Source organism: Ranitomeya variabilis, chromosome 2 (assembly GCF_051348905.1).
Source record: "Ranitomeya variabilis isolate aRanVar5 chromosome 2, aRanVar5.hap1, whole genome shotgun sequence".
NCBI lineage: Eukaryota > Metazoa > Chordata > Amphibia > Anura > Dendrobatidae > Ranitomeya > Ranitomeya variabilis.
The window spans coordinates 590,333,126-590,405,214 of record NC_135233.1 but is presented as its reverse complement, the minus strand read 5'-3'; positions in this window follow the sequence as shown (position 1 = coordinate 590,405,214).

The following is a 72,089-nucleotide window of genomic DNA, read 5'->3' as shown; positions in this document are numbered from 1 at the left end:
GAGTCAAAAAAAATGAAACCACGTTCTTTCTGCAGCCAAAAGGATAAAGGCATGAAAACAATTAGGATCTTTTGTCAAATTAATTAAATTACCATGTGTAGCAATCTCAGTGGGTTTGGTCTAGCAGAGGCACCGCATTCTTTTCTGTGTAATCAGGAACCGTGAGTCTGGTAACGGATGAAGCCTCTGCATGCTGATGGCGAATCCACGCTCATTTATTGTCTGATGGAGACAATTCTTCAATCTCATTGAAAGTGATGAGAGTCAATAATAAAGTAAAGTGAACCCTCTGGAAATGAATTAGACAAAACCTAATGTAAGGTAATGTAATCGTATAAATTCGGCAATTTCAAAGCACGATAAATGATCTCATTAATCTAGGGTTTGTAAACTATTATAATAATCACTTACAGTTTACAGGCGCAATATACCATATACATAAAGATTATTAATTCCACATCAGTCAGAATTTCAATCTATGAACAAAACATAAAATTCAGGGTTTTGGGGGGGTTTTTTATATGCAAATTGCCTCTTTGAAGAGGAAGAGGTCTTGAACTCTATGGCGCCACCTGTTGGAAGCAGCAATGCTACAAATCATTATCGACCCTTTAACGAGTCTTGCAATATGACTTAAGATAAAAGCCAAATCAGAATCTGTATCGATTTATTGCCCCTCATCAGTGCAAAGTATGAGAACTGATTTGGCTAGGTGAGAGGCTCTGGACTGGGGTCTAAGGGATAAAGCTTCTACTTGTGGAGAGTGACATACCAGCTCTGGCATGCCAAGGTAAGGAGGCTTATTTGCCGTGCAATGCTCCTGTGGGAAATTTAATATGCAAATTGCCTCTTCAGAAAGGAAGCGGACTTAAACTCTATAGTGCAACCTGTGGGAAGCTGCAAACCTACAAGTCATTGTCGACCCTTTAACGAGTTGTGCAATATGACTAGCAAAATCAATTCTCATGCTTTGCACTGATGAGAGGAGAAATACCTCAAAACATCATGTCTGCAAATTGAGATTCTGACTTGGCTTTTATCCTAATTCATATTGCAATATTGCTTGTAGGTTTGCTGCTTCCAACAGGTGGCACTATAGAGTTCAAGTCCTTTTCCTCTCGGAAGAGGCAATTTGCCTATTAAATTTCTCAGAGAAGCATTGCACGGTGAATAAGCCACCTTACATTGGCATGCCAGAGCCGGTATGTTACGCTTCACAATTACATTAAATGTAATTTTTAGCATTTGCTCAAATACAATTATGAGGGTCATGATGAAGGGGTGGTGCAGTGGCTTCCTCTTTTGCTCGATCCAACGTTGGGGATGGAAAGATTCTGCTAATTTCAGGCATTCAGTACCTTGTAGGTATCAGCACGTGTTCTGTTCTAATGAATACATTATACCTCCCCTCGTTTCTCCTCTTCCCACAATCGCATACAAAATTTCTCTCGCGCATCAAACCTACTCTGGAACTCTCTATCACAACATATCAGACTCTCGCCTACCATCGAAACCTTTAAAAAGAACCTGGAGACCCACCTCTTCCGACAAGCCTACAACCTGCAGTAACCACCACTAGACCAAGACACTGCACGAAAAGCTATGCCCTCGCCTATTGTATCCTCACCCATCCCTTGTAGATTGTGAGCCCTCGCGGGCAGGGTCCCCTCTCCTCCTGTACCAGTCATGGATTGTTTAAGATTAATGTACTTGTTTTTCTTATGTATACCCTTTGTATGTAAAGCGCCATGGAATAAATGGTGCTATAATAAATAATAATAATAATAATAATAAAAGAACCAATGAGGTCCAATGTAAATCAAATCTAAAGCTAGCCATAGAAAGATATGTCTACTGAACATTCAGAGTTAAAATTTCATCTGCCCAGTCCTCTCCCCCCACACAATTTGAATTCCTCTTGGGGCTCATAATCTAAATTCCATAATCTAAATCAATATTGTCATTGGAATGGGGGAGGAAATCGGAGAATCTAGAGGAAATCCACATAAACAAAAGGAGAACATACAAACTCCTTGCAGATGTTGCCCTTGGTGGTATTTGTACCCAGGACCAAAGCTAACCATTGAGTCACCATGTAGTCCATGCCCTGGCTCTTGGGGTGTGTCAGTCATTGAAGCATAGGCCAATTTAATGGGTGGGATCGTAACAAACAGTGACATTCAGAACATCCCACTCCTGTGGGCAGTCAGGCATTTAACCAGCATACAATACTACATGGCAGCAACCGTGAGTATAACCAAAACAGAAAATAACTCCTTAAAATATAACAATTAATAATAGATGGTTAAAATACCCATACAGATATAACAACATGTAGGGTCAAAAACATGTCCCCAAAATTAAGAGTCTAAAGGCGTGAGGGAAGTGATTGACCCTCACTGTCCCTACCTTGCACCCTAAATTCGATATGGCACCCCTGCTCAACTCAGCCTATCCCTAAATGACCCTAAAAAGGACTCCCTACTCAAATGCCACAATCATGACCCAACAATAAAGTGCTGAAGTGTAAGTACTCTTCATTCATACAGAATTGAGGTTGTTTTGTTATGGCAGCCACTATACCAATAAATACCATAACGGCACAAGTATGCCGGAATTGGAACCACTCATATGCAATGTTCAGATGGTCATATTTCCACATCTGTATATAGAACACAGCGTGTAACTGACCGCAGGTTAGACTACATGTCTCCTTAACCAGAACTTTACAACCTCATATATTCCTATGAGGCTGTCATGACAGGAAACCTAGGGTCAGTCTGTGTATTCTGGTCCATGTACTGGGCATGAAATACAGCTGTCTGAACCTTGTAGAGCATCTCTTCTTTATGGTATATAGAAGGGATACTTCAGCAGAGGAAACTCTATAATGATGTCTAATAGTACATATGGACAGTGGTTATCTTCACGAGACAACCCTTTTTGCTTGGATGATGTAAGATGGGATATAAGAGTGCCATTATTTCTGGATGGAAGCAATCACATTTTACTAATCTTATGTTATGTGCTGTATATAACCATCACCAGAGCTAAACATGTTGGCTACAAAGAGTTCTTTAGATCACAGGATTTTAAGGCTGAAGCAGGAGTATTTTTCTCTGACTTCAGGAGGCTTAACATTTACCTAGTATTCACTATTAAGGACATGCAAACCCATTGGGAAATAATCAATGTTCTTATGGTCTTCCCTGCCGTATTTCCTGGCCTACAACTTCACTTCAGTCCCTTCACTGTGGATGGTGATAAGGAGGCCACTGTCGATATGGATTTGACACACAATGCTCCTGGTGCACACACGTCAAGGGTCATGCTTCGTTCTTGGTCTACAGCATAGAACTCATAATGATTATTGTCATCCAAGAGAGGTGACAGAATTCATGTGGGTGGTCAGCCTTTTCTAAACCTTAGTCATTAAGCTTTTATTGTGAGGTGGCCCTCCTTTTTGAAGCTCAAACAGTTTTACATTCCAGACCATTGAGAGCAGCTAGACCATTAATTTACCCCATTTTTGTTTTATTGGTCTCATTCTCAGGATAGTCTATTGTTTCTTTTTTATTATGGTGTTTAAATATTCCTGTTCAGATCTGGATTCACACACATCTGCCGGCAGTATGGGGAAACATGGAACAAATGTATCCTCCTTATGCTAAATACCATCTCAACACTTCTAGAGTAAATTCGTGCTCCACTTCTGAAACCATATGAGTGATGTTTGTGTTACTGAGACTAGATGAGTTCAACCACAGTTGCTTAAAAAAGATGTTAGAGGTGTATTCCCATCATGGATATGTCACGAATGTCCGATAGCTATCCATTTCTATTCCTGACCTGTCATTCATAGCTTTCTTCTTTCTATTGGAGCTTGAAAAATTGCCAAGATCTTTCTATTCTGTTACTGTCAGCGTACACTGTGGTAATCTTCTCAAGATAGACACTGGTCCCAGTGATGTTCCACAAAAGTCCCAGAAGAGATAGCGCTACAACTCTTAGACAAGTCAAATAAGCAAAAACATTTCAATTGACTTGTTGGCCAAATTGTAGGAGAGTTGAAGATGCACACACCATTCACCAATGTCAACAAAGTGAAATTCTCAGTCAACTTGTGACCAAAACATCCAGTAGGGTTATATGTCCAGTGATGATTGCACTGCATTGCAGTAGGATGTTGATGCAACCCCATTATCAATCATTAGATGCTATATGTCACCAAAATCTTCATGATAGGATGGCAATAAATCTATGCAATCACGCATCCATTTACAGATGAGAACGCAAGAGCAGGTTTTGTCCTTCCTTACTTTCTTCTTGCCTATACATAATCTGAGATGAGTGGGGGAAGATTGCCAATTTTGAAAAATAAAAAATTCCCAATACTCGGTCATTAATTGTTTCTAGCAAACAAGTCTATATGTGACGACTCCTTGGTTATGATATGTATTGTGGCCTTATGAGGGCTTTTAGCAAAGACACACACAGTTACTTACCAACTTTTCTATTGAGTGAGTAGGATCAATAATCCTAAGCAATTTCACTAGGGCTAATTTTTATGAGTGTTATTATTCTCCAATAATAGCTTCTTCTACTCTGTATGTTCATACTTTGTACCTCAGGAAGCATTGCCTGGCCTATAATTTGAATCCTGGAAAATGACATCTGAATCCTTGTAAATGGCTGCCTTTTTCATTGAGCTCTGTAATTTATTCAGTGCTCAATGGGTCTTTCGCCATGTATCATCATGACATCTTGTGAGGCTAGAGGCACCAAAGATGGAAGATTGGACTGGAAGAAACTAGATGTGCAGAGCGCAGAGGAATAAGTCAGGGTTGGGGTGAGTGTATGAATATACAGTGGGTACAGAAAGTATTCAGACCCAATGTTAAGTGTCGAGTTCCCACCGCTGCACAGGGAGAATCTCGAACCATGTCCGCTGTGGTCTCCCATTCTCCTTGAGCTGCAGTGGAGCCTGCTCAGCAGAGACGTCTGTCCCAGCTGCCATTCCAGACTCAGCCTTTGTAACCAGTATTGATCAGAGGCGAGCAGACGTTCCAGGGACTAAGTCCTGCTTTTCTTCTACTGAGCATACCCACGGCACGACCTCTCATTGGTGGTCAGGGGTCACATACTCAGGTCCTGTAGCAGCTCCGATTTGAGCACTAGGAAGGTCCTGGAAGGCTACAGCTATAAAAGGTTTGCCTGGCTGCTCAGCCATGCGCTAGGGTAAATCAGTTATTGTGCGTGCGTGCCTGTGTGCCTGTCCTGGTGAAAGATCCAAATCATTCCCATCCCTAGTGTTGATGAATGCTTGCGAATGTTGGAGCTGTCTAGCGCCAGTTAGTGCCATCCAGCACCAGGCACAATCTATAGCATCTAACAGCAGCGTTAGCCAGTGTGGCACCGTGCGCAGCCAGTGCACTTACCTGTCCCTAGTTAGGGCGGTTAGTGGTGTTCGCCAGTGCGGCGCTGCACGCACTCAGTGCGGTAAATCGTTATTTAGGTTTTTCCCTGGCACCGCAGTTGCGGTGCCGAGCGCTAGTGGATCTAGAGGGACTCTAACCCTGTGTCCTTGGGGCAGAGTCCTGTGACCCAATACTAGCGTTCACTCTGTGGTATTGCGGCCCTGTGACACAACAGGGTTCGCTTCCTTACATACCGGGTGAAGGTAACCCATGTGTGCTCACATTATACCGCCATATACTGTCCGCCATTACCGAGCAGCAGGTGTCATCTCTGCGCGGTGGACCCCGGGCTGCAAACACGCCTTATACTATCCTTGTAATTATTTGGTGAGTTCCGCCAGCCCTAACACCCCTTTACATTTTTCACTCTTTGTTTCATTGCATCCATTTGGTAAGTTCAAAAAAGTTCATTTTTTTTCTCGTTAATGTACACTCTGCACCCCATCTTGACTGAAAAAAACAGAAATGTGTACATTTTTGCAAATTTATTAAAAGAGAAAAACTGAAATATCACATGGTCATAAGTATTCAGACCCTTTGCTCAGTATTGATTAGAAGCAGCCTTTTGAGCTAGTACAGCCATGAGTCTTCTTTGGAATGATGTAGCAAGTTTTTCACACCTGGATTTGGGGATCCTCTGCCATTCTTCCTTTCAGGTCCTCTCCAGTTCTGTCAAGTTGGATGGTGAATGTTGGTGGACAGGAGTGATGAGCGAATATACTCGTTACTCGAGATTTCCCGAGCACGCTCGGGTGTCTTCCGAGTATTTGTAGTGCTCGGAGATATAGTTTTCTTCACTGCAGCTGGATGATTTACAGCTATTAGTCAGCTTGATTACATGTGGGGATTCCCTAGCAACCAGACAACCCCCACATGTACTTAGCCTGACTAACAGCTGTAAATCATTCAGCTGAGGTGATGAAAACTAAATCTCCAAGCACTAAAAAATACTCGGAGGATACCCGAGCGTGCTCGGGAAATCTCGAGTAATGAGTATATTCGCTCATCACTAGTGGACAGCCATTTTCAGGTCTATCCAGAGATGCTCAATTGGGTTTAGATCAGGGCTCTGGCTGGGCCAGTCAATAATGGTCACAGCGTTGTTCTGAATCCACTCCTTTGTTATTTTAGCTGTGTGCTTAGGGTCGTTGTCTTGTTTGAAAGTTAACCTTCGGCCAAGTCTGAGGTCCAGAGCACTCTGGAAGAGGTTTTCATCCAGGATTTGACCGCATTCATGTTTCCTTCAATGGCAACCAGTCGTCCTGTTCCTGCAGCTGAAAAACACCCCCATAATATGATGATGCCACCACCATGTTTCACTGTTGGGATTGTATTGGGCAGGTGATGAGCAGTGCCTGATTTTCTCCACACATGCCGCTTAGAATTATCACCAAAAAAGTCTATCTTCATCTCATCAGACCAGAGAATCTTATTTCTCATAGTCTGGGAGTCCTTAATGAGCTTTTTTAGCAAACGCTATGCGGGCTTTCATATGTCTTGCACCGAGGAGAGGCTTCCGTCGGGCCACTCTGCCATAAAGGCCCGACTGGTGGAGGGCTGCAGTGATAGTTGACTTTGTGGAACTTTCTCCCATCTCCCTACTCTATCTCTGGAGCTCAGCCTCAGTGATCTTGGGGTTCTTCTTTACCTCTCTCACCAAGGCTCTTCTCCCACGGTTGCTCAGTTTGGCTGGATCGCCAGGTCTAGGAAGACTTTTGGTGGTCCCAAAGTTCTTTCATTTAAGGATTATGGAGGTCACTATGCTCTTAGGAACATTGAGTACTGCAGAAATTCTGTTGTAACCTTGGCCAGATCTGTGCCTTGCCAGAATTCTGTCTCTGAGCTCCTTGGCCAGTTCCTTTGCCCTCATGATTCCCATTTGGTCTTATATGCACTGTGAACTGTGAGGTCTTATATAGACAGGTGTGTGACTTTCCAAATCAAGTCCTATCAGTTTAATTAAACACAGCTGGACTCCAATGAAGGAGTAGAACCATCTCAAGGAGGATCACAAGGAAATGGAGAGTGTGTGTCTTAAATATGAATGTCTGAGCTAAGGGTCTGAATACTTTTGACCATGTGATATTTCAGTTTTTCTTTTTTAGTAAATATGCAAAAACTTCTACATTTCTGTTTTTTTCAGTCAAGATCGGGTGCAGAGTGTACATTAATGAGAAAAAATGAACTTTTTTGAATTTACCAAATAGCAGCAATGAAATAAAGAGTGAAAAATTTAAAGGGGTCTGAATACTTTCCGTACCAACTGTAGTGACAGTTAGTTGTTAGTGGTTGTAACTATGTGGATACTTAAGCTACTACAATGCCCTTAACATGTGGTAAGTGACACAGTGAATGAGAAGATCTATAGTACATTTCTAATTGGAGGTATTTGCTTATATTATTATTACACCTTCTACATATTGGGATCGATTCTTGGAGATGAGAATACCACTTTAAGGTTTATTATTTTTTGGGATCTGGATAGACCTCAGAGCGTCATATAAAATCTATGAAAATCGAAGTTCACAATTGAATCAAGAAAATCTACGAATTTGGAAATTCTCTAGTCAAGACTATTGTCTATACACCCTGGATAAAGTCCTAGTGTTACAACATATCATAAACTTCAGCACCATCTACTCTTGCTGCCCATATGGTCCAGTTCCTAAAGATGCAGATGTGCCCAGTAAGATTACAGTCCATAGACCTCTAAACTGAGCCCCTTATTTTTCCGAATCCAGTTGTACCACATGGTGCTATGATTCACTCTGTGACTTAAAGCCATGCAGACTGCATAATATCTCGAGCTAGGTAGACATTCAACACACTATTTTTTGCATACAAATTTGATTTCTTCCCTTTCTATATAATGGTCTTTCATTAGAATGCAGCATTGAAAGTGCTGAAGATTTATGCCTATGTGTCGGCTGTGTAAATATCCTGACGAGCTGCCCAATGCATTCTGGGTAAAGTCATCCAATCTTCTGTATATTTTTACAAGCATATATTTCAATACTTGGCAGCCATTCAGTGGGAACATATGTTTTCTGCATTAAGCAATAGCCATAAAAGGAATGACGTGTCGAGATTTAGGGAAATCAGATGTTTTTCTTGGTTTCGCCTTGGCGGAGAAATGGATCTCCTTATTTTTACAGACGTCTGTTTAAGACTTCAAATGGCTGAGAAACCTGACCACAGGGTCATATCCACAGAAAACTAGGCTATGTAAGCATAGAAATATATGGATGCATATATATATATATATATATATATATATATAAAGATTTGTGCTGTTAACTAAAATGATATGCATAGTTTGAAAGTATGTGCGTATTGTCAAGATTGTCTAGAATGAGTAAAACATGGCTACTGATTTTTTTAAATATATTAAAGGACAGAGCTAAGCTGCGAGAGCGAACACATATTATACAAATCTGACCAAAAAAAACATAATAAATTCAAAATATAACAAGTATCAAAGAGTACCATGGCAATGAAGAATGCCTAAAAATTATTCTTTAACCAAAAATTGTGCAGGACAATAAAACTATGAAAATATATGAACATTTTTATTAATTACAGAAAACAATTATCCAGAATTACTAAAGAAAGAATACTAAAAACACCCCATAATTCCCCTCTCCAAAAGGCAGTATAACAATGGTCAAGCCCACACTGGCAAATTGTTAAAGTATTCATCAAACCAATAAAAAAGTGACAGTACAAAAGAGTAAATGCTGGGATTAATCATGATGAAAAAATTCAGAGCACCATGAGTGAGATACTTCAAAGCTTCCAACTAATATATTAATCCATAATTGTGATGTAAAAAGTGCTCAAACAGAAACAGTAATACCAATTATAACAATTACCCACACATTAAATGGAAATATCCAGAAGTGAGGGATGAAACAATCAATATGGAAACGCCTGTCAAAAAAATTTGCATTAAACAAAGAAAAAGTAGTTCCCGCTGCACGCCATAATTAGTGGACTTATGACTCACATTGCCCAGTACCTCGACGCCCGTTTTGCATGTAGCTTCATTGGGGGTACTGGCAATACCACACACAATATATGGACAGGTGTAGCATAATTTTTAGCAGAACGTTTTCACGCTTTTTTTCCTTAACCTGTACAGACCCTTTTGAGCTTGAGGAATAGTAAGCCGCTTTCCATCATTGTATGATTACTAGATTGTTTTAAGCTTGTTGAATAATTTACCCAATGAATGAGTGTTCTGTGCATTTATTGGGTGATCAGAGTCCATTTAAACAGCAAGTTAACAGAGAAATGAGCGTTTATAGCAAGAATCGTTCACAATTATTTTGCAACTTAAAGGGATTGTCTAGTCTAAATTAGTCTGCAGTCACTCTGTGTGAATGCAGTCCTATGAATCCCTCATGCATACGCATAGTGGGCTGTGAAGATTCATCAGTTTCTCAAACGGGAAACGGCGGTGACATATATGTTAACCATACACTTGGGCAGCACCCATCTAGTGAGCGTGGCCTCGCTCCATGCACTTGGACTACTTTGGACATCCATTACTACACCATGGCTTGATGCCAGTTGTTGAAAAATCACAGCTGACATCAACCCCAACTACTATTACTCCAAGTGCCAACTCACCAGGGCATATGGGAAGCGTAAAGGCAACGCAGAATTGTGTGGCGGTTGCGGGCTGGTATTTTTAGGCTGTCTGTTTTACCTTTCCTGGTTATCAAAAATGGGGGGACCTTACCTCATTTTTTTCATTTATTTATTTATAAATTATTTTAATACATATACAGTAAATTATCCACCCTAAACAGTAATTATATCTCACGGATAAATATCTATCTGTCTATCTATTGATCTTTTTATCTATATCTTTGCACATCTTAAACATCAAAACATCTCTAATTTTTAAACTGCATTCTTCTCCGGGACGAGTCACATGAATGGCACATGGATGCCGCATAAATACACACGGATGGCCGCACACATACCACAAGTATTTTACATGGACACACAACCTTGAAAACCCCAGTACTAGTTTTTCCGGTATCGGTGAAATCAAGACGTGTGAAGGGGGCCTTAAAATGCTCCATAATTTTTGAATTGGCTTTTGCTGGATGATAAATTTAGTGCACATTAAAATGTTTTAATCAACTCTACATCACCTTGATTGCATAACTTTTTGCATCTTAATTTTGGAACAGTTTGAGCAAAATACCAAACTTTAAGCCATGCCGTCTACGGAAGCCATATCTGTTTTTGAACAAACCACTAAGTGTCTTAGACACATAATAAATATGTCCAAAACTGTATTTGCACCAAAATGCAACAGAATTTGGCACATTTTCCACCATAGTTGACGAGCACTGAAAAAGTTATTATAAGGAAGCATGTTGGATATTTTGTGCATTTACAGTGAGTTCAGACATTGGATTCACGGGTATATACTGATAAACATTTTTAACAATGCAATGCCAAATTCTAATGCAGCAATTTAAATGCATGCTTGACGCGATCTACTATAATGGCGCAGTTTAGTTGTTGAACATTTGGGGCCTGTTGGTAACATTCTGATCACTTATCTCCATTTAATGCGATGCTGTTCACATTCCCATTCAGTGGCTGACAATTTCCTTTTCGGAATTGTTTTGTTGAATAGAAACCTTCTGAGGCAATTGCTTTTTTGTTTGGTCGGATCTTGAAATCTAAAATTCTCTTCATCTTGGTTGAGCTGTGAATGGTTTCCTGTGTCTCGGGAGCAGAGCCTGGTATGGATGATGTATTCAGGCTTATCTGAAGTCACACATCTAATAAACATGGAAGCAGATAGACAGATAAGATTGCCCCTTTTGTGCCGAGAAGTGAGCAGAAATAGGAATTCCGGAACCTTCATTTGTTTATTTTAGGAAAACTTTGCATTGCACTAATGTTAACACCATTTCTACATGTCCTCCCTGCATTTTAGTATTTTCCGCTTATAGAAGGAATTTTTCTAACTTTTCCATCTGTATCTTACTTTTTCAGATTATTATGTAAAAATCATCCAATGTGATTTTCAGGCTTTTTTTAAGATTCTATCACTCACAGGTGAAGTGTACCTGCAATAAAAATTACAGACCTCTCCATTCTTTGTAGGTGGGAAAACTTGCAATATCATCAGTGGGTCAAATACTTATTTTCTCCACTGTATATATGCCAATGAGGATGTTAAGTTTGGGGCAGTAGACCTGCAGCCAGTCTGTGCATCATGGTCCATGCATAAACCATGATAAATAGATGTCGGAATGAAGCATAGCTAAGGGATATGACAAATACCTGTGACTACATGACTTATTACCTAATATGAATGCCAAAGCAAGATGATATTACTGAGTAGTATGATCGATGGAGCATTCCTGTGTATGTTTGGGATAGTTCAACATTCAATGGAATGGCCAAAATGTAATTACGGAGGCTTCCAGAATTTTAACTTTGCCAGTCATCTTCTGAAATAGCTATAGAAGCTAAGGGATGACTTGGCTATCGAAATGAGCAGTCAACCAGCACCCTTTACAAACAGCTCTGGTCATGTGCCAAACCTCGTGGAGACCTACCGGGACCCAGAAGTGGAACTTGTTGCTAAAGGCTGTGAAATCTTAAGATATGAAGTTTATTGGCAAGTTACATAACTTACTATTTTATACATTGCCTCATTAGAAGTCTGCAGTTTCTAAATTTACCATTACTTATCCTGCACAGTAAACACAGTAAAATAAAAGTGAAGGCTTTTTGGGTCACCTCGACTCCCAAAAATGCAATCAAAAAGTCATACTTATCACTAAATAATGCCAATAAAACTACCGCTCTCCCGGCAAAAGAACGGGACTTCATAGAATGCCATTGACTCATCATCAGTATTTTTTAATAGCAGTAAAACTTAAAAGAAAAACTGTATAATTTTCTAAAATCATAATCGCACTGACCTGAAGAATCAAGTTACCAGGTCATTTTTACAGCAAAGTAAAAAAAGTCTTCACGATGAATTCTGGAAACAATAATGGAACTGAATTTTTTTACCATTTCAAACCGCAAACGGATTTTATTTCTCCAATTTTTCAGCACATTATGAGCTTACAAAGTGGTGTAATTCAAAAAGAACAAACCTGGCTCACATGGCTGTGCTGATGGAAAAAAAAATCTGGCTCTTGGAAGATGGGGAACAAATAAAAGAAACAAAAAAGAAAAAATAGCCACTACAGGAAGAGGCTAAATGTGCACAAAATTGCGGTAATTAAGATTTTGCAGGAAACAATTCTATTCCAATTGAATGAGGCCAGATAGATCCATCCATCAGACTTAAGGATCAGTGTATTCCGAGAAAATGACAAAGGACTATTCAATAACATGGAGAAAAAAATGTAATTCCGGGACCATAACCTTTAACTTAATCCCTTATATAGATATGAATTCCAAAACTCTTTAATGCTTCTTGGGTTTTTTCTTCCTTTTGCTTTATTTATATATATATATTTATTTTTTATAGAAAACTGATAAGCAGATGGAAAAAGTCTGTTTATAAGTTTAATAGGACCAGCATGGTAAAGGCATGAAAGATTTTCCTGCTAGCTGCTAACAAATCTAGAAAAGGCAGACAACACAATTCTATTAGCCTTGGGCAGAATTGAAGAGAGAAATGATTTTGATGTGGACATGAAAGCAATTTCCCATCATATCATATTAGCAATCTATTGTATTAGTTTTTATTTGCTCTGCTACAGAGATCCCTGCTTGGCCTATCCAGGAACAAAAAAAAAATAATGAAAATGGCTGAGGTTGCAGGATGAGCACTTTCCTCCAAATAAACTTTGCTGGCACGCTTTGAACAAAATGTTAACGTTTTGAAAAATTGAGAAAAATTCTAAAAAAATTGAATGTTTTTAGACAGTTTGCATTTTGTTGTAGACTTCTAAATTGCAATTATAATAACTTTTAATTATTGTAGAGTTTCTCAAAATGAGCTGTTGACAGACTTTGCACCAAATTTTAACATTTTGAGAAATTGAGAAAAATTCGAAAAAAATAGTTTTGCTAGACAGTCTTGAATTGGTTGTAGATTTGTAAATTGCAATTATGATAAATTTTATTCTATAATGATCATAAATATTGTAAAAATAAACTTTGCTGGCAGACTTTGGAAGAAATTGTATAGTTTGGAAAATTGATAAAAATTGATAACTTTGATAAATTTTCTGCTATAAGTATTGTAAATTTTCTCAAAATAAACTCTATTGACAAACTTTGCAGGAAATTTTTAAGATTTTAAAAAAGTTTGGCAAGTAAGTGTTTTTAGGCAGCCTGTAGTAATTGCTTGAAGATTTGTAAACCACAACTTGTTCATTAAATATCTTTAAGATGGTGTCCATTTTGAAAAAGTGACAACAGGAAGTATTTATGCTCATTTTTAATTAGCTTAGTAGAAACCAAAGACCCATTTAGACGAACCAATAAATTGGGAAATGAGCATGGAACTACACATTCCTCGTTATCGGCCTGTCTAAACATGACAGCTGTCGCCCAAAGAGTAAGGAAAATGCTCATTCATCGAATGCAATAGTTTCTAAAGGGAACCTGTCAGCAGGATTGTGCTGAGTAACCTACAGACACTGTCAGGTTGGCGCTGTTATACTGATTAAAATGATGTCTGGTTTGATGAAATCTGTCTTGTGGTTGTTTAATCTTTATTTGCAGTTTTCAGTTAGTGAGATTTTTGTTATTCGGGGTGGCCTGTGGGCGGAGCTATGGGCGGCCTTTGGGTGTGGCTGTGAGGGGGTCTTTATGTGGTGCTCTGCTTACATATTCATTTATATGGCTCAACACAGGTCACTTATCCCTTAGTGATCTGCCCCCTATTTTACATACTGAATATACAGTAATATGGGATGAAAAACAAAATTCACATTCAGAAGGCACACTACATCATGAGCTAAAAGGTACGCAACCAACATTGAGCACAGTATATTACAGTTTAATGAATGGATAGAACATATATTGCATGTCAATTGCAACACAACCAATAAACATTCCTTTAACTCATTAATGACACTTTGAGGTGGGCTCCGGCGGTGAGCTCTCCTCAAAGCCAGGACATGTCAGCTGTTTTGAACAGTTGACATGTGCCCGCAATAGCCGCGGGTGGAATTGCAATCAACTATTAACTAGTTAAATGCCGCTGTGAAACTCTGACAGTGGCATTTAAATCGCGATTCCAGCAATCGTGCCAGAAATCTGCCCACCAGTGACCCTCGTCACGTGATCACGGGTCACCGGTTCATTGGCATGACAACCTGAGGTCTCCTGGAGACCTCTGTGGTTGTCAGTGCCGGATTGCTGTGAGCGCCACCCACTGGTCAGTGCTCGTAGCAAGTCTGTAATTCATCTACACAGAAGTGATCTGGGCATCGCCTCTATGTACTAGAAAGGGAAAGAGAGAGCGCAATAGCACAGTTATCAAAGTAACAATTTATTGTAAGGTAAAATTCTCACCTTTACACATTGTGAGCATGCACAACACATATAAGTAAGTATGATAGGAGGGCTGCAGATGGCACTGGACCTGCGAATAATCTTCAAGAAATTCTGGATAGGATATTCAAGATGCCGACAATTCCGCGCTCCTCCAAAATCAGGCAAGGGGATCACAGAGTTCAGAAGAGTTGCATACTTTATTCAGGGCTATAAAACTACGCATTTCGTGGACGTCCTGTCCACTTTCTCAGGTACATAGCCAATCTACATTATGGGTGTCAGGTCCGAGCATTCCTACATGAACAGTTTCCTGGAAAGTGGATTGGTCATTGTGGGCCAGTTGAATGGCCGCCAAGGTCTCCCTATCTGACCCCCTGAGACTTTTATCTTTGGGGTCATCTGAAGACAATTGTCTATGCTGTGAAGATACAAGATGCACAGCATCTGAAGCAACGGATACTGGAAGCCTGTGCTAGCATTTCTTTTGCGATGTTGCTATCAGTGTGTCAAGAGTGGGAGAAGAGGGTTGCATTGACAATCCAACACAATGGGCAGCACTTTGAACACATTTTATAAGTGGTCATAACTTTGTAAATAACTCATGAAAGAATAAAGATACGGTAAAACCAAGCACACCATTGTTTTTCTTGTGAAATTCTCCATAAGCTTGACCCTCTTTCCATTGAAAAAAATAAAGTTGGATCCAAAATGGCTGACATCAAAATTTTCACCATGGTCACCACCCATCTTGAAAAGTTTCCCCCCACCCATATACTAATGTGCAACTAACAGAAAGTTGATAGCACCAACCATTCCCATTTTATTTAGGTGTATCCATATAAATGGCCCACCCTGTACAATGCTGTAGATAAGGCCTTGGTTTGACCTGCAAGTGAAGAAAAATAAGTTATATTATACTCACCCGGGGGAACGGTCCATTGTGGTCCGGTCCGATGGGTGTCGCAGGTCCGGGTCTTGCGCGCCTCCCATCTTCTTGCAACGCCGCCCTCCTCCTTCTTCATCGCTCCCCGGCATCGGCTCTCCTGCACAGGCGCACTTTAGCTAGCAGGTGCTGGGAAAGGTCAGAGAGGCCCATCGCCTGCGCACTGCAGTAGTTTACTCTGCCCTCATCATGGCAGAGAAGTACACCTGCACATGAGTGCTGATGCCGGGGAGCGATGAAGAAGCAGGAGGGCAGCGTCACAAGAAGATGGGAGGTGCTGGACCCAGACCGGACCACCCCTGGGTGAGTATAATAAAATGTATTTTTCATCTCTTACAGGTCAGATCGGGGGCTTATCTACAGCATTATAGAATGCTGTAGATAATGATAATGATGTAACCTGTGCAGGCACACAGAGGTCCTCTTCTGTGTTCGCCAGTGGGTTAATTCCGACCCTACCATGTTCTCTTAAGGTCATGTTATTTCTACAGTAATTCTTCAGAATAGTGTCTGGAATTCAAGGTTATTTGGAAAAATTACTTTAGGTGCTAACTGGTGAACATAAAAGTCATGAAATATCTACTTTATTACAGATTCTGAAGACCTCGGTTCATAGACATTATATCAGTGAAAATATGACTCACAATGCCATTCTACTGCTCTATTGCTGGTATAATGGCGGCATAATGCTTTCACATCTGTACAATGGTGCTTATAACTCCCAGTGCATTATGATATTCAAGGCCAGATTGGAAGCCAAGGTCTGAAGGCCACCGAGGGAAACTGTGCCGCATACATACAGAGATATTTGACTAATGCCTTTGTATTGTCTAAGGAACGAGAGTTTTACATATTATTATTCTAACATGATCCTTGTTAATAATAATAATGGGACCCATAAGTATTTCTACATGAATTTACATGATCTCTATAATTTATTCACAGGAGAATTGAGAACCTAATTTCAGCATATGCAGCAGTAATTTATTCTCATTGAGAACTTGTAGTATTTTTTCTTCTGAATGAAGCACGCAATCACAGTCAGATATACGGAATGAAATTAATATTCACAGTGTTACATGTACAGACGTGAACTACCAGGAAAGTATTTTTATTAGTGAAGATTATAGGATTTCAATGCATAGGAGATGTAAGACACCACAAAAATTATGGAGCACCAAACCCCAAATTACCATTGAGAGTTCCGTACTCCATGGCCATTTGAAAGTGATAGGCCCCAAAATGACCAAAGCACGCTCACCCATCACTAGTCTCATTGTATCTTTCACATGTTACTGTACATTTTGCAAACTAGGGGCTGAGGACTGGGACTTAGAGTTCTGGGAAAATTTTGGTGGTGGAACAATTACAGTCTCTTCTGTCCTGGGCATCAAAACTTGGCAACATAATGGGCGTCTGCTTTGACCCTTACCTTCTTTATGGTCCAGAATAGCAATGTAGAGTCAAAAAGTTGGGTTTCTCCACCTTTTCAAGTGAAAAGAATCAAAGGAAGATATATACATCATTCGATATCTGTCATTTTAAGCCATGTCATTAGTAAAACCGTTGCTATGGTAAGGGAGAAAAAAGATTATTACCCTCTGTTTCCCGTCTTTATTGTCAATTAAGTTTTACGGTATTATTCACAAAGAAATAATATCAGGAGCACACAGAGAAAATCTATACATTGTAATGAAATGTTGAATAGAATGTGGAGACCTGTGCATGAGCGGGGATAACATGAAATAAATTATTTATTTTACCAATTTATGACTATGGGATGAGACTTCACTAACTGTAGACATAGAAACATATTGTAAGTTGGTATTCGGATGTCTTTAAAGGAGTGCTCCAAGACTAGAAGGCTCATCACAATCTTTGGAAAAGGTATGAGTGTTTTTTTGGAGGGGGTCCAGGAGGTTGGACTTCCATCAATTGGACTTGATATAGAAAACTTTGATCATCTAATCGCTTGTGCTATGCTGCTATGTGTAGCTAAAATGATCATCTGCTATGAGCAACGGCCACAAAGCAGCGCTCGTAGCAGATCGGGAATGACAACTACAGGGTTCTCTGGCAGTCCCCAGGTTGTCATTTGAACCTAGCAGTGCCCTTCAGTCACGTGACACGTGAGCTGATGGGCAGGATTAGTGACGCGCTTCAGGCACAGCCATGTTAAGTGCCATAGTCGGATATTGACAGCAGCATTTAATATGTTAACAGCCGAGGCTGGATGCGATTTTACCCATGGCTGTTAGGGGCACATGTCAGCTCATGAAATCAGCTGACATCCCGGAAAACCTGCCGGCTCAGCATCCGAGCCCGCATGGAACGGAGGGCCACAACCTATGAAGTATTTATACATCATAGGTTGTGAAGGGATTAAATGTGTTTCTTATGTATAAAGTCGAATATTTATATTGCAAATAAAAATATTCACATCATGATAATCTTGCAGACTAAAATAGCTGATATTCACCCAATGAAATAGCAAAACGTTGATTCATTCATTGGGTGAAATGATCTTTTGCTTTGCACTAAAGATTATCACTAGTGATGAGCGAGTGTACTCGTTGCTCGGGTTTTCCTGAGCACGTTCGGGTGACCTCTGAGTTTTTATGACTGTCCGGAGATTTAGTTTTCATCGCAGAAGCTTAATGATTTACAGCTACTAGCCTGCTTGATTACATGTAGGGATTCCCTAGCAGCCAGGCAACCCCCGCATGTACTCAGGGTGGGTAGTAGCTGTAAATCATTCAGCTGCCAGGATGAAAAATAAATCTCCAGGCAGTCATAAATACTCGGAGGTCACGTGAGCGTGCTTGGGAAAACCCGAGCAACGAGTACACTTGCTCATCACTAATTATCACTCTCTGTAGTTATCATCATGTGTAAACATGACCTATGCTACTGAGAACAATGCTGCTTATTGATATGGCTTTTGAAAGTTAACATTTTGTAGTGTAATTCATTACCTTATTTTGCCTTCTCCTTTCTCAAACACCGAATTACAAGTGCTGTTTTCTCTGCCTACTTCAAGCTCATTAAGCATCTGCTTTCATCTGTTGCTTGGAAAAAAGACATACTCTGTTTGCAATCAAAGTAGTGCACTCTCCAAGTCTGAGTATGGGAGAGAAGGGGGGACCAAAAGGCTAAGACAGGGAACATCCTGTACTCTGTTTGTAAATGGAGTATGTGTTTGCACTCTGAGCTGCAGTTAAAAGCAGATACTTAAGGAGCTTGAAATAGGCAGTTAAAACAGCACTTGTAATATTTGGGAGAGAATGAGGCAAAATAAGTTAATGAAGTACAGCATTCTACAAAAATTCATAACTTTGCAAAGGCTGATGAATAATTTAATGAAAAAAGTGTAGTTACTCGCTAAGGATCTTGTTTTCAATTTGTTGGAAAGGTAGATGCTCTTAATAAATTTGCATCTATATCCTGTATTAAAATTCACAGATGAATAATGTATCTGTTTATTTATCTTTCTATCTTTTATTGTATTTTTTTCTATATGTATCATTAGATATATTTCTTTTTATTTCACTTATTTCACTTTTCGATTTTTGAACAGATTTTGGTATTTACTCTCTGCGGGATGTAACAAATTGAATAGAGGATCTCAGTCATAGCCGGCTTATCTCAGCTCAGTATCTCATAATATGCTTTCTCTTTTTTTTTTGTACTCCTCTAGAGAGAACTGGCTTAAGAAGTGATTCCACTGCATAGTGTTCTGATATTCATCAGCCAGTGCAGGCACTTTCAAAACGAAATCTTACTTCAAAAAGACAAAAGAGATTTCACCCAGCCATTATTAGCAACACACCATTTAGAGGTAACCAAAATGTTAGGTTCAGCGAGGGTGTACCTTAAGAAATTAAAAACTTATAAAAAAAATATAATAAAACATAAATATGATATGTCAGAACTTTTTATGTAGTGTCATATAAATCTAGATCTTAACCATAATGTAAAAAATTATAGACCTGTCTAAAAACTGGATGAGTAGTAAGCAAAGTAGGTGGTTTGCCCCACCCCTGAGGATATGCCCCACCCCTGAGGATATGCCCCACCCCTGCCTTATTATTCCAACACCAACGAGTGCAATTTGGATAGGACAAATGTATATATCACAATTTTTTATGGTATCCTGAAGTAGGGTTTGGTTTCTGAGAAAACGATATATCAATGTTTCTGGCAGGATCGGATTATAAGCTGATACATTTCTCCAATTGTTAAGTACAAAACTATTTTCTTATATGTTCTTATAAATCTGTCTGCCAGCAATTTCCGCAGCTTTTCACAACAGACTTCGATTCAGCCTGTTTTTTTTTATGAATACTTTTTTTTTATTGGCTGGATATAGCTAAAAACTGGATGAGTAATAAGCAAAGTAGGTGGTTTGCCCTGCCCCTGAGGATATGCCCCACCCCTGCCTTATTATTTCAACACCAACGAGTGCAATTTGGATATGACGAATGTATATATCACAATTTTTTATGATATCCTGAAGTAGAGTTTGGTTTCTGAGAAAGCGATATATCAATGTTTCTGGCAGGATTATAAGCTCATACATTTCTGTGTTACAAAACCTCAACACTTATTCTCCAATTGTTAAGTACATGACTATTTTCTTATATGTTCTTTTAAATCTGTCTGCCAGCAATTTCCACAGCTTTTCACAACAGACTTCGATTCAGCCTGTTTTTTTTTTCTGAATACTTTTTTTTTATTGGCTGGATATAGCTAAGATATAAAAACTCTTGATATACATAACATTCACATTGCGGAGACTTTATGACAATGGCCGTTACATAGTTTTGTCTCTAATGTCTTTCCAGTATGTTATCAATCCTTAACCGATTGACACAAAACTCCTGCACAAAAACCTTTAAGTACAATGGCGGTTTAGCATTCTGTGTTTAGAAACCAGAGATACCATTATCAATGAAGGAGACACCAAGTATTCCAAGCATCCCGTCTTGTTCTACACTCTGCGGAATGAATGGAGTACACCTTCAACATATTGATATTACAAAGCAAATAAGTAAATCACAATGGCTGTTTTTGTGTAGTAGCAGCTGTATGGTTATTCATTATTCTGTCTGGAACAGCTATAGAAGGATGCCCGTAACCTTGTTATTTCAGAAGCTTCTACAATCTATTTTAAACCTTACAGATTTAAAAATTACAGAGCAGATGTTCGGAACCTAAGAGATTTATTATAAAAGCTAAGGGGAAAAAAAAGCAGAGTCGGTAAAGAGTTGTTTATTGGAGATAACGCAACTAATTAAATTACTGTGAAAGTCTAAATCATTTATATAGGTATCTAAAATTGACTATTGGTAATTTGCTTTACTAAAAAATTATAACTTAACAATTGAATGACTAGAACATCTATTTTCAACATTTGGTATCATTTAAAGTGGCCCTATAAAAAGTCTCTCTTGTTCTGGAGGACCCAGCATGTCTATGAATCAATTGATTTCAATGTAATTCCCTTATTTTCCTAAAGATGGTGCTGTAAAGAAATTGAATAATTGCTGATAGATTTTCCAATGGACTACAGTTTATTGATGCCATCAATAGTGGATGGGAAGCCAGTAATTAATACTTTTTTCTTTTGTGGACCTATCAATTAAAAATAGATAGTTGAAGGGGATAGCTAGGACTTTAAAAAAATGTCCTTAGCACTAACAGGCATGTAGTTTCTGACAGTTGTACCTAGCATTGGTCATTGACTGCTCCTGACGGAGATGCAGCTGCTCCCTGTCAACAGAGAAGTTGTGTCTCTTCTTGTTGACAGGGCGGGAATACTGGCATCATGCTGATTGACAGTCGGTTTTGCCCAATTAGGCAGCAGTGTGCTGGCTATCAATCAGCATGACAACAGTAGGCCCGACCTGACAACAGGAAAATAAACTGCCTCTCTGTTGACGTGATGTCAGCGGAAGTCTGTGACTACTCTGTGCCGGCGGAAAACTTCACCGGCCACAACAGGGAGGTAGGTAGCAATTACCTGCGTATTAGTGCTTTTGCACATTTTTTTTTTAAGTCTCCAATATCCATTTTAAAGTTTACTAAAATATGGAATGAGTCAGCTAAGTTGCTGGTTCCAAAGGAATTCAGGTTGTCTCTGGTAATTGTTATGGAAAGAAATAGAGACAAGAAGTGCATATTCACCAGTCTTTTCACGCTTCGGTTTGTATTCCTTCCAGCAGTATTAAGCAACTTCTAATGGATTTATTGGTGCATGTACCAAGACCTGAGTGCATGATAAACTTGTAGAAAAGAACGAAATGCAGCAGTCACCAGATCCTTCAACTGAAAGGTCCTTGAATCCAAACATATTAGGACATTTTCAGAGGCGTGCAGGCACAGGTGCTTCTCACAAAATTAGAATATCATCAAAAAGTTCATTTATTTCAGTTCTTCAATACAAAAAGTGAATCTCATATATTATATATAGTCATTACAAACAGAGTGATCTATTTCAAGTGTTTATTTCTGTTAATGTTGATGATTATGGCTTACAGCCAATGGAAACCCAAAAGTCATGACTCATTATCTCAGTAAATTGGAATACTTTATAACAGCAGCTTGAAAAATGATTTTAAGATCTGAAATGTTGGCCTACTGAAATGTATGTTCAGTAAATGAAGTTGGAACACCCGCCAGGGCTGTGGGGTACTCAGTACTGGGTTCGTTACTTAAAGGGGATGTGTCAAGGCGGTGGTGACCCCGTCCGTGGACCTGGGCACCCAAGTAAAAGGGAAGGTCTTTAAAGGGGTATGAATAAAGTTTGTTCGTGACCCCACCTGTGGTACTCGGTCAAGAGTGACCGACGCTGCTTAGATGGGTCCTCTGGGGTGATGAGGCAGCAGGGATGGTATGGTTTCCTACAGATGAAGCTGTGTCCCCAGGGCTCCCATTGTAGTAGGGTTGTGGTAGGTGGTAGGTGGTCTAGAAAGAAACTGAGGACACAGGATTGCAGTCTCTTTACCTTTGCTGATGGATTCAGGCAGCCACAATCCAGGGTACCGGATCACAGGTGCAGGTATGGTCCGGCCGGCTTGAAAGCAATTCTGGAATCCCCTTTACCAGGTGGGGTTGGAAGCCTTCCTACTAGTGCTGTGGTGTAGTCCCTAGCTGCCTTAGGCCTCACACAAGGTCCTCACGTTCTCTATGTCCCCTTGTTGGTAGGACACTACCCTAATGACAGGTAGCTCGAGCCTTTTTACAGGATCTCTATCACGACCCAGGCTCTATTCTGCTATTGCGTCCTCAGATGTCAATGGTGGACAAGTGACTTGTAATCCAGCTGTCCCGCCTGTTTCTGCTGTGAGTCATAGAGTACTTCACAAACTCGGTCTTCCGGCTACCGGTATCTGCGCTCAGCGTTGAGGAAGCCCAGTCGCAGCTTCTCTCCAGCAATTCACTCTCCTGGGCTCCACTTCCCCTCTCAGTCTCTTTACAGACTGCTCTGCTTACTCTTTGCTCTTCCCAGGAGCTGCAGCACCTCTTGTGGCTGCATGGCCCCAGTCTCCTTCCTCACTCTCCTCTCACTGACTGTCTGCTCTGGTCTCCCTGGATCAATTTCCTAACTCCTCCTCCAGACCAGAATATATCTCTATATCTAGGGAAGCTTCCCTGAAACCGGGTTCAGAGCTCCCCCTTCTGGCCTGGAGTCAGAACAGTGTTGTATGTGCTGAATACCTGATAAAGGGATCCTTCCTTGCTTCCAAGTGTGACATCAGTCTCCCCATGAGGAAAGAAATGACACTGTAACAACCAGGAACCTGGGGTGTTACCCACTCAATACGTGGTCGGGGATCCTTTTGCATCAATTACTGCATCAATGCAGCGTGGCATGGAGGCGATCAGCCTGTGACACTGCTGAGGTGTTATGGAAGCCCAAGTTGCTTTGATAACAGCCTTCAGCTCAAAAAGATGAGAGGGCCGTGAGGTAGTCCACTATCTAGAGCCACTAGTGGAATGGATAATTGATGAACATTTAACATTAAGTTGCCTCACCTGATGCTCATTCTCCCGTCATTCTTCCTCTGCATCTTAGCTCTGTGATGGCTCAGCCTGGATGGCGTGTTGACATCATTACATCACGCCCTCTGCGCTGACAAGTGCAGAGGGTTAGAAGAAACTTTGCAGAGACTGGAGCTGCGGGGGGAATGGGGAGAGGTGTGTATTTATTTATTTTTAATGTGGCGCCCATAATACTGTATTGAGGACTTCAAGAAGTCCATAATAATTTATCGATGACTACATGTGACCCACAATAATGTATGGAGGACTATGTGGGACCAATATTAATGTGTGGAGGACTACATGGAACACATAATAATGTATAGAGGACTACATGAGACCAATAATAATGTATGGAAGACTGTATGGGACCCATAATAATGTATGGAGGACGACATAGGACCCATAATAATGTATGGAGGACTACATGGTACTCTTAATATTGCGTGAAGGACTTTATGGGGCCCATAATACTGTATGGGGACTATATAGGGCCCTTAATAATGTATGGAGGACTATATGGGGCACATAATACTGTATGAAGGACTGTATGGGGCCCATAATACTGTATGGTGGGTAATATGGGTGTCATTATATTATATGCAAGCAATTATGTGTGAAGATTTTTATGAGGTCCATCATACTGTGTAGAGGGGTGCTAGTATGCTCTTTGGAAGGCTGGGTGGGGCCATTATACTGTTTGCATGGCTAGGAGGCCCTTATACAGTGTGATAGTTGTGTTGAGGCCATCATACTGAGTGGAGGTGTGTGGGGGCTATTATACTGTATGGAGGCCCATTAAACTATATGGTGGACTGTGTGGCAATGACGGTTTGGACATCATACTGTGTTGGGGTCACCATGCTTTGCCTGGGGAGGATTGAGAGGGGGGTACAATAGGGTCATCATACCATGTATGTGGAGCCTAATGTGGAAAAAATCACTGTGGGGGTATCATACTGTGTTTCAGGGGGACACTATTGTTGACATCACACTTTATGGGAGCAATACAAGGGCAATCTAGGGGCTTCAGTAGGAGGAAAATTATGTTGTAAGAGCTGAAAAGTTGGATGATATGCTCTTCGTTGACTTCGCCGAATATTAAGGTTAGAACTTCTGCTATGGGGTCCAATGATTTCTATGTAAGCCCCTGATATGCAATATTTGCAAGATGCAGTTCTCAATTTCTGGAACTTCATGGATTTCCATTTAATAAACTCATTTCTAATCCATCCTCCATTAAGGAACAGTGAAGAACTCTATGACCATGTTAGAGGTCCCCCTAAATAAATACAACTTGTTATAAAGCAATTTGGTCAATCAGATCTAATAGGAAGGTTTGCAATTTTTCCGCAAAATTTCAATAAATGAATGATGCAAAAAAACAAGTAATATATGGTAAAAATATAACTAAATCTAATAATATGAAATATGTTTTCTGAGAACTAAAGAAAAAAAAACAAGAAAAGGCATCAAAAATACATAAAGAATCCATAGACACCCTGTAGATTTCCTGTCTTACTAATGATTTTGCTGTAGTGATATAAGAAGGAAAAATAATCACTAAATGTTAATAACTTTGTGCAAAAGGAAAAAAAGGGCTTCTGGCATTTTCATAATATCAGCGATTGTTACTGATAATAGCAGAATAAACTTACTGGAACTGTCCAATTAACAAAGAGATTAATATATTTGGTTTCACATCTAGACAGCCATTGCAAATGAGCAACGCAAATGACGAAATAAGCGCATATAATTATACAAAGGAGTCAAGATTACGATGACTTCTATAATGTGAAATAAAAAAAACTATTAAATTATGAATTACGCTATAATAGGCTCATGGGAGTTTTTAACTTTTTACATGCAGCTATAATGGCGGTAATTTGACAAGTTGACTGTCCCACATAATGAGGCAGATGACATAGATAATGAAGACCAATGACAAAATTAGAGTAACAGGGTTTATTGGTTCTCTTATTCTGCAGCTGTTTTAAAGTCAGAATCCAAGTGAGACCCTTTAAATGACATCCCATATACCTTTTTTTGGACTATAAGATGCACCAGACCATAAGATGGACCCCTAAATTATCAGAAGGAAAATAGGGAAAAAAATTAATGCGTCAAATGGAGGTCCGTCTTATCGTCCATATTGAGCTTACCGGGGAAGGGATCAACAGTGCTGGTAGAGCGGGAGTCACAGGAAGTGTTCAGTGCTCCGGAGATGATCTTACTCCCATCCCAGGCTGTTGTGTCAGGTTTGGCAGTGCTCAGTGGTGCGGGGGCTCAACCCACATTTTTTGAAAGCCCAGATCCCCCGCACTTCCATTGCTGCACTGCGGTGGGCTCTGTGAAAATGGCCACTGAAGGCGACTCATGTGCAAATTGAAATCTTGGGAGACAAGATCTCAGTGCCACGATCTCAATCTGTGCATATGCCGCCTGTGGCAACCATTTTCCCGGAGGCCACCGCATTGCAGCAATGGATGTGTGGGGGTTCAGGGCTTTCACAAAATGTCGACAGAGCCCCTGCACCACCGAACACCGCCAAACATGGTGCACCAGCCTGGGATGGAAGTAAGATCATCTCCGGAGCACTGAACATTTCCAGTGACCCCTGCTCCACCAGCGATGCCGATCCCTTCCCTGGTAAGCTGAATTTGGACTGTAAGACGGACCCTCATTTGACGCATACATTTTTTTCCCCTCTTTTCCTTCTGAAATTTTGGGGGTGCGTCTTATAGTCCAAAAAATAGAGTATATGGGATGTCATTTAAAGGGCATCACTTGGATTCTGACTTTAAAACAGCTACAGAATAAGAGAACCAATAATAACCCCAGTTACTCTAATTTTGTAATTGGTCATAGGTTTGACTCTGAATCGCTGCGACTTTTCAAAGAGAAACATACTTTAAAAGTTACCGAGGACTGAACTTTTCACCTCCTACTTCAAATGACTTATAGGTGCTTGTAGAGAAAGGCCTGTCACTCAAGAGGAGTGGGTGAGGAGACTCCACCTGGGACCCTCCTTTTCAACTAGTCTCCCATGCGGCTTGGTCCTCAGCAGCTTTGAAAGTATGTTTTTATCTGCAACACTGCATTTCAGAGTTCACACCTGGCTGGGATCATGCAGCCGATGCTTTATGCATGCTGAGTGTGAATTGGGTGGCATATATCAGCTCTCAGGTTCCCTTAAGATAATAAACTGTGCTTGCTTCTACTCGAAAAGGAGATATTATCTACAGTAGTTTGGGGGTGTCTACTGTTCCTGTGATTTGAGGAAAGCATCATTAATTAATAGTTACTACTTGCCCACTTTGGACACATCATATGAAGAGAACAATCACTGGAGAAGGATATCATTGTCGGAAGAATAGAAAGAACAAGACGAAAAGTATGACCAGCAAACTGACAGTTTGATACTATCAAGATAATCATGGAAAAGACTCTGGAGCACCTATCTAAGCTTCCACAAAATCAATCTTCCTACAGAGCATTCATCTGTCAAGTCATCATGGTACGAGATAGCGCCGAAGGCAGTAAAATAAATTGTTAATTGAGATGAATGAACTTTATAAAATTGATTTTAGGCAAATTTGCTTGCCTCAAATGCCAAATACCATTTGGTTCCATTAAAGTTTATCAGATCAATATTGCTGTGAGGTGTCTCTGAACCTCAAACATAATAACGGGAAAACCAGGATCAGAATTAAAAATTGTAAAAGCTTATACTTATTGGTCCTGCCACCGCAGTTGCCCATCGTCTACTGCTCACTCCATCCTGTCACACTTTGAATTTTCAGGCAAAAAGAATCCTGTGGATACGTGGGCACGACAAATATTTTCCCACTCATTCCTGGGAAGTATGATGCATGTCTTTGACGTGTGCCACACCTTTCATGGCTTCATGAGGAAAGAGTAACCGGTGAGAGTGAAAAAATTACCCATTGGAGAGTTGTAACACCAGTATTGTTGAAGGGTTAGTTTAGGAGAGGGGTAGACATATTTTTTTACCTCTTACCTTATAAAAATTCTAGTAAGTCCCAAAAATTTGATCTCATATCGAAATGCTTAACTCTCTAGTCTATAACGCTTACCATGGCATCATCGAGATGAATTAACTCTTTGAGTATCACTTTGACTTTTAACATATTCTTCGGTTATAAACAGATCCCAAGCTCATAAGAATAAAATGGAAAATGTTTTCGATGATACCATTCAACGATACTAAATGGCAGAATCCACAGATTTTAATCCTTCATCTCTCCTTTTTCTATAAATAAATATTTCTTAACCGGATCTGTTCTGCCCAATTACTGTTGCCTCGTCTTCCATCCCTTAAGGCCATTTATAAAACAGAGCGCCAAATAAAAAATGCATTTTACTTAATCTTATCTAATTTTAGCTGATTTTCTTTGACAATCTATTTATCATAATTATTAGTACTTGTCGAGGTTAATACAATCAAATGCGAAATCTGGAAAGTTCTGTGTTTCATTTTCTGGTACGTTACGTCTATCATACTAATGGACTGAGCAATAGTCTGCATTCAGTCGTGAAGGTAAAAAATGAGACCAGTAATTGGATGAAAAATCGGGAATGTATTTTTTGGACATTTTGGAAATATGCTGTTACTTTTTTTGTCCCTATGGTATTTGTAAAAAGTAATTGAAAAATAATGGACGGGAACACAAGACTACCTTACAAGCCATGCCGCTCTTTTTTACGGTGATCATTTGGTGGTAAAAATGACGTGGCAGCATGATGGCATGGGTCAATATGATTATGGCGATACCAAGCTTACAGAGATATTTTTATTATTTTAGTGGTTTAAAACATTTTGAAGTTTGATGCCTCTCATTCAGCCAAACTAGATCTCACACTTTGCACTGACGAGGGGCAGTAGCCCGAAACACAGTGTCTGCAAATTGTGATCTGGTTTGGCTTTTATCCTAAGTCATGTGACAAGGATCGTTAAAGGGTCGACATTGACTGTTAGGATTGATACTTCCAATAGGTGGCACTAGAGTTCTAGTCGTCTTCCTCTTTGAAGAGACAATTTGCTTATTTCCCAGAGGAGCATTGCGGCTTTAAGTCTCCTCATCTCCACATGCTTAACATGTCACTCTCCGCAAGGAGAAATTATACTTTTTGGATCCCTAAAAAAATAGTGTATGTTATAATAAAAAATAGTTTATCTTTATAACTTAAAAAAAATGATGTCCCATAACTTTCACCTAATTCCATCATTTATCTCTATGAGGACTTGATTTTGAAATGCCAGTGTGTAGTTTAAATGCTACCAATTTGGAGGACATACCATACAGTATTTTTTTTTTTAATTTTTTTTTTTGCGGTAAGTGTGAAAAAAACAGCAATTCTGATGTTTGGATTTTGTCCTTTTTTATTATGCTTACATTATTGGTTAATTAAACTTATATTCTGATAGATCAGACTTTTAAGCATGCAGCAATTCTCAATATGCTTTTTTAATTTTTTTTATTTCTTCATTTAACTGGAGAAAATTTGGGTAATCCAATTTTTTTTTATTTTTTATTTTACTTTACATAACATTTTCTGTTCCCATCCAGAACTTGAAGCTGCAGTCATTGATGGCTGTATAATACTAATGTTTTATTATACACCATACTGATATGTAATACCATAACAGTGAGAAGTGACCAAAAAAGCAAGGTGAATTAAAAGGAAATCTTTATTCATGACAATAATAAAAATATTAATATTAATAAAAAGACAGGGGGGAAAAGAAGAAAATACCTCCAAAGAAGTGGGGAGGAAAACAGCAAGAAATCACAATTGCCTGCACTATAATGGTAGTATTAGAAGAACATGGGAGCACCATAAATATAGTATAATGGGCTTGTGAATATAGGATGGAAACTTAAAACATACGGGTTTAAGAAAAAGGCCTAAAGAGAAGTAGAATTTTCTATATATTATGCACAAGCAAGTAAAGAAGGCCTCTTATCCCGGATTAAAGATCCATTAATAGTCAAAAAAATTGTCCCACTGACAAGTCCTTAATACAACAACCACTGCCAATACATAATGATAGAGGGGAAGAGTCCCATGTATAAATAATCATATGCAGCTCAAGGCCATTACCTGCAGTGACAGATGCAATATAGTGCAGCTGTGAGATGGAGCTGTGCTTTACCCCACGCCTGACGAGCGCCGTTTCGCACAAAGTGCTTCTTCCAAAAGGGGGCGTGTTGGAGGTTTCAGGGTTTAGGGGTATATATATACAAGGTGCCAGGTGTGATACCTAGATGCCGAAGTCGGCTCCACGTTGTCCTCATAATTGTGCGGAAATTACCTCACAGGCAAAAGGGACTTCCGGACCGGCGCACTGCGGTCATGTGAGGGACGCCACCGGAAGTCAGTGGAGGATACCAATCCTGCGCATGCGCGAGAGGTGCAATGAGAAGCACGGGAAGAGTCCCGTAGGTTTGGAGACGGACAAAAAGGTATACAAGGAAAAAAGAAGGAAAAAGGAAAAAAAGAAGTGCAACAAAAATAATACACATTAGGGACACCTTAAAAAACAATTAAGAGGGGAAAAAACGGTATATAAACATGGGAATAAAAAGGTGCAGAAATGACCACTGTAGCCACATGATACATGTGGCTAAACTGGGACATAAGGTCTCCAAGGCCTCCTATGGGCTTCACCTGAAAATCAAGATGGCGGTACAAGGGGCTTTCAGCAGGCAACCAATTGGCATCCTGCGGTCAAGTCAAATTGGCAGCTAAATGTGCGTGACACTGGGAAGGTGCTATTTAAATGCTGCTGTCAGTGATTGACAGTAGGATTTATGGGAATAAACAGCAAAAATAAGAACTATCTCCATTCTCTACTGATAGAGACTGCTGCTATCTGTATAAAACAACCAGCACCTTCCCTCTGTGAAGTGGGATCTGCACCAGAGCATGGATCCCCAGTACTTCCATGTTGTAAAAGGTCATCATGGAAAGGGAAATGGTTAAATATTAGCCCTTGATGGCCCTAAGACCAAATTAAACATTGCTTCTTGTTCGGTCATGAGGCATCTGGTGACCCCTAAAACCAATTAGCAACCACTGATTGATTACAGCGATTATGTTCTGCCTAATCTGAAAGAAATGGTATCCTAACATTTTCTTTTGGCTGGAAAGGAACATGAAGGCTGCAATCAATCGGCTAATTATGTTCACCAGATACTGAAAGAAGAGGTAAGGAGACCGGTGGTGGACATAGGCAGCAGTATGAAGTAATGGATGGGGGGGTTAAAACAGTACATGTGTATACAGGTCTGGACTGGCCGACAGGAGAAAAGGAGAAACCTCCGGTAGGCCCCTGTACAAGAGTGGACCACCACCTTCATATATGAGTGCTTAGCACTATATACTTGAATCACTATGTACAGACAAGTGCGGCATCTTATTCTACCCTGTTCATTGTTATATAAATTTGTGATTGAAGATAATGTCACATTTGCCTGTAGTAAAAAAATCAGACCCTGGAATTGGTTACTGATGGGCCCTTGGAACCCGAGTCCGACACTATTTGTATATGGTATTTTTTTTTGGCTGCTCGGCATGTGTTGTCAGCATTGAACGTAAAACTTGGACTGAATTATGGGCTGAACTTGGATTTGGGCTCAGCTGATGGATTTGAAATTCAGGCTGACGAATGTGGGAGATTTCAACCCTAACAAGCTTCCTCTCAGTCAGAGATGAAACGTCCTATGTCTCTTTTTTTTCCTAAACTTTTTGTTTCATACACTATAAGATTGTTGAATGAGAGGAAGATAAAATAGATGCTTCCTTGGATATACAGTTATGTGAAAAAGTTTTAGGCAAGTGGGGAAAACTTTCTGCAAATTAAGAATTATTTCAAAAAAGTTACGTTAATCTACTATATAATTGTTTAAGGGTCACTTCCGTCTGTCTGTCACAGAAATCCCGCGTCGCTGATTGGTCGCGGCCCGGGGCCGCAACCAATCAGCCACGGGCACAGTCCGGCCGCGAATTGGTCCCTTCCTACTACTCCCCAGTCAGCACCCACATAGCATTAAGTGGACTGCCTTACACCATGGCATAACGCGGTGTAAGGCAGTCCATTAATGCTGCCAGTAACCCTCTGTGTGACAAACTTTTTACTATTGATGCTGCCTATGCAGCATCAATAGTATAAACATATAATGTTAAAATAATTAAAAAAATTAAAAAATCATTATATACTCACCCTCTGACGGCCCCCGGATCCAGCCCAGGCCTTTCCCGCTCCTCGTGCGCCGCTCTGGTCCCCAGAATGCATTGCGGCAATGACTGGAGATGACGTAGAGGTCTCACGAGACCACTACATCATCACGTGTTATTGCCGCTTGGGACCTGGGGGCTGTGCAATATACTATGTGGCTGTGTTATACACTACGTGGCTGTGTTATACACTACGTGGGCTGTTTTATATACTTTGTGGGCTGTGTTATATACTACGTGGCTGTGTTATATTCTATGTGGGCTGTTATATACTACGTCAGCAGTGTTATATACTACGTGACTGTGTTATATGCTATGTGGGCTGCTATATACTATGTGGCTGTGCTATATACTACGTGGCCGGCTGCGAATATTCAGCGTCAGGTGCACTCCGGCCGCGAATTGGCGCGGGATTTGAACCACGCTTTGCTAATTGGTCGCGCCCGGCCAGCCGAATTCTGTGTATTCATTGTATTAAAATCTTCATAAATAAACTACATATATTCTAGAATACCTGATGCGTTAGAATCGGGCCACCATCTAGTAATTTATAAGAACCAAGAAACAGGGAGCCCTTCACCAAATCGTAGTGTAAAAGTCGTATGTCTAAGCAATCCTGGAAGTGATGATTTGGTCCTTACAGATTCTTGATCTAAACATCATTAGGACTTTTAGTGATTGCATGAAGAGACAGAAGGATTTTGGCAAGTCTGCTTTCACAGAAGATTTGTGGTTCATTTCCCAAGACATTTGAAACAACCTACCTGCCAAATACCTAGAAGTATTGTTGCTATTTTAAAAGCAAAGGATGATCCCCAATGTATTATTTAATTATGCGGATATGAAGAGAAAAGGCTGCACTCACCAATCTTCTTATGCAGGTAAGTTTATTTTACATTTTCTTCACGGCATCGGGGGTGTGTGTATTCAGGGAAATGTGCAAGCAGAACGACGGCCGTTTCGCACCTGTCCGGCGCTTCAACGGGTTCAATGTGTGGGCGGACGTGACGCCTTAAGAAGTGCACGGTGAAGTGTCACTCCCCGCGGCCCCACTCCTCCCCCACACGGTACAAAATATAAAAACAGTTAAAAACAATATTAACAATAAGCAACCTTATGCAGAAGAACAAATAAAGGGTACGTTATTCACTGACATTATATTAATAATATATACCAGATAAAGAAAAGAATTCCACAGACTAAATCCCATTCAAGAATAGGGGAAGGGGATATTACCGCAAGACCTAGGACATTGTACTATTTAACATATGGTGACTATTATCAAATATTATGCTGGCTGAGTCATAATGTTCATGTACATATTTATAAAAAGATAGACATATCCACCTTATCATTCAGACCTGCGGGGCCCATAGCCCCTGGCCTCATGATCCATATCGCTTCTCGTCTCAATAGCATATTATGATGATCACCACCTCGACTGGGGAATTTAACCTGTTCTATCCCAGCATAAGTCATAGTATCAGGATCCCCATTATGTACCTCTCGTATATGGCTAATTAGCCGTGGTACTCCTTTCCCTGTCCTGATAGATCTATAATGTTCACTGAAGCGAATGTAAAGGCATCTGATGGTTTTGCCTATATAAAATCTCCCACATTGGCATAGGATAATGTAAACAACATTTTTAGTCTGACACGTAATAAGTTGTCCTACTTTATGTACAATCGGACCACATTGTAAAGTCTTACCCGTAATGTGATGTCTACAGTAAGTGCAGTGCCTGCACCGGTAATTGCCTATAGGAGTATTACACTCTAGCCAGTGTCCTCGTTTTTATCTGTAATCCGATTATGTACTAGAATATCTCTAATTCTGGTACTTCTCCTATTGGAGATCAAAGGACCTTTTACAACCATATCAGATAACTCTCTGTCCCTATCTAGCAAATGCCAGTTAAAGCCCCGTCTCACATAGCGAGATCGCTAGCGAGATCGCTGCTGAGTCACTAGTTTTGTGACGCAGCAGCGACCTCAGTAGCGATCTCGCTATGTGTGACACGTACCAGCGATCAGGCCCCTGCTGCGAGATCGCTGGTCGTGTCGGAATGGCCTGGACCTTTTTTTGGTCGTTGAGGTCCCGCTGACATCGCTGAATCGGTGTGTGTGACACCGATCCAGCGATGTCTTCACTGGTAACCAGGGTAAACATCGGGTTACTAAGCGCAGGGCCGCGCTTAGTAACCCGATGTTTACCCTGGTTACCAGCGTAAATGTAAAAAAGAACAAACAGTACATACTCACCATCTGTTGCCCGTCAGGTCCCTTGGCGTCTGCTTCCTGCTCTGACTGCCGCCGTAAAGTGAGAGCACAGCAGTGACGTCACCGCTGCGCTCTGCTCTCACTGTACGGCGGCTCAGTCAGAGCAGGAAGCAGACGGCAAGGGACCTGACGGACACCGAAAGGCGAGTATGTACTGTTTGTTTTTTTGGTAACCAGGGTAAACATCGGGTTACTAAGCGCGGCCCTGCGCTTAGTAACCCGATGTTTACCCTGGTTACCCGGGTGCTACAGGGGGACTTCGGCATCGTTGAAGACAGTTTCAACGATGCCGAAGTCGTTCCCCTGATCGTTGGTCGCTGGAGAGAGCTGTCTGTGTGACAGCTCCCCAGCGACCACACAACGACTTACCAACGATCACGGCCAGGTCGTATCGCTGGTCGTGATCGTTGGTAAATCGCTATGTGAGACGGGGCCTTTATTTCTAATTGCAGCTCTAATCTGCTGGTCCATAGGGCCATATTGAAAACAAAATGTGAATCTTTTATCTATAGGACCTGGCATGCTGTTAATTCCGTTTGTTGTTCTCTTCATTTTATCCTGAGCACCCTGCCACATCTGTTCGGAGTAACCTCTGTATTTTAATCTCTGTTCTAATTCACCTAGTTGTCGAATTAACCCTTCCTGCGTATTATTGGCCCTCTTAGTTCTAACTATCTGTCCATATGGTAGTGCGCATTTAGTATGAATGGGGTGGTAGCTGTCAAAGTGCATGAGTGCATTAGCGGCTATCGTTTTCCGATACAGTGAGGTGTGGATCTCTCCATCTACTACATCTATGGCCACATCTAAAAAATCTAGATGTAGCCCACCAAACACGGAGGTGAAAGCCACAGGTCTGAATGATAAGGTGGATATGTCTATCTTTTTATAAATATGTACATGAACATTATGACTCAGCCAGCATAATATTTGATAATAGTCACCATATGTTAAATAGTACAATGTCCTAGGTCTTGCGGTAATATCCCCTTCCCCTATTCTTGAATGGGATTTAGTCTGTGGAATTCTTTTCTTTATCTGGTATATATTATTAATATAATGTCAGTGAATAACGTACCCTTTATTTGTTCTTCTGCATAAGGTTGCTTATTGTTAATATTGTTTTTAACTGTTTTTATATTTTGTACCGTGTGGGGGAGGAGTGGGGCCGCGGGGAGTGACACTTCACCGTGCACTTCTTAAGGCGTCACGTCCGCCCACACATTGAACCCGTTGAAGCGCCGGACAGGTGCGAAACGGCCGTCGTTCTGCTTGCACATTTCCCTGAATACACACACCCCCGATGCCGTGAAGAGAATGTAAAATAAACTTACCTGCATAAGAAGATTGGTGAGTGCAGCCTTTTCTCTTCATATCCGCATAATTAAATAATACATTGGGGATCATCCTTTGCTTTTAAAATAGCAACAATACTTCTAGGTATTTGGCCCACACATTGAACCCGTTGAAGCGCCGGACAGGTGCGAAACGGCCATCGTTCTGCTTTAAGTGAAAAGTCTAGTTTGAATTGTTCCAAAATTGAATTATTTGGTCTTCTTGCCATCCATGCTATTGGTAACATCCTTCTCCATTACCACATTTTGAAGGCATCAATCCTTCTTCTGTCTTGCTTCTTTATCATCCTATGTTACCACAGAAAATGTTCCTTAATTTGAAGACCTTGTCCAGTAAGTTTATTTAGTCCTACGAGTGGCACTCTCCAACCTATTCTTTTCTTCAGCACCAAGCATTAGACTGTCATCATAGGGCTTCCAATTTTGAGTTGACCTCTGATATCACATGTCAAGACATCGTGGCGTCGCAATGTAGCCCCAAATCTTGTCATTGACTATCGATAAAATATTTGTCTTAGAATTTGTAATGGACTTCATTGACTAATGGCATTTTTAATTGAGGAAAATAATACATATCGAGTTTTCACACATTATTCTTTAATATCGACAAATACTGTTTACATAGTGACTAAGGCATCTCATCCAACGATTCAGGCAAGTTTTACACTATCCTTCTACACGTTATACTGTATATAACCATGAAATTACAATCTATAAGGTGCTTGTCGTTGTCACTATGATGGATGGTTAACACAATGGAAAATGTTTGTATTTGTAGGTGAAAAATATGTAATCTGACATATAGAATAATTTTTTTCCATGCATGAATACATTATTATAGAGTCTGAACACTGGTCGAATGTTGTATAGTAAATTTATCAAATTGACATACCTGGAAACTGAATAAAAATCTGTAGAAAGGGAACAAAAAATGTTATTTCTAACACAGAGGTGAAACAGAGCTAGTATTTTTAAACAATAATTGTTTTTGGTAAATTCACGGAATTAAAAATGATGGTTCATTTATTTTCAGAATATCAGGGCAAATTGCCCCAAATCTTTTTGCATATGCAATTAAAAAACTTCAGCTGATTTATCTCCATGACAGTATTTTTATTATCACATTCATATTAACTTTCCTTCAAAATATTTTTCTGTCCTTCCTTCCTCCATTTTCTTTTCCTTCCTTCCTTCCATCTTTTCTTTCTTCCTTCATCTCCCTCTCTCCCTCTTCCTTCCTTCTAGTCTTCCTTCCTTCTAGTCTTCCTTCCTTCCTTCCATTCTTCCTTCCTTCCTTCCATTCTTCCTTCCTCCCGTAAAACTTTATTTTCTTCTTGCCCATTCTCTTTTACCCCAATCCTCCCTTCTTTCTTTTCTTCTTCCCTCCAAACCTTTTCCTTTTCTCTCTCTACTCCTTCCTTCTTTGCTTTCTTCCTTGTTTCCACACTCATTCCTCTTTCCCTTCCTTCTTTCTTCATCTATCCTTCCTTTCTTACTCTCCTCCTTCCTTGTTTCCTCCTTCTGCTCCCTCATTTCCTTATTTATTTCCTCCCTTCCTCTTTTCTTTTCTTCCCTCCTTTCTTATCCCTTCAATTCCCCCTTTCCTTTATTTATTTTTTACTTCTTTGCTCAATTCTTCTTTTCCTTTCTTTATTCTTTCCTTATTTTTTCCTTGGGTCATCCCTTTCTTCCTCTCGCAATCGGTTCTTTCCCCACTTTTTTCTTACCTCTACTACTTGTTTTTTCTTTACTTATTTATTTCCACCCTTAATTTTTATTTTCTTATTTCTTTTGTTCTTCTCAATTCTTCTTTTCCTTTCTTTATTCCATCCAAATTTTCCTCTTTCTACCTCTCTATTTTCCTCCCGCCATTGGACCCTTCCCCTCTTTTCTTTTCTTCTTCCTTCCTTTGTACCTTCCTTTCTTCTTTTCTTCCATCTTTCCTCTCTCCTTGCCTTTATTTCCCCCCTTCTCTCCTCATTTCTTCTATATTTTCTCCTTCCCTTCCTATGCAGTTCTTTCTCTTTCCTTCACCTCTTCCTCCATACTTCCGATCTCTCTTCAATCCTTCCAACAAATACCAGAAAGGTAATTAAAACTACTCATTATATAATATAAAATCCATTGGAGGCATCCCAGTTGGCACAATCTATTATTTACGACAGAGTTGCTCCTGACAGGTGACATGAAGTTACTTTTTAATGACATATAAATGATGAATGGATGAGAACGACTTCCTCTGCAACCTCCACAAGAAATATGTTGACTTTGATTTTGTTACAATCTTTTTTATAAGGTTAATGTTATTTGTTTGCTTATTTAAAAAAAAAATCAGCAAGAGCTGGAGAGATGTCTTATTTTACAGGGATTGAGCAAGAATCCATTTTTTTTAGAAAGTTCCTCCAACAATATAATGATCAGAGGGATCTTTCTTTGCATACCCATCTATGCAAATGGAGCTCCAAATCTTTTGCATCAGTATAGAATGTAATGACACAATTCCTTCTGCTTGCAGCCACCACTAGAGGGAGCCCAGGAGCTCATCGAACCTCAATAATAATACGAAATGCACAGGACTTGGGGTTCAGTATCACAAAATTATAAGCAGCTAATTACACATTTAGTCTCAGAAAAAATGGCTAAGTGGAGATAAGAAAATAATTTCATGGAATATTGAATTTGCTTTAAATTTCAGAAAAATATTGACATTGATTAATTTTTAAATTCTAATTTTCTGTTGTTTCAGGAAACAACACATGTAGAGACTCTGATCAAAGCTTTTGGATTAAAGCATCTAATGAGCATGTGCAATGGTCATGGTGAAGGGAGGGCTAGCAGGGGAGCTGTCACCTCATCTATTGTGAATGGTAGACCATGTGCTCTTAGCTGTGTATATAGGTGTTACCTCCTATCATTGAAATCTAGTGTTACAAACCTGTCCTGGGTCTGAGCTCTGCTCCCTTCTCCTTGGTCTGTTAAACTCTTGCTCTCTACATCAGGTTTTTCAAGTAGCCCTTCATGCTCCAATGTGATAATTTACTTAGACCTTAATAAGGTCTACCAAGACCCACACCTGTGTCTTGTTACTAAGACTCTTACTTTATCTGTTCACCATGACCTGCTCAGTATCTCTCTGTGGTCTCCTGGTCCTCTGCGACTTGTTTGTGGTCTCTAGGACCTCTGCTAGCTGTTTGCGATCTCCAGGACCTCTGCTATCTGTTCTTGGTCTCCAAGACTTCACATATCTGTCTGTTGTCTACAGGACCTTGCTATATGACTGCAGTCTCAAGGACCTCTGCTACCTGTTCCCGGTCTGCAGCACCTTTGCTATCTTTCTATGGTCTCCAGGACCTCTGCTAATTGTCTACAGTGTTTAGGACCTCTGCTACCTGTTCACAGACTCCTGTCTGTCTATAGTCTCCAGTACCTCTGTTACCTGTTTCCCTCCTGCCTCAACTACCCGCTACTTCGACGCCTGTGGCCCGTGTGCCCACCCGATCCTTGTGCTTTGTGGATCCACTGCACAAGATGAGCCCGTAACATCCTGCCTCTGCTGATGAGGAGCCTGGTCTCTAGGACCTCTGCTAGCTGTCTGCAATCTCCAGGACCTCTGCTATCTGTTCTTGGTCTCCAAGACTTCTGATATCTGTCTGTGGTTTACAGGACCTTGCTATATGTCTGTAGTCTCAAGGACCTCTGCTACCTGTTCCCGGTCTGCGGCACCTTTCCTATCTTTCTATGGTCTCCAGGACCTCTGCTAATTGTCTGCAGTGTTTAGGACCTCTGCTACCTGTTCGCGGACTCCTGTCTGTCTGCAGTCTCCAGTACCTCTGTTACCTGTTTCCCTCCTACCTCAACTGCCAGCTACTCCGACGCCTGTGGCCCATGTGCCCACCCGATCCTTGTGCTTTGTGGATCCACCGCACAAGATCAGCCCGTAACATCCTGCCTCTGCTGATCAAGAGCCTGCTGAAAACTCTTCCTGAAAGAACAGATATTATAAGGCTAAAAAAAAACAATGACCAGTGTGGAAGTTACAAGATTACTAATTTTGCTTTTATTAATACATTTTAATGATTTTTCTTCTTCATATCACGCAGCACCGAAACCTGATTCAAACATATCTTCTCTTTTCTTGAATTTCCTATAAAAATTCGAGCAATTTTAGCAAATCAAATTTTGCCGTGTTACAAGACTTTTGTTGTTATCCACTGTATCCATTGTAAATCAACAGTTCAGCTCAATGCCAGATAGCTGCCAGAAAAAGCTAAAGCCAACATTTTTTTGGCAACATGTTTAATAAGGTTTATGCATTTAATTCAGATGTAGTGTTGTTGAGCCGGTCTAAAACTGTTTGCCAATCGGCACAATTTTTTACATTGCGTGATTTTTTGTTTTCCATTGGGTGGCGCTATATCGGTGCAGTATATTCTGTGCTGGTTTGTTATAGACTGTACACCTACTGACTATATTCTGTCAATCAGCGTGAAGGCTGAGGACTTTCGGGGGTATGTGCATGTATTAAGTGCGTATATCTGAGCGCCAATGCTGCTCGCGAATAACAAATGTTCTCTTTAACGGGCTATCTTCATGTTTATGTGCCAAAAGCTTTATGAGGTGTGAAAATTGAAATCTCAATTGCATTTTCTCCAGCACGCTATAATCTTTAACGTGGTATCTCTCAGTAAAAGAAAATAATATTCTTTCCATCGCATTCTTTGGATTGTGCTAGTTTAACGTGTTAAGATAATTGTCTTGCAATGATTGATTTAGACATGTCAGTGATAATAAGGTTTTTTTTTTAGAGTCACGAGAAGCCAGTAATGTAATTTTGGAAGAATTTTTTTTATTTTTGCTCTCTCTGTATCTACTTTATGAGTTAATCTCAATGTGTTTATTGGAATTTTGAGCTATAAAATTCAATAAACATTTAGTTGACAACTGGAACAAAAAAAACCCTCTGGTTATCTGTTACGTTTTCCAGGGAGTTAAGTTTAATTTAGAAAATGTAATTATTACTAATCTGTAAGGGTTTTTTTTTTATTATTGGATTTTATGTAAATAAAGCGTAATCATAATATAATGAACAGATATGAAGCTTTCTAATAAAGTTTTTGTTATGATTTTTTATCATTTTTAAGATCACTGCTGATTGCCTATGAATGGGAATATAAATATTTTTATCTTTTTGCTCCCCTTCTTCCCAGAGCCATAGCTTTTTTATTTTTGTGTTAAAATGACCATGTTAGGGCTTCTTTTTTTGAGGGACAAGTTATTCTTTTGAACGACACCATTGGTTTTAATATATCGTGTACTGGAAAACAAGAAAAAAATTCCAAGTGCGGTGAAATTGAAAAAAAAAAAGTACAATTCCATAGTTGTTTTTTGGGTTTTTTTTTTTACAATGTTCACTAAATGCTAAAACTGAGCTGCCATTAGGATTCTCCAGGTCATTACGAGTTCACAGACACCAAACATGCCTAGGTTATTTTTTATTTAATTGGTGAAAAAAAAATCCAAAATTTGGTAAAAAAAAAAAATGACGCCATTTTCCGATACCCATAGCGTCTCCATTTTTCGTGATCTTGGGTTGGGTGAGGGCTTATTTTTTGCGTGCTGAGCTGATGTTTTATTGATACTTTTTTGGTGCAGATGCAATCTTTTGATCGCCCATTATTGAATTTTAATGCAATGTTGTGGTGACCCAAAAAAACGTAATTCTGACCTGTTGAATGTTTTTCTCGTTACGCCATTTAGCAATCAGGTAAAAAAAAATTTATATTGATAGATTGGGTGATTCTGAACTCGGTAAGACCAAATATGTGTATATTTGATTTTTTTTGTTTTATTTTGAATGGGGTGAAAGGGGTATGATTTGAACTTTTATCTTTTTTTAGTTTTTTAATATTTTTTAAAAACTTTTTTTAACTTTTGGAATGTTTCAATAGTCTCCATGTGATACTAGAAGCTGCCATAACCTGATCGGCTCTGCTACATACAGGCGATGATCAGATTATCTGTGTGTAGCAGAAATGCTCACTTGCTATGAGCGCCGACCATCAGGCAGCATTCATGGCAATCCGGCTATGACAACCATAGAGGTCTACTGGAGACCTCTGGTTGTCATGCCAACCCATCTTTGACCCGCGATCACGTGATGGGGTCACCGATGTGCTGTAAATTTCTGCCATTTCCTGCAGAGATTGAGAGCGGCATTTAAAAGGTAACAGCCGCGGCTAGATCGCGATTCCACCCGCTGCTGTTAGAGGCACATGTCGGCTGTTCCAAACAGCTGGCATGCGCTGGGAAATATGTGGGCTCAGCGCTGGTGCCCACATCAAAGGAAGGGATTCCGACATGGGCATATTATTATGCCCAACGTCGGAAAGGGGTTAAAAGGGGTTTCTAGGCCTTAAACAGTGGTCATTTATAACTAAATTTGCATAAATTAATAATACAGTCAAATATATAAAATAATATGTGCCATCACTATTATTGTTTTCAGCCCCTCTATACATAGCCCCATCCTGCAGTATATCCAGGGGTGGATTAAGGGTAGCCAGGGCCCCGGGCTGTTCAGACACTGTGTGCCCCCTCCGGTCATGTGACGGGGGTCATGTTATACCCAAACCAGATTATTCCAGAAAAATGGCCGGGCCCTACTCTACTGTAACCTATTAAATATTTGTTAAAATCTGCAATACAATTTAGTTATATTTTGACCAATAATATCACATACAAGGAACAAATACCACCGCGCCATGACCAGACCACAAATTACAACCACAGTGATCGAATAATATCACATACAAGGAACAAATACCACCGCACCATGTCAAGACCACATACTACCACCACTTGTTGACCAAATAGCACATTCAAGGGACAAATACCACAACACCATTTCCAGACCACATATTACCACCACATAGTGACTGAATACTACAATACTGATCAATAATAAAAAAAACCCCACAATACTATCACCATCAGTGCCATTATACACAGGAGATCTGTACTTAGTATGCAGTGTCTGTGTAGAGGTAATACAGAGATCACTGGTGGTATTATACACAGGAGCTCTGTATATAATGTATAGGTAATACAGTGATCACTGGTGACATTGTACACAGGACTTCTGTATATAGCATACAGTGTATAGTGTCATTGTATAGGTAACACTGACTCACCAGTGACGTCTCTAGGTGAAGTCCTTCATCTTTCATCCAGCACAGACCTCCATCATTTCTTCCAGCCAGGACTCGTTTCTGCAGGAAATAACACAGTTATCTCGAGCTCTGCTTGCAAAACACATTACTTAATTTTTCACAACTTCTACATTACACCACATGGAGAAAAAAAGGCGATATAGTGTCACTCTGCACAGTAACAGGACCGCCCCCTCATTTAAAACAGTATACTCAAAAAATAAAATAAATACATCACTGCAGTAATAATATCCCTTAATTAGCCCCTATGGTAATAATATTCCCACACCCTGGCCCCGTGTGTCTCATTCCTGGCTCCAGCCATATGTTCTCCCATCCTGCACTCATGAGTATCCATTCTACCCCATGTGATCTCCCCATCCTGCCCCATCTGTCTCCATTGTATCCATCCTGCCCCATCTGTCTCCATCGTATCCATCCTGCCCCATGATCCAATCCTGCCCCATGTCTTTCATTCTGCCCCGTGTCTCCAATCATGCCCCGTGTCTACATTCTGCCCATGCTTCCAGTCCTGCCCCCAGTGTGTCCAGCAATCTGCCCCAGTGTGTCCAGCATATTACCCCCAGTGTGTCCAGCAATCTGCCCCAGTATGTCCAGCATATTGCCCCAGTATGTCCAGCATTGCCCCCAGACAGTGTCTCCAGCAATCTGCCCCAGAGTCTGACTCCAGCATATTGCCCCCAGTGTGTCCAGCATTGCCCCCAGACAGTGTGTCCAGCAATCTGCCCCAGTGTGTCCAGCAATCTGCCCCAGTGTGTCCAGCATATTACCACCAGTGTGTCCAGCAATCTGGCCCAGTATGTCCAGCATTGCCCCAGTGTGTCCAGCATATTACCACCAGTGTGTCCAGCAATCTGCCCCAGTATGTCCAATTGTCCAGCATTGCCCACAGTGTCCATCATTGCCCCAGTGTCTCCAGCATTGCCCCAGTGTCTCCAGCATTGCCCCCAGACAGTGTGTTCAACAATCTGCCCCAGTATGTCCAGCATTTTGCCCCAGAGTATCCAGCATTGCCCCCAGTGTGTCCAGCAATCTGCCCCAGTGTCTCCAGCATTGCTCCAGTGTCTCCAGCATTGCCCCAGTGTCTCCAGCAATCATCTGCCCCAGTGTGTCCAGCAGTCTGCCCCAGTGTGTCCTCCAGCATTGCCCCAGTGTGTCCAGCAGTCTGCCCCAGTGTCTCCAGCATTGCCCCAGTGTCTCCAACATTGCCCCAGTGTCTCCAGCAATCTGCCCCAGTGTGTCCTCCAGCATTGCCCCAGTGTGTCCAGCAATCTGCCCCAGTGTCTCCAGCATTGCCCCAGTGTCTCCAGCAATCTGCCCCAGTGTCTCCAGCATTGCCCCCAGTGTGTCCAGCAATCTGCCCCAGTGTCTCCAGCATAGCCCCAGTGTCTCCAGCAATCTGCCCCAGTGTCTCCAGCATTGCCTCAGTGTCTCCAACAATCTGCCCCACTGTCCCCAGCATTGCCCCAGTGTCTCCAGCAATCTGCCCCATTGTCTCCAGCAATCTGCCCATGTCTCCAGCATTGCCCCCAGTGTGTCCAGCAATCTGCCCCAGTGTCTCCAGCATTGCCCCCAGTGTGTCCAGCAATCTGCCCCAGTGTCTCCAGCATTGCCCCAGTGTGTCCAGCAATCATCTGCCCCAGTGTGTCCAGCAGTCTGCCCCAGTGTGTCCTCCAGCATTGCCCCCAGTGTCTCCAGCAATCATCTGCCCCAGTGTGTCCAGAATTGCCCCCAGTGTGTCCAGAATTGCCCCCAGTGTGTCCAGCATTGCCCCTGTGTCTCCAGCATTGCCCCCAGTGTGTCCAGCATTGCCCCCAGTGTGTCCAGCAATCTGCCCCAGTGTGTCCAGCATTGCCCCCAGTGTGTCCAGCATTGCCCCCAGTGTGTCCAGCATTGCCCCCAGTGTCTCCAGCATTGCCCCCAGTGTCTCCAGCATTGCCCCCAGTGTCTCCAGCAATCTGCCCCAGTGTGTCCTCCAGCATATTGCCCCCAGTGTGTCCAGCAATCTGCCCCAGTGTCTCCAGCATTGCCCCAGTCCCCCAGGATTGCCGTTCGCAAAAAAACACAAAAAAACGATTTCTCCTCACCTGACCTGTGCGCTCCAGCGGCGAGCTCCCTCCAGCAGCGCACACTCGCCGGCGACTGACAATGACGTCAGACGCCGGCGACGTGTGCGCTGCGGCCGACTTCAGCTGCCAGCCTCCAATTGGCTGGCGGCTGTTGTTAACTATTGACGTGCGGGTGCGTGCCCGCACGTCAATAGGAAACCGCCACAGCGCCGGAAGGGGCCCGGTGAGCAGATGAGAAGGGGCCCGATGCGGGCCCCCTCTCTCTGCCCACCGGGTCCGGGGGCACATGAATGTGTCACACTCGGGCGGATTATCAGAGGGTCAATCTGTGCGGTAGCCTAGGGCCCCCCCACACCACTGGGCCCTGGGCTACCGCCCATATTGACCCTCTGATAATCTGCCCCTGAGTATATCACTCTTCTCAGCTCCCCTTTACATAGTCTCATTCTACAGTGTATCACTCCTCTCAGCTCCTCTATACACACACCCATTTTGCATTATCTTACTGATCTCAGCCACTTTATACACAGTCCCATCCAGCAATAAGTCATTTATCCTCATCTCATCACCTCTATAAAAAGCCCCAACCAGCACTACTACACTCCTTGAAGCTCATTTATACACAACCCTATTCTGCAGTATCTCACTCATCTCAGCCCCCTATGCTTAACCCCATCCTACAGTATATCACTTTTCTCAGCTCCTCTATACACAGCCCCATCTTTCAGTATATCATTCCTTTCAAATTCTCTATATATATATAGCCCATTCTATATCACTTTTTCTCAGCCACTGTATGCACAGTCCCATCCTGCAAAGTCATATATCCTCATTTCATCCCCTTTATAAACAGCCTCATCAAGCACTACTACACTTCTTGAAGTTCATTAATAAACAGCCTCATTGTGCAGTATATCACTCATCTCAGTCCCACTATACACAGCCCCTATTGCAGTACATCACTTCTCTCAATCCCTCTTAGCATAGCCCCATCCTGCATTACATCCCTCCTCGAAAACCATCTATACGCAACAACAAGCTTTCTAGTAAAGTTTGTATTCCGATTTTTTTATCATTTTTAAGATCACTGCTGGTTGCCAATGAATGGGAATATAAATAAAAAAACAGGTTTCTAGGCCTTAAATAGTGGTCAGTTTTACCTAAAAATCAATAATACAGTCACATTTTAAAAATAATATATTTAATGACAGTTATTGTTTTTAGTCCCTCTATACACAGCCTCATCCTGCAGTATAGTACTCCTCTCGGCACATCTATACACAGCTCCATCCTGCAATAAGCTAATTGTCCTATTCCCTCAGCCTCATTACTTACTTTACAACCATAAAATCCATTTTTCTTAAACAAGACGTGCTGCCAGCTCACTAAGCGATCAAATTACAGAGGTCTATTGAAGTCTATGAAGAGGAGAGAAGCAGAGTGAGAGACTGAAAGACGTCACTCACTAGTGCTTTATACTGTAGTAAGTGTTTTTTCCCTTCCATGAGTTGGTTTCCCAGTTTTATTAATAAGTTATTGCTGTACAATGTCCTCCATGATAACATTTTGTAAATAGAGACAAGAAAGCAGGAATCCCTTATATCCCTGTATGCAGCACATGAGACATTGCGCTGTAGCTAACCTTCACACATAAGATCAGAGACAACTAAAAATTAGAAACAGAACCCGAAGAGGGGAAACTGGGTGAATAATGTTGAGTACAAGTCATATATTGGCCATTTTTATTCTTCACATGAGTTTATTCTGAAGACTTACCAGAAACAAGAGAGAAATATATCTTGGTACAGTGTTAGCCAGTAGATAGAAAAATACTTAGAATTGAGAGTCCTCAAGAGTTGATATCTTTTTATTGCTAACGGAAAAGATGGTAACAAATTGCAAGCTTTCGAGACTACTCCGGTCCCTTCATCAGGCATAGACTAATAGAAATTCTGAAGAATCACATATTTATGCACAACACAGCACAGAAAAATGCTATAGATACTCAAACCTTAAATGGGACAGTTTCCATCCAAAACACAAAAAACTCTATTGTCTACAGCCAAGCCATCAGATACAATCGTATATGTTCCAACCCTATGGATAGGGATGAACACCTTGGTCGCCTCAGAAAGACCTTTTTGAATCAGGGCTACCATCCAAGAACGATTCAAAACCAAATTACAAGAGCAACTAGAATATCAACTGCTACATTACAAAGCTAAAGAGTGAAATAATTGCGTGCCTCTGGTAGTCACCTACAATCCAAATCTGGAGGTGCTAAGGGGAGCTGCACGGAATTTATCACCTTTACTACAAAAAGATGTCCGCTTACAATCCATTTTTCCAGACCCCCCACTACTGTGTTTTAGGCAGCCTCCAAATCTAAGAAGTATCTTTGTCAGAAGCTCCCTGACCTCTCAAACAGCTGCAGGTACCTTTCCTTGCAATCAGAAAAAATGTAAAACCTGTCCATTTATAATGACCATGGACAAGATAAAGATCCCCAATTCACATCAGGACTACAAGATACCAGGTACTTTCAGCTGCAACACTTCTAATGTGGTGTACCTAATTATTTGTACTAAATGTCCAACTGGGGGTCTGTATGTAGGGGAGACAGGGCAAAAGCTTAGAACAAGAATGAATTCTCACCGCCACACAATATGAGAAAAAACAATGGATCTACCGGTGGCAAAACATTTTTGTTTCCCTGATCATAGCATTATGGACATGAAAATACTTGTATTAAAGGTAACTTCAAATCTCAGAGGGACAGAAGAGTCTGGGAATATAAGCTGATGATGACCTTTGACACACTCAGTACAGGAATGAATGTGTCTCATGGATTTATCTCTTTTTACATCAATTAAGGAATTTGCTCGTCAGACCGTGTGGGGGCATCATAACATAGAACCAGACCCCAATCACAGACAATAAAACATTCACACTTCTTATCTAAGAACTGGTCCAATATTTATGGACATAACTGTTTATCACTCACATAATGGTAATTCTGCTTCACGTCACCTGTCTTATCTATAGCATTTTTTTGTGCATAAATATGTGACTCTTCAGAATTTCTATTAGTCTATGCCTGATGAAGGGACTGGAGTAGTCTCGAAAGCTGGCAATTTGTTACCATCTTTTCAGTTAGCCATTAAAAGGTATCAATTCTAAATATTTTTCAGAAGCAAGAGGTGAGCTTTAAATATTGATGGTTTATCCTAAGGGTAGATTATTATTATTTAATGGATGGAGGTCCATACCTAGAAGAAAGAAGGAATTTTAAAGCTCCAACTCAGCTCATCAATATTTAATGCTGAAGCTTAAAGACTGAGATACAATGGTGACAAACCCCAAGCTGTGAGAAGAGTTAGGTCTGTACAGGTTTTCAGATATTCTAGGACACCCTTATCAGAACACATGTTTAAGGAGAGGGACAGACTCACTGCTCGGCCATGAAACTCCTGCAGGGGGGCAGTCATTGTGCTGATGTTATGCCAGAGGAGGTTTGGACTCTGCATTTAAGGAGTCAGAAGAGCATTTGTAACTTTACTGCACTCTGCTCCTCAGCATTCCTCCCCCCCACACTCTGTGACATTACAGGGTCTCCACATCGTGGCTGAGTTGCTGCGGTTCCTTCCACTTCTCAATAATATCACTCAAAGGTGATGGGGCAGATCTCAAAAGAAATGTCATGGAAGGACTTGTTACCCCAGTGGCTCCTATTACAGGACCACACTGGTATCAGTGTGCTCTGCACAGGTAAGGTCAGGGGCTGAAATTCAGTCCTGGCATTTGAAATCACACAGGTCCATGTTGTCCCCGTCCCCAAGAACCAGATGGGATATATCACTAATGTTACCCTGGATGGAGGAAAGGAAGATTTTCTACAAGACCAATATTTCTAATGATACCCGTGGCCTGCTGGGGTAAGTGACGGAGTCAGCAACTTTGTGCTCCATCACAACTCTTAACAGTATGGGTGTCTTGAGAACACGGATTCTGTTAACAACGTAGCAGACAAGGTAGCCTGTGACCAGACAGGCCCTTCTGGCATTTGCCAGAATTGCTAGATGGCCAGTCCGGCCCTGTTTTCCACCTCACTTTAGAAATTGAAATTTATGAACAGATTGGTTAGATGTGTTGGCCAGCTATGCCTATTTTTGTGACCTTCCCATAGGTGGTGCAGGGAGTCATATTAATGACTTACCCAAAGTTTAATTCTCAGGCAGCATATGGCCCTGTGGTTAGCACTGCTGCTGTCCAATGCTGGTGCTATAGGTTCAACTCTGACTGAGGACAATGAGATTCCTCCATTCAGGTGTATTTTAGAAATCGTAATCAGTGACTGCAAATGGGACCTGGTCTATTTCTTCCTGACCTTTCCATAGATGCTGAGAGATATATAGATGACTTACCCAAAAGTTAGCATTTGGGCAGAATGCTGATTCAGTTGTTAGCGCTGCTGTACAATGCTGGTACCCTAGGTTCAACTCTGACTGAGGCCAATGAGATTCCTCCTCTCAGGTGTACTTTAAAAATTGTAGTCAGTGATTGTAATGGTACCTTCTCTAGTTTTTTCTGACCTTCCCATAAATGCTGAGAGTGCTGTTGATGATCTGGACAGAAATAAACTCTCAGGCATCACAGTGGCTCAGTGGTTACCTCCATTGCCATCCTACAATTGAGTCCTTAATTCAGTTGTGACTGAGCTCAATGAGATTTCCCAACTCAGACACATCAAAGAAAATGAAATCAGAGACCGAAAATTAAATCTGCTCTTCCTTTTCATGACCTGTTGATCGGTACTGATAGACATATTGATGACATAGAAATCAGGTAATTGTGTGGTGGCTCAGTGGTTAGCTCCCTTACCTTTCAATCCTTTGGTCTTTAGTTCTCCTCTGACTGAGGTCGGCATAATTCCTCCTCACAGGTAAACATTGTAAATGGACATGCTCCTGACCTTCCCATAGGTCCTGGAAGTCATATAGAATTATAGATGACTTACCTAACAGTTAGCACTTGGGCAGTTGTTAGCATGCAGGGCCGTATTTGCCACTAGGCACTGGAGGGTACATGCCTAGGGGTGCCAGGCTGCATGGGGCGGCACCAAGACAGAGAAGAGTTTTTTTTAACCTCCCCTCTGTTAGACAACCCATGAAATCTGTTGTCTTTTCGGAGGGGGGAGGGTTGAGGTCAAGAGCACCCCTCCATATTCACTTCGATGCAGGGAGCTGACTGACCCAGGAAGTAGTGGCATCGCAACTTCCGGGGTCAGAGAGGTCCCTGCATCCGAGGTGCTGCAGAGTCTGTGCATGTGAAGAGGATGAGATCATCTCTCTCACTGCACACATCACAGCAGAGGAGGTCTGAGGAAGACGACATGGGAGGAGGACACAGGAGCAGGTGAGCGCTCATAGAGCTGAAGATGGGGGAGGCTGGTGACAGGGGAGTCTGGTGCTATATACTGGTGACAAGGGAGGCTGGTGCTATATACTGGTGACAGGGGAGGCTGGTGCTATATACTGATGACAGGGGAGTCTGGTGCTACATACTGATGACAAGGGAGTCTGGTGCTGTTTACTGGTGACAGGGGAGGCTGGTGCTATATACTGGTGATAGGGGAGTCTGGTGCTATATACTGGTGATAGGGGAGTCTAGTGCTATATACTGGTGACAGGGAAGTCTGGTGCTATCTACTGGTGACAAGGGAGTCAGGTGCTATATACTGGTCACAAGGGAGTCTGGTGCTATATACTGGTGACAGGGGAGTCTGGTGCTATATACTGGTGACAAGGGAGGATGGTACTATATACTGGTGACAGGGGAGTCTGGTGCTATATACTGGTGACAAGGGAGTCTGGTGCTGTATACTGGTGACAGGGGAGGCTGGTGCTATATACTGGTGACAGGGGAGTCTGGTGCTATATACTGGTGGCAGGGGAGTCTGGTGCTATATACTGGTGACAGGGGAGTCTGGTGCTATATACTGGTGACAAGGGAGTCTGGTGCTGTATACTGATGACAGGGGAGGCTGGTGCTATATACTGGTGACAGGGGAGTCTGGTGCTATATACTGGTGACAGGGGAGTCTGGTGCTATCTACTGGTGACAAGTGAATCTGGTGCTATATACTGGTAACAAGGGATTCTGGTGCTATATACTGGTGACAGGGGAGTCTGGTGCTATATACTGGTGACAGGGGAGTCTGGTGCTATATACTGGTGAACAGGGGAGGCTGGTGCTGCTATATACTGGGGAATAGAGGAGGCTGGAGCTGCTATATACTGGGGAGCAGGGGAGGCTGGTGCTGCTATATACTGGTGACAAGGGAGGCTGGAGCTGTTGTATACTGGAGAATAAGGGAGGCTGGCAGTGGTGGGCTGGGCCGGGTGGCAGGGATGCATTTTCTCCCTGGGTCAGTCCCCAGGCAGCTGTTCAGGGCTGCTGGAGGACCGGCACTGTACTTTTGATTGTGGCCACCAAAACTTAATTTGTGGCCGGGCTGGCAGACTCCTTCCTAATCTTGCATAATGCATCCACATGTATTCAACTCTTTGAGTTTCAAATACATTTGAATGCATGATATCTGGCACAGAGCAGAGCATCGCGGTTTCTCCTGTGCTGCGGCCTAGCGCACAGCAGACTGATGGGGTTATCATGCTTCTACCTCATCACACTGCTGCTGCTGGCAACGCAGAGCAGGGCAGAAGAGGCGGGGACGCAGTGGCCGGCGTGTGAAAAATGGTGAGCAGCGCTCCAATGAGGAGCAGAAGCTGAGTTGCTGAAGATTAGAGATCTGTCATTTGCTTTGCATAGGGAATGGGCCATGGTGTTAGTAGTCCACGAGGGCAGCCGAATGGCATTGTGTGTGTGTGTGTAAGTGTGTGTATGTTTATGAGTGAGTGTGTGTGTATATGAGTGTGTGTATGAGTGTGTGTGTGTATGAGTATGTGTGAGTGTGTTTGTGTATGAGTGTGTGCGTGTGTATGAGTGTGTGTGGGTATGTGTGTGTATGAGTGTGTGTCTATGAGTGTGTGTATGAGTGTGTGTGTGTATGAGTGTGTGCATGAGCATGTGTGTATGAGCGTGTGTGTGTATGAGTGTTTGTGTGTATGAGTGTTTGTGTGTACGAGCGTGTGTGTGTATGAGTGTGTGTGTATGAGTGTGTGTATGAGTGTGTGTGTGCATGAGCGTGTGTGAATGAGCGTGTGTGTGTATGAGTGTTTGTGTGTATGAGCGTGTGTGTGTATGAGTGTGTGTGTATGAGTGTGTGTATGAGTGTGTGTGTATGAGTGTGTGTGTATGAGTGTGGTGTGTATGAGCGTGTGTGTACAAGTGTGTGTGTATGAGTGTGTGTGTGTATGAGTGTGTGTGTATGAGTGTGTGTGTATGAGTGTGTGTATGAGTGTGTGTGTATGAGCGTGTGTGTGTACGACTGTGTGTCTATGAGTGTGTGTGTATGAGCGTGTGTGTGTATAAGCGTGTGTGTGTATAAGCGTGTGTGTGTGTATGTGTGTAAGGGCTCATACTCACATGCGAGAAACTCGGCAAGTCTCACACGTCAATACCCGACGCTGCCGCCGCCACTCGGATCGGAGAGTTCAGCTGCATAGAAATACATGCAGCTGAACGCTCTGGTCCGAGTGCTGTCGGCAGTGTCGGGTATTGACATGCGAGACTCCTCCGAGTTTCTCGCATGTGAGTATGAGCCCTAAGAGTATATGTGTATATGAGAGTGTGTGGGTACGTTCCCACGTCCAGTAGTCGCTGCGGGTTGGACGCTGCATACACCCGCAGCGACCAGATGGTACAGCGTAGTGGATGGGATTTCATGAAATCCCATCTCCACTATGCATGCAATGATGCCTCCAGCTTCCCTGCGGAGACACACATGTGGCACTTCTTTACGGACCGTAGCATGTCTATGCAAGATAAATGTCACCTGTACAATTTTTTTGGATGCGGTGATTCCACACGGTTCAATGAACACATGAGGAATCACCTACGTTCAGAAGCCAGCAGCACTTTGGACGGAGCAGACATGTGCTGTGTCCAAAGCTCTGCCTAATACTGACCATGAGAAAAGGAGAGAATAGACCCTCATGCATTCAGGCAGGGATCACCATAAAAAATATATCAAATTTTATTAGACTATATGTAAACCACACAAAAATATTAAAAACATTTAAAAAACTCGTATTTGTGTACTAAAGCTTGTCTTGTAAAAAGTGAGTGCTGTCTAAAACCAGCTTGCAAGCCTGCGCTTACTCACTGAGGGCTGTCCCACACGTCCAGATAATTCCGGTACCGGAAAAAATCGGTACCGGAGTTATCCGTGTCCGTGTGCCCGTGAGCTCACGTAGACCATACGTGCGGCACACGTGTGCCGCCCGTGTGGCGAGTGGGTACCACACGGAGCATGCAGGAGACAGCCATAGGGGCGGAGCTGACTATTCATGATTGTAAATGAGCGGCCCCACGTGACCGCATACAGTAGAAGCCGCGGCCAGACCAGGAAGCAGCGACAGCCAATGTGGGAGCGGGTGAGTATTTTCTGAACACAGGGGGGCGCACAGGGGGTGGGGGGGCGGCGGACAGGTAGATCTTTCATTTAAACACTATTATTCATATCTTCTATGCAGCAAACGCTGCTGCACAGAAGATATGAATCGCGGCTTCAGCACCATGTGGGGGGGACAGCGCTTACTGTAGCGCTGTCTCCTGCACGCCACAGGGACCGCACACGGAGAACGTCCGTGTGAGGTCCGTGTTTTACACGGACCCATTGACTTTAATGGGTCCGTGTAATACGTGCGCTCCCACGAACACTGACATGTCTCCGTGTTTGGCACACGGAGACACGGTCCGCAAAAAATCAATGACATCTGCACAGATGCATTGATTTTAATGGGTCTACGTGTGTCAGTGGCTCCGGTACGTGAGGAAACTGTCACCTCACGTACTGGAGACACTGACGTGTGAAACCGGCCTGAGGCAGGTTTCACACTTGTGTTTTTTTCAAATCAGGCAAAATCAGGTTTTTCAGCCAAATCCCGATCCTTTCAGCATCCAGTTTTTTGTCCATTCACTTTAACCCTAGAACGTGTACCTGGGGCCTCGCAGGCCTGCTAGGTTACTTGTTTTCTATTATCTGTAAAACTACATTAGTTAGAATTTTGAAACTCAAGGTAATCCTCAGGTATATAGTTGTTAGTAATATCCAGTTGTTCATATATTTTTATGTTATAGGCATCTCGTATAGCAATGCTTTTTTTGTGACTACCCCAGATTCACGTACCTGGGGCCTTTGAGGCCTGCTTTGGTTTACATGTACTCCTCAGTCTTTTTGTCTGTACTGTTGTTGGGGAAGAACTTATGACTCAGTCTTTATGACTATTGGTCGATGGCTGTTGCTGGGAAGAGTGTGGATTCTGCCTGACATGGTAATGTGATCCTGGAAGGGAGTTTCCCCTCACAAAGTAACGTGATTATGATGTCAGTACAGGTCCTTTAGTCCTAAATCCTAGTTGCTGGAGAGACTTTGGAGGAAGAAGTCAGCTTTCTTTGGTCTGTAACAAAGAACCTTTCTGAGCTCCAAAACCAGAGGCTTCTACTGCACTTACAAGAAAGTGATCTGTTGGAGGTAAGAGTAGGGGGGCTGTACTTTACCCTAAGCACACAAACACTAACAAAGTCTTAGCACACACATTGTATAGTGCACAAGCCTGATTGTAATCTTTATTTTTTACTTTTCATTTTAGTTTACTCACATCTAAGATTACAATGGCACAGTCTACATCAAGGGGATTGACTGTCCAAGAAATTGAGGCGATTATTTTCAATAGTGATGAAGACAGTGACATTTCTTTGTCGGATGAAGAGTATATTCCACCAGCTAATGTATCAACTTCATCGTCCAGCGATTCCTCAGATGATGAAGAAGTAATGAATCCAGCAGAATGTGCAAGTAGAACATCTAAAACAAATGTTTTTTGGAACAGTACTGCTGTGGCTCATGCATGCACCCCATCACATAACATTATTAGAGTTCCTCAAGGAGCTGTCGGAATTTCCCAATTCATGTCCAAAAAAGATGTTTTCAGTAAATTTGTTTCAGATGATATTGCAGATGAGGTAGTTTTGTGTACGAATGTGGAAGGTAAACGTATTGCTTCGGAAAAAAAAAAACTTGGAAAAATTTAACTAAAGAGGAACTATATGCCTATATTGGCCTTACTCTTCTGGCAGGGTCGACTAAATCATATGATGTGCCAATCAGAGAGTTATTTCTGAACCCATTTGCAGATCCACATTACAAAGCCACTATGTCCGTAGATAGATTTGAGGCTATTCGGAGATGCATTCGTTTTGCTGAAAAGAGAACTCGGCCTGTGAGGTTGGCAACCGATAAATTAGCGCCTATTAGCTATATATGGAATCTTTTTATCAAGAACTGTTACAAACTTTACAATTCTAGCGAATATGTGACAGTGGACGAACAACTTCTTGCCTTTAGGGGACGTTGCAAATTTATCCAATATATGCCCAGTAAGCCAGCTAAATACGGCATAAAAATTTTCTGGATGTGCGATTCAGCAACTTATTATGGGATGAATGGCATGATTTACTGTGGAAAAGAAGCTGACGCTCCAGTCCAGAAAGATCTATGTTCCAACATAGTGAAAACAGTAGCTTTACCAATTTTCCATTCTGGAAAAAATATCACTATGGATAATTATTTTACTAATTTAGAACTGGCCAATTTTTTGCTTCAGAAACAACTAACACTTCTTGGTACAATGAGACCAAACCGCCGCGAATTTCCACCAATAATGAAGCACAATGCACAGCGACCAATCTACGAGAGTGTATTCGGTTTCTGCAATGAGGCAACAATGGTGTCCTATAAAGCCAAGAAAGAAAAATCTGTGATATTACTGAGCACAATGCATCACGATGAAAGTATTGACACCAATGACAGGAAACAAAAACCTGAAATTATACTTCATTATAATAAGACAAAGGAGGTGTCGACAAGATGGACGAAATGATTACTGAATATTCGTGTAAAAGGCAGACTAAACGTTGGCCTGTTGCCCTTTTTTACAATATCCTTGATGTGTCATCCCTCAATAGCTATATTGTTTATTGTCAAACTAATCCAGAATTCCATGCCAACAGGAAGGACAATAGACGTATATTTTTGACAGAATTTGTTATGAACTTTTGATGCCTACTATGCTAGAGAGAAGCAGCACAAAATGCTTATCAAGGCAAATTACAGACGCAATGATCCGATGTGGAATATGCTTTCAGGAACAGCCAGAGCAAAGAGAAAAAAAAAGAAAGCGCTGCTATATTTGTCCAGCAAAGAAAGAAAGAAAATCGGAGCGTTTCTGTTCTACTTGCGGACAAAATGTATGCAGGGAACATTCTGAAGAAAAAATAATATGCAAGAATTGTCGGGGGAATATGTAAAGTGGAAAATAAATATTCCTGCACCAAGTTTGCTACAGACTTTATGTAAAAACTTTTTATAAGAAAAAATGTATCCATCATAAAAAATTGGACTGAGTGAATATATTGGGTGTGCCCGTTTGGTTACATTTTTGTTGTTTTATGTACATAATTTTTTTTTGGAATTATACACATCTTAGGCTATGTTCCAAGTAGCGCTGGGGTTCACCAGAATGGGATCCATAATGGATCTGACCTCCTGGTAACTCCAGCTAAGGCTGATGGAATGCCGGGATTCCACCAGCCTTAGCTGAGGTCACCAGGAGGTCAGATCCATTACGGATCCCCTCCTGGTGGACCCCAGCGCTAGTGGGAATGCATCCTTACTTTGCAAATTTAAAATAAACTTTGAAAAGTATTTTTATTTGAGTTATTCCATGTTATTTGCACACAGGCCTAAAAGGCCCCAGGTACGTGAATATGGGGTAGTCACAAAAAAAGCGTTGCTATATGAAATGCCTATAACAAAAATATACGAACAACTGGAAATTACTAACAACTATATAGCTGAGGAATACCTAGAGTTTCAAAATTGTAACTGAAGTAGTTTTACAGAAAATAATAAAAAAGTAACCTGACAGGCCTGCGAGGCCCCAGGTACGCGTTCTACCAGCCTTAGCCGGGGTCACCAGGAGGTCAGATCCATTACGAAATCCCGTCCAGGCGGACCCCAGAGCTAGTGGGAATGCATGCTTACTTTCAAATAACTTTGAAAAAAAATTTTTTTTGAGTTATTCCATGTTATTTGAAAACAGGCCTCAAAGGCCCCAGGTACGTAATAGTGTAGATTTCTATGGTCACACATTCTAGGGTTAATGGTGTCAGGAAGCAACCTGAAGTAACTGGATTCCCTTTGAACACCTTCAGTAAAGAGGAGGGGTGAAGGAGCAGACAGCATGTCTCCATATCACTAGGCCTCTCCTCACTGAAGCAATGGTTAGGTCACCTATTTGAATCTCTTGATGACTTTGAAAAGCTAAGGTGTTAAAAAAACTCTCAAAAGACTGAACCTGTGCGCAGCAAGTGCAGACGTTCATTCTTTTAGTGTTTAATCAGCGCTTTTTAAAGTGTTTTACAGAGTAGGTCTGCCTCAAATAGATGTCATGTGCACAGACTCAGTGTGTGATGTCAGTAAGGGGCGTCACCATGAAAAGTGCCTGGGGCACCATGAAGGCCAAATACGGCCCTGTTAGCACTAATGAAGGTGTCCTGGCTTCAAGTCTGACTGAAGACAATGAGATTCCTCCTCTCAAATGTACTGTAGAAATTGCAAATGCATCTGCTAAAGTTTTTCATGACCCGTCGGTGGGCACTAATAGACATATTGATGACCTAGCCATCAGGTACTCCTCAGGCAGCATGGTGGCTCAGTGGTTAGCTCAATTACCTGCCTATGATTGGGTCCTTAGTTCTATTCTGACTGAGGTTTGAGTAATTCTACCTCTCAGTTGTACTGTAGAAATTGCAAATGGACCCGCTCTAGTTTTTCCTGATCTTCCCATTGGTGCTGTGACTCATATCAATGACTTTGAAAACATTTTCTTTGGAGCAGCATGGTAGCTCAGTGGAAAGCACTGGTGCTTTGCAGCATGTGTATCCAGGATTCAAACCCTACCATGGGGAATTGCAAATGGACCTGCTGAATTTTTTCCTGATCTTCCCATTGGTGCTGGTAGTAATATCAATGACTTGAAAACTTTGTCTTCTGCCCAGCACCGTAGCTCATTGGTTAGCTTGATTACCTGCCAATGCTTGTGTTCTTAGTTCAATTCTGAGTAATTCTACCTCTCAGTTGCTGTAGTTTTTCCTGATCTTCACATTGGAGTTACGAGTCATATCAATGACTGAAAGGTTGTCTTCCAAGCAGCATGGTAGCTCAGTGGTTATCTCAAATGCCTGCCAATTATTTGGACCATAGTTCAAATATGACTGAGGTCTAAGTAAATCTACCTCAGTTGCATTAGTTTTTCCTGATCTTCCCATTGGTGCTGCGAGTCATATTAATGACTTTGAAAGGCTTTCTTCCGAGCAGCATGGTAGCTCAGTGGAAAGCACTGATGCTTTGAGGAAGGTGAGTCTGTGGTTCAAACCCCACCGTGGGAAGTTGCAAACGGCCCTGCTTTGGCTTTTCCTGATCTTCCCATTGGTGCTGGTAGTAATATCAATGACTTCCCAAATGTTCTCTTTCAAGCAGTGTGGTAGCTCAGTGGTTAGCTCGATTACTTGCCAATGCTTGGGTCCTTAGTTCAATTCTGACTGAGGTCTGAGTAATTCTCTCAATTGCTGTAGTTTTTCTGATCTTCCCATTTGTGCAGCGAGTAATATCAATGGCTTTGGCAAAGTTGTTTTCTGAGCAGCACAGTAGCCCAGTGGAAAGGACTGGTGCTTTGCAGCATGGGAGTTGAGGGTTCTGATCCCACCATGGATGATGTCTGCAAGGAGTTTGTATGTTCTCCCTGTGCTCAGGTGGTGTGCCACCCTTTCTCGAAAGACATACATGTAAGGGTCAGTGATGGTGGTGCTGTGGCTGATGATGTGTCACCTGTGCAGCATCCTGGAGGGCTGCTTGCCTGTCCTCCCCTTTGGGCAAGTATCCTGATTGGATAAATGTTCTGACACAATTAGCAACAAATTGATTTGTATATAAGCAGCTCAGCACAATCTGAGCTGTGAAAAATATTTTTTCCCCCTGTATCATTTCAGTAAATTCTGATGTTCCTCCTCAGAATAGGAGATATTGACACAGGTAACACCACAGCACATCCATCGCTGGCCACTACATGTATGTCTTTCAAGAATGGGTGACCACCCACCTGAGCACATGGAGAACATACAAACTCCTTGCAGATGTCATCCATGGTGGGATTAGAACCGTGGACTCCCATGCTGCAGAGCACCAGTCCTTTCCACTGGGCTACTGTGCTGCTCGGAAGATAATTTTTGGCAAACTAGTTAATATTACTACCAGCACCAATGGGATGAGCAGGAGAAACTGAAGCAGGTATATCTGCAGATCCCCATTGCAGAATTAGAACCCAGAACACCCATGCCACAAAGTGCCTGTGCTTTCCACTGAGCCACTGTTCTGCTTCAAATCCCACTATGAGAAATTGTAAATGGATGTGCTTTAGTTTTTCCTAATCTTCCCATTGGTGCTGGTAGTAATATCAATGACTTTGCCAAATATCCTCAGAGCAGCATGGTGGCCCATTGGGAAGGAATAGAGCCTTGCAACACGGGAGTCCAGTGTTCAAATCCCACCATGGTAAATTGCAGATGAACCTGCTTTTTCTTGACTTGATCTTCCCATTGGTGCTGGTAGTAATATCAATGACTTTGCCAAAGTTTGACTTCTGAGCAGCACGGTAGCCCAGTGGAAAGGACTGGTGCTCTGTAGCATGGGAGTCCACAGCTCTAATCCCACCATGGATGACATCTGCAAGGAGTTTGTATGTTCTCCCTGTGCTCAGGTGGGTGGCCACCCATGCTCTAAAGACATACGGGTAGGGGCCAGTGATGGTTGTGCTGTGGTGTTTCCTGTGTCAACAGCTCCTATCCTGTGTTTCTTCGGAATGGAGGAACATCAGAATTTACTGAAATGATACAGAGTAAAGGGGAAAATTTTTCCTAAGTCCAAAAAATGCATTTTCACAGCTTAGCTTGTGCTGAGCTGCTTATATACAAATCAACTTGTTGTTAATTGTGTCAGAACATTGATCCAATCAGGATAATCGCCCAAAGGGGGGGACAGGCAAGAAGCCCTCCTGGATGCTGCACAGGTGACACATCATCAGCCACAGCACTTCTATCACTGGCCCTTACATGTATGTTTTTTGAGAATGGGTGGCAGACAATCTGAGCATGGGGAGAACATACAAACTCCTTGCAGATGTCACCCATGGTGGGATTAGAACCCCAGACTCCCATGCTGCAAAGCACCAGTCCTTTCCACTGGGCTACCGTGCTGCTCAGAGAACAACATTTGCTAAAGGCATTGATATGACTCGCTGCACCAGGAAGATCACGAAAAAGTACAGCAGGTCCATGTGCAATTTCCCCTCGTGGGATCAGAAGCCTGGACTCCCATATTGCAAAGCACCCGCCCTTTCCACTGAGCTACCATGCCGCTTGGTAGAAAACCTTTTCAAAGTCATTAATATGACTCGCAGCACCAATGGGAAGATCAGGAAAAACTAGAGCAACTGAGAGGTAGATTTACTCAGATTTGAACTACGGACAGGCAATCGATCTAACCACTGAGCTATGGTGCTACATGGAGAAGAAAGTTTTCAAGTCATTGATATTACTACCAGCACCAATGGGAAGATCAGGAAAAACTACAGCAGGTCCTTTTTCAACTTCTTATGGTGGGATTTGAACCCTGGATTCACATGCTGTAAAGGACAATTGCATTCCACCGGGCTACTGCATTGCTCCGAAAAGAGTTTTTTCAAAGTTATTCATATTACTACCAGCCTCAATGAATACTGTTGGAGGAAATAAAGCAAAAATAGGGTGTTATCCGAGCTATAGTCAGTTGGTACAATTAAATTGTACTCACCAGATGTAGCTAAATTAAAGCTTTGAGAGAATTCACTGCTGCAGATCCACAGGACCAGTAGAGACCGGCCAATAAAAAGAAGTAATGGGGGAAAGTGTGTTTTAGTTCTGCGCTGCTGAATCACTGAAATTCCGAACGTATTAATAAATGTGGTTTTAATTTATTTTATAAAAAACACATTTATTAATACATTCAGACTTTCAGTGATTCAGCAGCGCAGAACTAAAACACGCTTTCTCCCATTTCTTCTATCTAACTACCAGCAGCAATGGGAAGATCAGGAAAAATTTGAGCACTTCCATGTTTTCATGGTGATTCAAGAAAAGCACATCCAGCCCATGAATGGCAGCGCTTCCCAGGACTCACATTCAAAGATGATATTTCATATTTTTTTATTTCATAACTTAAAATAGAAGAGATACAACGCGTTTCGGATACAGTATATATCCTTCTTCAGGTATCATAAAAACACAGTACAGTACAGGATTTGTACTGTGTTTTTATGATACCTGAAGAAGAATAGAAAGCAGCTAAGGCTCGTAATATAACCTGCCGTGTCCAAATCCTCAGATAAAGTATGGGAATAGCTATGGAGGATATTCACTAAATTAAAACATAACTTTTAATAAATATATAAAATGCTTGGACCCTAACAAAAATACATACATAGACAGTGTAACAAGGTGCTAAAGTGAACCAGTGCTGAAAAAGTTAAAAATTGGAACAGTCTTACCAATTTAGACGGACAACTGGAGGAGGTCTCACCAGTTCTGTGGGGCGGGTGGTTCCCAGATGAATACACAATGAAAGAAAGAAGAAAAATAGGCCAAGGGTAGGGAAATGTAATGTAACCACTGTCTTCCCTGTTAACCCTTGAAGAGCTCCTGTCCTCACAAGGACAGGCCCCAAGTGAGCCCTGCTATGGCCTCCCACCAACCACAGTATACCCTAATTGTCTCTTATCTCCCTACGCGTTTCAAATCCAATGAAGGAGAATCCTCAGGGGAGTTATGTAGAAAAAATGCCAATGGGTCTCCTAATGATTCAAAAGAGACAGTCCATCAGAGTCCATACTGGTCCGAGTATATCTCCACATAGGACGGATCCCGCAGTGGCTGGGAATTCCGCCATACATCAGCAAAAACTACGGATGTGTCCGCCGTTCATAATCCTCTATGAACGGCGGACACATCCGTAGTTTTTGCTGATGTATGGCGGAATTCCCAGCCACTGCGGGATCCGTCCTATGTGGAGATATACTCGGACCAGTATGGACTCTGATGGACTGTCTCTTTTGAATCATTAGGAGACCCATTGGCATTTTTTCCATTTAACTCCCCTGAGTATGGATTATGATGGACTGTTTGTTTTGAATTTTTAGGAGACCCATTGGCATTTTTTCTACATAACTCCCCTGAGGATTCTCCTTCATTGGAGTTGAAACACGTAGGGAGATAAGAGACAATTAGGGTATACTGTGGTTGGTGGGAGGCCATAGCAGGGCTCACTTGGGGCCTGTCCTTGTGAGGACAGGAGCTCTTCAAGGGTTAACAGGGAAGACAGTGGTTACATTACATTTCCCTACCCTTGGCCTATTTTTCTTCTTTCTTTCATTGTGTATTCATCTGGGAACCACCCGCCCCACAGAACTAGTGAGACCTCCTCCAGTTGTCCACAAAAGAAAAGAGAGACTAACAGCACTCACAAGTTAGGGCGCCCGGTCCTGATCCAGAGAACCTTGCTGGATAATCCAAAGTCCAAGAAAGTAGTAAAGAACCAGCGCTCCTTCCAGGTGTAATGTTCCAAAAATATAAACTTTATTGAGCCATGTAACAGCAACGTTTCGACCCGAAGGTCTTTGTCAAGCCTACCACATCCTGTCAGGGGAAGGCTTTAAATAGTGACGATGTTACAACCTACACCAATCACATCAAAGCCAACCCCTGTTACACAATATCAAATAGTAAAACATATATACATATATCAAAACAGACATCAAAAATGTACATATAAAAAGTCCATCACCATAGGTACAATCATCACTTCATAGGGCCAAAATTATCAATATACACGGAGTTGCATGGTTTATTTACTTTTTCATTAGCCAATCAATGAATGTATCTATCATCACCATAGAAACCTAAGTCCAATCAGAGAAAGACCCACATGTAGTCACACAAGGTAGTGTGGGCCAACCCCCCTCATCTCAATAGCGGCGCCAAAAATATAACCTGCCTATCAGTAATCACTTATAGACACGAACCTCACCATATAGCCACTCACACCGTCCCATACATACAGAGAATCACACGTCACAACCCTGCATAAATTGCTCACCTACCATCCGTGGCCATGATGACGCCGTCCAGGCATGCGCACGCGCACATCAAGCCGGGAGAGCACACCACACAACACGGTGAGCTCAGCCGGCAAGAGCGCCCGCCCACAAAACATGTGACACCGTCACATGACCAGAACCGTAACCTAGGGGATATAAACAAAAACAAACATACGACCCACTACATCCATGGAATCTCACGTCACCATCCTATACCGGCTGCTCAGTTACTAACCAAGGCCCTGACACGCCGCCCCAGCGTGCGCACGCGCACACCAAGCCGGGAGAAAACACCACAAACAGCGGTGAACTCAATCGGCGGGAGTGCCCGCCCACACAGCATGTGACAGCGCCACATGACCAAGACCGTAACCTAGGAGATGTAAATAAACCACTCTCCACGCCGCCTCATGTAGCTCATCACCCGGGTCAAATGACGCTATAAAATATGCATGCATATCAAGGTACAACAACAAGCAGCCGCCCACACATCAGCAGCGGCACACTATATCTAAAGACATGTAGTATAATAATATTGTCCAAAGTGACTCATGGGATAAATAATTAGATAGCCGCACAATCGGATGAGAATATAGGACTTATTTTTGCCAATCACAAAATCAAAGGTGTATAACCATATAGCAGCCCCAACAAAAAGGTAAAAGAGACAAACAGGAGAAGGATCACCAATGTCATAGCCTCATCCAAAAAGAATGTCATGATATAATATCCACAATCACCCAATATGTAATATAATGGAGCTAAAGAAGTACAGGAGGTAGACAGGAGGCGAATCCCCAATCACACATCTTCCTCCATAGATCCAGTCCCCATTCATCAGTATATATATAGAGCAACCTATAAAATAAATAAAGGTACATTATATACAGTTAAAAACACATGATGGACCATAAAAACAAAACTGATGTGAATAACTCGGACCATAACACCAAATGAAATTATCTAGCACAGGTCTGTAAATTAAATTCCAAATTGAGACCCCTAGGTTGTAGGGACCCCAACATGTAGATCCATTTCAGTTCTTTCTTTTTTAACAATTGTAGCCTATCGCCACCCCGCCTGAGGATAGGAACACTGTCAATAACCCTGAACCTAAGTTGATTCACAGAATGTTTATGCTCAAAAAAGTGCTTAGGTACAGGTAGCTCTGTAAGCCCTGTTCTCACTGTGCTCTTGTGCTTGCTTATGCGTGCCCTAACCTCCATAGTAGTCTCACCCACATAGGTGAGACCACATGGGCACACTATCATATACACAACCCAACTAGAGCCACAGGTGTACCTCTCCTTGAGGAAGATCTTTCTGCCAGTGTGCGGATGGCAGAAAAAATCCCCCTTTAGCATGTTGTTACAACAAGCACAGCCCAAACAAGGAACATTCCCATATCTGACTGTGCTTAGGGTCCTCTGTATAGAGATCTTGGATGTTCCAACATCAGAGCGTACTAGCCTATCTCTCAGGTTACGTCCTCTTCTGAAGGACATCAATGGATATGACCCAAAACTAGGGACCGATGAAAGACCTTGTTGCAAAAGAGACCAATGTTTCCTGATCACCCTACCAATTTGGTTGCTAGCTGGATTGTATGTCGTCACAAAAGGAATACGGTCACAAGTCCGTTTGGCACGGGTCTTATTGCGAATACTATCCCGGGAGCAATTCAATGTTTTCTCCTTGAATCTCAACACATCCCTCACAGGATACCCCCTTGTCAAAAACTTGGAACACATCTCACTCAACCGTTGATCCACTTTATCCTCATCAGACACTATCCTCCGAACTCGCAACAGTTGGCTCCACGGTAAGGAACTCACCATTCGCCTGGGATGGTTACTGTCAAACCATAACAAACTGTTCCTATCAGTTTCCTTTACAAAAATATCAGTTCCCAATCTGTCACCGTCCTTGTAGACCAGAGTGTCTAGGAACTGTATTTGTGTTATTGAGTGTGTTAAAGTAAACTGTAACTCAGCATGTATCTGATTCAAATATCTCTGAAATTCAAATAACTCATCTAGGCTCCCTTCCCAGATAACAAAAATGTCATCAATGTAGCGCCACCAAGCTCTGACGTGGCGCCAGAGGATGGAATTGTACACGTACCTGTCCTCGAGTACCGCCATATAGATGTTAGCGTAAGTAGGGGCCACATTGGACCCCATGGCGGTACCCCTCAACTGCAAATAGAACTCGTCCCCAAAGAGAAAAAAATTCCTCCTGAGGACGAACTCCAGCAGTGTGAGGACAAGTCGTGCACACTCTGGGGCCACGTCAGAGCCCGATAGCGCACATGAGACTGCATCTAAGCCCTTCTCGTGCTCAATAGAGGTATATAAAGATACCACATCAAAGGATACCAGCACGGTGGATTCTGAAACAGTCAAATTCTCAATCTTATCGAGAAAGTCATTCGTGTCCTTTATATACGATTTGGCTGACATTGCAAAAGGACGCAATACACGATCCAAAAAGATGGCCGTCTTATTGAACAAGGACCCCCGCCCCGAAACAATCGGGCGACCCGGGGGATCACTCAAACTCTCCTCCAGTTGTCCGTCTAAATTGGTAAGACTGTTCCAATTTTTTAACTTTTTCAGCACTGGTTCACTTTAGCACCTTGTTACACTGTCTATGTATGTATTTTTGTTAGGGTCCAAGCATTTTATATATTTATTAAAAGTTATGTTTTAATTTAGTGAATATCCTCCATAGCTATTCCGATACCTGAAGAAGGATATATACTGTATCCGAAACGCGTTGTATCTCTTCTATTTTAAGTTATGAAATAAAAAAATCTGAAATATCATCTTTGAATGTGAGTCCTGGGAGGCCCTGCCATTCATGGGCTGGATGTGCTTTTCTTGAATTACTCATCCTGTGTGAGCCTTACTCTGGCTCTTTCACTTGGATCCACCCGAGGCAAGCTGCAAGCCCTGTATATTGAAAAGTATCTCAGAGGGAATTTTGAGGATACATAATCCAAAGCCATTTCAGTCTTTTATCAGGTGAGTGCATAGAATTGTGTACCCTTTAAAGACTATAATATTGTGTTTTTGCACTTAGGGCACCGCAATTTGTCTGTTCTTCTTTCCCAAACAGGGTTTTTTTGTATGTTTTCATGGTGGGATTCGAACTCAGGGCTCCCATGCAGAAAAGCACCAGTGTTTTCCACTGGGCTACTGTGCTGCTCGGCAGAAAGATTTTTCAAAGTCATTGATATTAATACAAGCACCAATGGGCAGAGCAGGAAAAATAAGGGCAGGTCCATTTCCCATGGTGGGATTAGAACCCTGCACTCCAATGCTGCAAAGCACCAGTGATTTCCACTGGGCTACCATGCTGCTCAGAAAATAATGTTTGGGAAGTCATTGATATCACTACCAGCACCAAAATTAGAAAAAGGCCAATTGGAAATTCCAGTGGTGGGGTTAAAACCACAGACTCACATGCTGCAAAGCACCAGTGCTTTCCACTGGGCCACCATGCTGCTCAGAAGCAAGCTTTTCAAAGTCATTGATATGACTCTTAGCACCAATGGGAAGATCAGGAAAAACTACGGCAACTGAGAGGTAGAATTGCTCAGACCTCAGTCATAATTGAACTAAGAACCCAAGCATCGGCAGGTACTCAAGATAACCACTGAGCTACATGCGGCATGGAAGACAGTCTTTTCAAGTCATTGATATTACTACCAGCACCAATGGGAATATCAGGAAAAGCTACAACTGAGAGGTAGAATTACTCAGACCTCAGTCAGAATGGAACTTTGGACCTAAGAATGGGCTGACCACTGGCTCAGAAGAGAACCTTTTCGAAGTCATTGATATGACTCACAGCACCAATGGGAAGATCAGGAAAACTACAGCAGGTACACTTTCAATTTGTATTGGTGGGATTTGAATCCTGGATTGACATGCTGCAAAAAAAATATTTTTTTTCAAAGTCATTGATATTACTACCTGCACCAATGTGAAGATCAGGAAAAACTAGTGCAACTGAGAGGTCGAAATAGTCAGACCTCAGTCACAAATGAACTATAGACCCAAGAATTAGCAGGTAATCGAGTTAACCACTGAGCTACTGTGCTGCTCGGAAGAGAGCCTTTTCAAAGTCATTGATATGACTCGCACCACCAATGGGAAGATCAGGAAAAACGACAGCAACTGAGAGGCAGAACTAGTCAGAATTGAACTAAGAACACAAGCATTGGCAGGTAATCAAGCTAACCACTGAGCTATGGTGCTGGGCAGAAGAAAAAGTTTTCAAGTCATTGATATTACTACCTGCACCAATGGGAAGATTAGGGAAAACAAGAGCAGGTTCATTTTCAATTTCCCATGGTGGGGTTTGAATTCTGGATACACATGCTGCAAAGCACCAGTGCTTTCCACTGGGCTACTGTGCCTTCCACTGGGCTACTGTGCCACTCAGAAGATAACCTTTGTCAAAGGCATTGATATTACTACCAGCATCTTTGGGAAGATCAGAAAAAATTAAACATGTCCATTTGCAATTTCCCATGGTGGGGTTTAAACCCTGGATACACATGCTGCAAAGAATCAGTGCTTTCCACTGAGCTACCGTGCTGCACAGAAGAAAACTTTTCTAAGTCATTGATATGACTCACAGCACCAGAGGGAAGATCAGGAAAAACTAGAGCGACTGAGAGGTCAAATTACTCAGCCCTCAGTAATAATTGAATTATGGACCCAAGAATTGGTAGAATTACTGGGACCTCAGTCAGAATTGAAATAAGAACTGAAGCATAGGCAGGTAATCAAGATATCCACTGAGCTACGGTAAAGAGAAAGTTTTCAAGTCCTTGATATTACTACCAGCACCAATGGGAAGATCAGGGAAATTTAGGGAAGGTCCATTTGCAATTTCTCAGGGTAGGATCTGAACTCTGGATTCCACTGCAAAGCTCCAGTGCTGCTCGGGAGAGATCTTTTTTCAAAGTCATTGATATTTCTACCAGCACCAATGGGAAGATCAGAAAAAACTAGAGCAGGTACATTTGCAATTTCTCATGGTGGGATTTGAAGGATGGACTCCCAAGCACCAGTGCTTTCTACTGGGTTGCCATGCTGCTTGAAAGAAAGCCTTTATAAAGTCATTGATATTACTACCAGCACCAATGGGAAGATCAGGAAAAACTAGAGCAGGTCCATTTGCATATCCTCATACTGGGATTTGAACCATGGACTCCCATGCCGCAAAGCACCAGTGCTTTTCACTGAGAAGAGAGCATTTGGCAAAGTCATTGATTATATTACCAGCACCAATGGGAAGATCAGATACATTTGCAATTTCTAAAGTACAACTGAGAGGAAGAATTGCTCAGACCTCAGTTAGAACTGAACTAAGGGCCCAAGCATTGAAAGGTAATCGAGCTAACCATTAAGCCATCATAGAATTACCTGATTGCTAGGTCATCAATATGCCTATCAGTACCCATCAACAGGTCATGAAAGGAAGAGGAGGTTCCCTTTCCACCACTGATTTCATTTTTGGAGATGTATCTGAGGGGAGGAATCTTGTTCTACTTGGTCAGAGCTGAACCAATGAAAACAGCAACAAGAAAAAGAAAACATCAGTGTTACCATGCTGCCCCATGAGTGCTTAACCACCAGCAACAGCAGGCTGTGCACCGATCTGTGAGATGGGAACAAAAGGCTTTTAGTCTCTGTGTTCTCAGACAAGAGACTGGTGAGGGCGGCCATTCACTGTGGGACATTTCTGCGTTCTGCATTCTCAGACGGTCCCATAAACAAATAGATGGAGCAGAGTATGAGCAGCTCCACTTCCAAAGACATACTGATGGGATTTAAGTCCTGATGGGGCAATAATGTCTGCAAATTGAGACTGTTCTTATGAAGCATAATAAATAAGCATATTGATTGTACGGCACATTACAGACATCGCTGTACCCATAAGGGGTCATATCTCGCACAGGTCTATCTTCAGAACATGGGAGGAAACCCACACATTCACACAAAATCAGGGCTGTGGAGTCAGTAAGCCAAACTTCTGACTCCAACTCCTCAATTTCCATGACACCGACTCCAACTCTACGACTCCAACTCCCTCATACATGGCTCATGTTTGTTTAAGTGATAAATTTACTGTAGTAAAATGGTAACATCAAGGTTTTAATAATCATCATTATGATTAGTGTTGAGCGATACCGTCCGATACTTGAAAGTATCGGTATCGGAAAGTATCGGCCGATACCGGCAAAGTATCGGATCTAATCCCATACCGATACCCGATACCAATACAAGTCAATGGGACTCAAGTATCGGACGGTATCCCTGATGGTTCCCAGGGTCTGAAGGAGAGGAAACTCTCCTTCAGGCCCTGGGATCCATATCAATGTGTAAAAGAAGGAATTAAAATAAAAAATAGGGATATACTCACCCTCCGACGCAGCCTGGACTTTACTGCCGTAACCGGGAGCCGTTGTACCTAAGAATGCGCGCTTGAAGGGCCTTAGATGAGGTCACTGCGCTCTGATTGGTCCGTAGCGGTCGCGTGACCGCTACGCGACCAATCACAAAGCAGTGACGTCACCTAAGGTCTTTCAAGCGCTTGAAATACATTAGAAGACGTCCGCAGCTTCTGATTGGTCGCATAGCGGTCGCGTGACCGCTACGCGAGCAATCACAAAGCAGTGACGTCTTCTAAGGTATTTCAAGCGCTTGAAAGACCTTAGGTGACGTCACTGCTTTGTGATTGGTCGCGTAGCGGTCACGCGACCGCTACGCGACCAATCAGAGCACAGTGACCTCATCTAAGGCCCTTCAAGAGCGCATTCTTAGGTACAACGGCTCCCGGTTACGGCGGTAAAGTCCAGGAGCCGCCGGAGAGGTGAGTATATCCCTATTTTTTATTTTAATTCTTTATTTTACACATTGATATTAATCCCGATACCGATTCCCGATACCACAAAAGTATCGGATCTCGGTATCGGAATTCCGATACCCGCAAGTATCGGCCGATACCCGATACTTGCGGTATCGGAATGCTCAACACTAATTATGATACAATAATTATATAGACTGCTACCTCAATCAGAGGTTCTATTCCTTTAGTAAGCTGTTAATCATCCAGCAATATACGATGACTCGGGTCCACATAAACAGCTGCCAGAAGAATTTTATTTTCTAATAGCAGTGTCTCACTCCATTTCATTAAAGCAGCAATGCCTTCTGCGATTAAACCTCCTCTTTGGGGCAAGCAAAACAACAAGTTCTTCCACTCCTTTATAAAAATGCCAGAATTTAAATCCTCAGCTTGTAACTTTTTAGTCACTGTAAATGGGTGATGAAGCAATTCCTTCAATTCAGTCACCTGTGTCCATTGACCTTCATGTAGTGTTACCTGAGGGTCGGCCATATCTACAAGGAAGGGTTTCAGCACAAGCAAGTGCTCAATCATTAAATATGTGTTACCCCACCGAGTGGCTTAATCCACAATTGCCCCTTTTTCAGCACGTCTCTTCAAGATTGAATCAATTTTAAGGGTTCTGGCAGCAATAGCCAATTTCCTCACTTTGCTAATCAGAGTTCCAGCATGTCCTTCTTGCAGACTATCTCTTATTGCTAGTTGCAGCGTGTGCACAACACAGCGCATGTGATGAATAGGAAAGAGGTGTGAAGCACCTTCAACAAGATCATCTCCATCAGTCGTGTTCATGCCCAGTGGTGCCAAGAGAAGCAGAGAGAAACTGGTATAAATGTATGAGGGAGAAAGAGGGATGAAATGGGCCCCGAGAGATGACAGTCAGGTCCTCTACAGCTGCACTGTGCTCCGTAAGATTGATGGATGATAGATGATGTAGATGGGTGATGGAAGCATTATGGATAGATAGGATTGAAGCAGAGATTATATAAGAAAGCTATAGAACTTTTGATATCACAATAATTAAACAATTAAATGGGTGTTCCTTCCCAGTTTACCATTTTTGCCATATTTATGTCATGAAATCTAGTCCTGCAAATGCATAAGTATGATGGAATATACAAAGCGCTGTGCCCTGCGGCTGCCTTTCCCAATACATAGTGACCCCACAGGGGGTAGCTCAGTGGATGGCATGACACACACACAATGGGATGGAAATGGGGAGAGGAAGGGCCTTCTGATAGGGAAATGAGGGATGGACAACTCTTGCTCAAACCTGAGACTGACCCTGCACTCCCCTATCGCCCTAAGTGGGTCCTTCCCTCATTACCATCAGGAACCTTGTCCCTCGCTGTCACCTAGCACTGTCTTGGCTAGTGCACTGGCCAGCAAGGGCGCTAGCCTCATCACTGCAGATGGAACACAGGGGACAGTGACAAACATGAGACAGACGAGTACAAAAACACCAAACTTAGCTTAATAGCCTTCTCTGCTGCAAAGCACTGCACAGCAGATGAAAGGCACCCAGACCACGAAACCAGCTGAAACACCACAGCAGCCAAAGAGCTCCTTC